This window comes from Oreochromis niloticus, linkage group LG14, assembly GCF_001858045.2.
Source record: "Oreochromis niloticus isolate F11D_XX linkage group LG14, O_niloticus_UMD_NMBU, whole genome shotgun sequence".
NCBI classification, from domain to species: Eukaryota; Metazoa; Chordata; class Actinopteri; order Cichliformes; family Cichlidae; genus Oreochromis; species Oreochromis niloticus.
In genome coordinates this window covers 13,271,655-13,343,743 of record NC_031979.2, presented here as the reverse complement: position 1 = coordinate 13,343,743, position 72,089 = coordinate 13,271,655, and the positions used below count along the sequence as shown (strand labels likewise).

General features: G+C 40.8%; 1 protein-coding gene and 1 long non-coding RNA gene across 2 annotated transcripts; one reads left to right on the top strand and one right to left on the bottom strand.

The window, feature by feature from the left end:
• Positions 1–36,140: 36,140 nt before the first annotated feature.
• On the bottom strand, positions 36,141–57,440 carry LOC100692786 (cholinesterase). The gene is given in 11 exon segments (XM_003441619.5): positions 36,141–36,575; positions 38,556–38,713; positions 38,799–39,008; positions 41,831–42,141; positions 53,252–53,359; positions 53,361–53,439; positions 54,342–54,493; positions 54,561–54,693; positions 54,894–55,122; positions 56,309–56,608; positions 57,283–57,440. Coding segments are annotated over 10 exon segments (1,767 nt in total). The 5' UTR covers positions 56,601–56,608; positions 57,283–57,440; the 3' UTR covers positions 36,141–36,480.
• On the top strand, positions 51,943–53,179 carry LOC112842153 (uncharacterized). The gene is made up of 2 exons (XR_003213838.1): positions 51,943–52,161; positions 52,245–53,179. It is a non-coding gene; the product is annotated as an uncharacterized LOC112842153 (long non-coding RNA).
• Positions 57,441–72,089: the final 14,649 nt, after the last annotated feature.

Here is a 72,089-nt window from a genome sequence, read left to right as displayed (position 1 = left end):
AACGCTGAAACACATCTCTGGAGGCCACTAAATTGGCCTGGATGAGGGGGTCGACGGCTCAGGTAAAACAGGGTAGTGAAAAGAACGACAGAGCGTCGATCAAACGTCTGTGGGCAACATTGACTAACAGCCCATGGGCACAAAGGAAATCGGCGCCTAAGATAGGCACAGAGCTGATAGCAACAACAAAGTTCCACTGGAATTCCCAGCCATGGAAACTAACAGTCACTAACCTTTCTCCATAAGTTGCAATAGGAGAACCGTTAGCCGCAATCAGCCGCAGGCCGTGGCCCGCCACTAAACGGTCCGGGGTGGGTGGGATGAGGCTCTTCTGGGAGCCAAAGTCCACCAGAAAACAGCGCCCGGAGCGTGAGTCTTCAATGAAAAGCAACCTTTCCATATTGTCAGCAACTGCGGGCACCACGGTGCGGTGGCAGCCTCGTTTCCCTGAGCCGGAAAAAGAGCAGGGTGGCAGGCTGCAACGCGCTCTGGCGCCAAAATGCTGATGGTAGAAACAAAAATCTTTCCCGCGGTGCTGCTGCGTAGCGGTTCCTGCCGTCAGCGCCAGCTCGTCCGCTCCGGAGAAGGCTGGTGGGGGTACCGCCAGCGGATCCACGGCGGGACGTGCACTCCGAACGTGCGGGAGACCAGCAGGATGCGATCCGCCTCTTCAGCCAGGGAGCGGTACTCCTGCGCCGCTAGAAATGGGGAGTTGGCGAGGCCGGTTTCCACAGCAACAGGCAGTTGTCTGAGAAAGAGATGGACGAAAAGAAATCCCCCGTTGTCCGAACCGAGCAAGGACAACATGTTTTCCATGAGTTCAAGAGCTGTGCCTCCGCCTAGCCCGGAGAGGGAGAGAAGTTTCTCGGCTCGCTCCCCACCGGAGAGGGTGTATCACTGCAGTAGTAGGTCCTTAAGGGCAACGTATTTCCCTTGCACAGGCGGGTCTCGGAGGAGCGCCATCACACGGCGGGTCGCTAGCGGGTCGAGCGATGCCACCACATGAAGAAATTTCGTGTCGTCAGCCGAGATGCTGTAGAGAGCAAACTGAGCCTCCACGTGGACGAACCATGACGAGGGGTCGTGGAGCCAGAAGTCCGGCAACTGGAGCGCCACGGCAAACGTAGCTGCAGCAGGAGGCAGAGGGCTGGCTGTATCTGGCGCGTCCTGGGCTATGGTTCGCTCCTGAGCTCCTGTATCGTGTGTCACATGCCTCCATATTGGTGACCCTACCTTGAACACGCAGTTCAAGGTAGGGTCACCAATATGGAGGCATGTGACACACGATACAGGAGCTCTGGTTTTACACTCCAACTTTATTCACCTCCAAACATGAACTGAGCATATTGCGCCCAAACACAGCAGAACCCCTCCTCCTTGCTTGGGTGTGAGTGGAGCCCTCTAGTGGGTCGTCACAATGCCATTTTTAAGTCATAATTTTTCTACTGTCCTTTTTTTTTTTTTTATCAATTTTTCTTGTTTTCCTTCTTCTTCTTCCTTTTCAATGGAAAATTTAAAATATTTGAAAAGCTATATATGCTTATACTTTGCCATGCCTTTGATTAGATCCACAGTTGTAAAATATGTACATGTTCTTTGATGACAGGTTCCTTTCACTGTAATGTAATTTTGTGTTGTTGTCTGAATTACCATGTCGTATTGGCAGGAATAATTAATACTGAGATCATCACCATAACTTTCTCGGTGCCATGAAGGGAAAGGTTTAAAAAAAAATTAATAATAATAACAACATAATAAAATACAACATAATAAAAGAATAACAATAATGCACTCCTTATGTTCTTGACAACTGAGAACAACTGCCTATAAATAAACACATGAATTAAAAAAAAAAATAACACATGCATTGCTCTTGCCTCTTTTACTGCACTGATATCTATTTGTCTGTCATACATATATATATATATATATATATATATATATTTGAGATTCAAACCCCTGATCTGTTGTTCCTCTACATCAGGGGTCCCCAATCTCAGTCCACGAGGGCCGGTGTCCCTGCAGGTTTTAGATCTCACCCTGGGTCAACACACCTGAATCACATGATTAGCTCATTACCAGGCCTCTGGAGAACTTCAAGACATGTTGAGGAGGTAATTTATCCATTTAAATCAGCTGTGATGGATCAAGGACACATCTAAAACCTGCAGAGACACCGGCCCTTGTGGACTGAGATTGGGGACCCCTGCTCTACATGGATGACATCAAGCTGCCAACACTTAATATGACATTGATTCACTGATCCACACCACTAGCATCTATCTACATCAACAACATTGGAATGTCATTTGGACTGGAGAAGTGTAGTCAGATTATAACAAAAAGAGGGAAGGTAGCCAGAACTGAGGGGATGGACTACCAACATTGGCAACATTGCATTCATGCCATTAAGGATAGCTATGAGCGCCTTAGACCACCAGTACCTTGGCAAATGGCAACGATGAAGTGGCCATTAGGGAAGCTGCTGAGGTGTCAGCTGAATGGAAAGAACAAGATTTGGGCTATTAATGCCTACACCCTGCCCATCATCAGATACCCTACTGGGAATATGAGCTTCCCAAAAGAGGAGATAGAAGCCACTGGCATCAAGAAAAGGAAGCTTTAAACCATGTCTGGAAGGTTTCACTTCAGATCTAGCACCCTGTGACTGTATGCCAAGTGGGAGGAAGGAGGTCAAGGACTAGTGACTGTCAGAATCATAATCCAGGATGAAACAAAGATCCCAGAGTCTCCATGATCCATGAGATGCACATCTCGACTGACCCTTTATCAGTAAATTCAGCAAGAAGTTGCTGATAAAAACGAAAGAGGAATTGATTGGAAAAAATGTAAAAGTATCTAAAAATGTAAGTGTGCATATCATGCATGATACATTCTGTGGACATGTGATCATATAAAAATACCAAATTTGCATTAAGGATATTTTGCTTTGAATAATAGCAGATACATCACATCAACACATCGAAACCAGTCCTTTTTTAGACCACTTCACTTTTGATTGTGTGTTGTAAGACACTGGCTCAAACCATGCAGTATTCACAGGTGTTGCAAAATGAGTGATACCCTCCTGTGTTCAAGATCCCTTTTATCCTTTACAAATCCCCTACTTTAACATCACTGCAGCATGCCCAAACCATCACAGGAATTCTTCAGGAATTCTATTTCTTCTCTCATAAATGTTCTCCTTTCTTAACCAAACAAGTCAAACTTAGATTTAGTCTCTCTATGACTTCTTTTTTCAGTCTCCTGTCTGTTTTTTCATCCTGCTTTCATTTTTTCAGACCATCTCTGCAACTCTGCCATAAAAGCCAGGATGCTGTACACCCCTTTCCATTACGGACTCTGATAGCAGCATTTTGTCAGTATGATTTGATGAAACTGATCTTATTATTTGAGTCACCTTTTAGTAAACTAGAGATTGCTCAGTTTTCCATCAGGATCTTCCTCTTTTTCTTCTATTCTGGTTTGAAGCAGTTTGAACTTGTTCTTGTATAGTGCTTTTCTACTCTGAGCTCTTGAAGTGGTTTATTCAACATGCCTCATTCACCCATTCATACAAGCACTTTTTTCTGTGCTTTTCAAGCAAAGTGCTTTTAATCATTTCCACACATTCACACTCCAATGGATGTATCAGTGACCAACTTGGGGTTCAGTATCTTGCCCAGGGTAACCTTAGCATGTAGACTGGAGCATACAGGGATTAAACCACAATCTTTCAAATTAGTAGATGAGCTGCTTTACCTCCTGAGCTACAGTCACCATACGATTAACCTATTTTAAAAACTGAACTAGTATGATAAAATACTCGACTCTCCACAACAAATACAAAAAGATTTCTAAGATTTGCATTATTTACGATGGAAAAGCTCCCACTAGTTGACATGGACGGAGGTAACACAGACTATCTGACATTGAACAAAGGAAGACTTAAGTGCAGAGAGGAGGTGATCAGGGGAAGTGGAAACACATGAGGAAACAGCTGACTGAAATGAAAATAATGACGCCACAGGGGAAGTGAAATTAAACAAAATGAACAAAGAAACACAAGACTCTTTTCAAATAAACCAGGAAACACTAAGAGACGTGGACATGACAACTAACACAGAAGACAAGAACAGACTCACAGAAGGGGACATAGATGGAAACCTAAACTAGAATAAAACTCAACCAAATCCTAACTAATAATGCCAACACAAGAACTAAGCGTATATTCAATATAATATAAGAACACCAAAAAACACACAATGAACTAAAAATTGCTGGGTCACAGATGCAGCCCCTGAGAATAAGCCCACAATATAATCACATGAACTTAGGCAATACATCGTCAACAGCCTCAGTAAACGAAAGTTTAAATTTGATAGCAAAGTTTTATTCTGACCACAATTCTCCTTTACCTCTTTACTAAAATCAGTGTACTTTAGGGGAATTACAGTGATGACTTAAGGTACATAAGAAATTTCAGTACTGCTCACTGAGTTCTGGCTCTCAATGAACTCATTACTAGGTGCACTAACATGAACCAGGTGTTATTTCCTCCTAGTGACTTTTCATGTTTTTGTTGAATATTACGATCATATGCTCCTTTAGCAGTTCTGTGCAACTTGAATAATCACATAGTACACTCCATCTGTGCAGTCTTATGTTCACAAATGACGACAGTCCAGGACAAAAATATCTTTTGGTGTTGGTGTTTGACTCTTAGTCTAACAGTTTGCAATTGCTTTTCAAGGCAAGAAGTGCAGATCACTCATCTGAGTATCACATGGATATCCCTATATATTCTTAGTCTTCTTAGTCATGTTCCAGCAACAGCACCCTGCCCACGTCTTAGTTAACGGAGCAGCAGGCCCGTTGTCTGCCATTTCTGTTACTAATAGGCATGTAATTTTTTATGCTACATTCTATGTCTATGGGTTATACTCGAGCTATATTCATAGAAAACTACACATGAATTTGTTGCAAGAAAAGACAGATTTTAAAGGATTGTTACGTGACTGAGAAAAAAGCTTTGCATCAATTTAAGTATCTCTCAGTCTTTCGCATATTCTACAGGGTGGGCCATTTATATGGCTACACCGTAATAAAATGGGAATGGTTGGTGATATTAAAGACCTGTTTGTGGCATATTAGTATATGTGAGGGGGCAAACTCATCAAGATGGGTGGTGACCATGGTGGCCATTTAGAAGTCGGCCATCTTGGATACAACTTTTGTTTTTTCAATAGGAAGAGGGCCATGTGACACATCAAACTTATTGGTAATGTCACAAGAAAAACAATGGGGTGCTTGGTTTCAACGTAACTTTATTCTTTCATGAGTTATTTACAAGTTTCTGACCACTTATAAAATGTGTTCAATGTGCTGCCCATTGTGTTGGATTGTCAATGCAACCCTCTTCTCCCACTCTTCACACACTGATAGCAACACCACAGGAGAAATGCCAGCACAGGCATCCAGTATCCATAGTTTCAGGTGCTGCACATCTCGTATCTTCACACCATAGACAATTGCCTTCAGATGACCCCAAAGATAAAAGTCTAAGGGGGTCAGATCAGGAGACCTTGGGGGCCATTCAACTGGCCCACGACGACCAATCCACTTTCCAGGAAACTGTTCATCTAGGAATGCTCGGACCTGGCACCCATAATGTGGTGGTGCACCATCTTGCTGGAAAAACTCAGGGAACGTGCCAGCTTCAGTGCATAAAGAGGGAAACACATCATCATGTAGCAATTTCAAATATCCAGTGGCCTTGAGGTTTCCATTGACGAAGAATGGACCCACTATCGTTGTACCCCATATACCACACCAAACCATCACTTTTGTTGTTCCAACAGTCTTGGAGGGATCCATCCAATGTGGGTTAGTGTCAGACCAATAGCGGTGGTTTTGTTTGTTAACTTCACCATTCACATAAAAGTTTGCCTCATCACTGAACAAAATCTTCTGCGTGAACTGAGGGTCCTGTTCCAGTTTTTGTTTTGCCCATTCTGCAAATTCTGTGCGCCGATCTGGATCATCCTCGTTGAGATGCTGCAGTAGCTGGAGTTTGTAAGGGTGCCATTTGTGAGTAGCTAATATCCGCCGAAGGGATGTTCGACTGATGCCACTCTCCAGTGACATGCGGCGAGTGCTACGCTGTGGGCTCTTGCTGAATGAAGCTAGGACAGTCACTGATGTTTCTTCATTAGTGACAGTTTTCTTGCGTACACATTTTTGGCAAATCCAACACTGAACCAGTTTCACGAAACTTAGCAAGCAGTTTGCTAACTGTAGCATGGGAGATGGGTGGTCTCGTAGGGTGTCTTGCATTGAAATCTGCTGCAATGATCCGGTTACTGTGTTCACCAGATATCAACACAATTTCGATCCGCTCCTCAAGTGTTAACCTCTTCGACATGTCAATGGCTGTGAACAAAGAGAAACTTGTAAATAACTCATGAAAGAATAAAGTTACGATGAAACAAAGCACACCATTGTTTTTCTTGTGACATTACCAATAAGTTTGATGTGTCACATGGCCCTCTTCCTATTGAAAAAACAAAAGTTGTATCCAAGATGGCCGACTTCTAAATGGCCACCATGGTCACCACCCATCTTGAGAAGTTTGCCCCCTCACATATACTAATGTGCCACAAACAAGACTTTAATATCACCAACCATTCCCATTTTATTACGGTGTATCCATATAAATGGCCCACCCTGTAGTTGCATGTTTTCTTTGTGGCTGCTACATATTCATATTATTATTATTGTTAATGTTGTTGTTGTAAATATCAGTTTACATTGAATTTTGTTTTGTTTTTTGAAACAACATTAAATCATATTATAGCATTTTTATAATAAAACATTTTCGTCATATACAAAAATATATTACATTATTTAAAAAATAATAATTTTGATATAGCGTCGATAAAGAACAAGTACTCAGTTAGACTGCCTATAATGACATTATACAAAATACCAATCTTGCATATTCTCATTAGCCATATTATGTTGTAGAGTCAGGGAAATGATGCCAGAAATATCACATATTCTTTTTTTTCTCAACCTTTCCCTCTGTTTGACCTACAGTTAAGGGGATGTCTCTCATATCTCCAGTCTGTAAGTGACAGAGCAGAAGAGCAGCATCATTTGGTCCATATGGTTCTGTTGTATAGAGAGTATAAATCCAGCAAGAGTTCCTCTGCAACAACAGTTTGGTTGAAATATGACATCTGGGATTTGAATGGTATGGTATAGCTGCTGAATACCAAATAAAGTAAGTGAAGCTGTGGAAACATTATTCCTCCTATGAACCTGTTAAGAATAGATATGTCTGACACCACATGGTTGACTGTAATGAACCTCAACTGTATGCTTACATCTTTGGGAATATGTAGTTGATTTGACAAGATTTAACATCATATTTCAGTTTCCCTGTATACTTCCCATGTATTTACCTGCATATTAATAGTGGTAACTGCTCAATATCATATTATAGTTAGGCATATATTTTCTGGATAAAAGCTCAGTATGTCCTAAACATTCCTTGTTGTTCCTAGATATTCCTAGAGTAGAAATGTAGCTGACTCTAGTTTCCCACAATATTAGTTAGATGGCAAAATCTGCATGCTTGTGTATGTTTTTGTGTTTTTGTATTGTTGTTGTTGTTTTTTATACATAAAGGGTGGACATAGCAACAGTCATGTCCTTTAGTTTGTTGATTGTGCTTTATGAAGCCTTGATTTGCTGGAGCCATAATTTACTACATTTAGATGAAAGAGTGGACCAGTTAACAGCCAGTGCTAGCAGGATTCCACATCCTTTAGTTCTTGTTAAAATTTGCTCCTTAGTTTTAGACATTCATTTGTTCCCTCATTGCTTCCTATCTTATTCTCTTGTATAAGCTTCCCTAGGTTAAGTTTGTGTGTCTGGATTTTCCTGTTTAGTTATGGTTCTTACTAACTTTTTTCTAATAGTTCTTTGTCTCTTTAGTTTCACTTCCCTTCCTGCCTCATTTTATTTAATTACTGTAACCCACATCTCGTTACACCTCCTGCGTCCATTACCCCTAATGACCTTGAGTGTATTCAAGCCCTGCTCTTCCTCTGTCTTTTGTTCCATTGTTTGTTAACCTCCCCTCTATGTTTCCAGTCAGTCTTTTTACTTTTCTGATGGACTTTGCTTTATGGACTTTTCAAAAGCCAAAGTAAAAGCTCGCTTTTGGTTTAGTTTGTCTGGTTCCACGTACCTGCATTTGGGTTCCAGGCTCTGCAATTCATGACAGGATTTGCATCTGCAGAAAAATGAGCCCTCTTTCTGAGAGACTGTGTGTTTATAGATACTATGGAAAAAAGAGTCACAAAGTTAGTGTTTAGTGTTTTTGCTCGTATGTTTGCTGTTTTTGTAGATGGTTAATTCCCCCAGACTTTGCTGTGACAATCTCATTAATGAACCAGGGCCTGAGTTGAAAAAGGATGAGGACTCCTTCCTCCTCCCTACTCTCTTATTGGATTTATTTGTCTCTCTCCCCTCCTTTCCTAACCTTTTGTCCCCATCTCTCTATCTCAAACCATTGCTTTAGCACCTGATGGCTATTTTTTCAGCCATCAGGTTATCATTCATGGCATTGGCCTTGGCACTTGATCTCACAAAGCACATTTTGACAAATATTATTCATTCCTGTCCTAAAATAAACCTGGAATCAAACACTCTAGCGCAACATCTGTGCAATGGCACCTGTGTGAGATGGTTCTGTCTTAATACTGGTAAACAGTTCAATAGGCCAGGTGCTGATTTCACAGCACACAAATCCTGAATAGCATCCAGCAATTAGTTACTTTTCTGTTTATTTGTTTGTTTTTTCCCCAAGTGTTATAGCAAAGTGCTAAGCCAGTCTACAAAATTGATTGTTTTCAGATATCTTGAGAAGCGTGCTAACGAGGTTTCGGCAATATCCAAAGCACAGCAAAATATCACAGTAGTTAGAAATGCATGATTTTGAATAACATCAAAACATCCTCTTTTATTTAACCTAATCAGAGATACTGCAATGAGGTGATATATTTTATACACCACACTACAAAAAGTGCCACCAAAGGTAGTCTCTGTATGTGGAACAGGCAGTTTCTGTCAGAGACATTGATTGCTAGGATACAAATGATATATGATATTCATGCCAAATGATATGGCATGTATATGCAGAAGCCTGTGGTTTGCGTCTCATGACATCAAATCCTGTCAAATTAAAAATTACACACAAGGTGTCCTCTATTCCCACAGGTGGTGACTTGTCCAGCCGTGGCAATATTGTACACACAGAGTAAAAAGGTAAAAAAAGAGCTACATAGTCCACATTATGAGCTTTGAGGTGTGGCAGTGAGAAAGTAACAAGATTTCTAGCCAGGAAATTGCAAATGATGAGTTCTTTATATGTTGAACCTATGTTGCTATTTCATTTTTATTTTTATTTTACTCATTTTTCAATTGTTTTGGATATTAGAAAACATGTTTTGTGTGTGTGTTTGGACAATGACACTGGTGTTGCCATGGTACACTGCCGCAGTATATTTTAAATCAAAAAAGATCTTACTGAAGTGCAGGCTTTCAGCTAAAATACAAAGAGGTTTAGAAGAGTATTGCATTAATGGTTAGGAAATAATATCAATTTTCATACAGTCTCTCATTGGGTCAGAGGCAACTGGAAAGATTTTCTCTCTCTCTTTTTTTATATATTTACATGAAAATTACATTACATTGACTGACTACGTAAAGTCCAGAATGCACAGACATCACCAAATGTTGCATTTCCTGCATCAAGATGCTCTGCTGAGAGTGTTACTCCTTTTCTGTGCATCTCTCTGCCTTTAGCTTTGTCTTTGTTTCATGCTTTAATGAGTTGTGATCAGGCAAATTGTTTGGCTACTGAAAAATATCCCACTTCTCTGTGTTGAGAAAATGTTGGGTTGCTTTTGCAGTGTGCTTTGTGTCATTACCTATTTGCACTGTGAAGCTCTGATCAGTTTTGCATTTAGCGGACTCTGAGCAGAGAGTATAGCCCTGTACTCTATAGAACTGAAAATTCATCTTAATACTTTTACCAGCAATCACATCATCAGTGAGCACTTGAGGCCTGGTTCCCTTAACCACAAATGCCCATGGCATATACAGGGAGTGCAGAATTATTAGGCAAATGAGTATTTTGTCCACATCATCCTCTTCATGCATGTTGTCTTACTCCAAGCTGTATAGGCTCGAAAGCCTACTACCAATTAAGCATATTAGGTGATGTGCATCTCTGTAATGAGAAGGGGTGTGGTCTAATGACATCAACACCCTATATCAGGTGTGCATAATTATTAGGCAACTTTCTTTCCTTTGGCAAAATGGGTCAAAAGAAGGACTTGACAGGCTCAGAAAAGTCAAAAATAGTGAGATATCTTGCAGAGGGATGCAGCAGTCTTAAAATTGCAAAGCTTCTGAAGCGTGATCATCGAACAATCAAGCGTTTCATTCAAAATAGTCAACAGGGTCGCAAGAAGCGTGTGGAAAAACCAAGGCGCAAAATAACTGCCCATGAACTGAGAAAAGTCAAGCGTGCAGCTGCCAAGATGCCACTTGCCACCAGTTTGGCCATATTTCAGAGCTGCAACATCACTGGAGTGCCCAAAAGCACAAGGTGTGCAATACTCAGAGACATGGCCAAGGTAAGAAAGGCTGAAAGACGACCACCACTGAACAAGACACACAAGCTGAAACGTCAAGACTGGGCCAAGAAATATCTCAAGACTGATTTTTCTAAGGTTTTATGGACTGATGAAATGAGAGTGAGTCTTGATGGGCCAGATGGATGGGCCCGTGGCTGGATTGGTAAAGGGCAGAGAGCTCCAGTCACACTCAGACGCCAGCAAGGTGGAGGTGGAGTACTGGTTTGGGCTGGTATCATCAAAGATGAGCTTGTGGGGCCTTTTCGGGTTGAGGATGGAGTCAAGCTCAACTCCCAGTCCTACTGCCAGTTTCTGGAAGACACCTTCTTCAAGCAGTGGTACAGGAAGAAGTCTGCATCCTTCAAGAAAAACATGATTTTCATGCAGGACAATGCTCCATCACACGCGTCCAAGTACTCCACAGCGTGGCTGGCAAGAAAGGGTATAAAAGAAGAAAAACTAATGACACGGCCTCCTTGTTCACCTGATCTGAACCCCATTGAGAACCTGTGGTCCATCATCAAATGTGAGATTTACAAGGAGGGAAAACAGTACACCTCTTTGAACAGTGTCTGGGAGGCTTTGGTTGCTGCTGCACGCAATGTTGATGGTGAACAGATCAAAACACTGACAGAATCCATGGATGGCAGGCTTTTGAGTGTCCTTGCAAAGAAAGGTGGCTATATTGGTCGCTGATTTGTTTTTGTTTTGTTTTTGAATGTCAGAAATGTATATTTGTGAATGTGGAGATGTTATATTGGTTTCACTGGTAAAAATAAATAATTGAAATGGGTATATATTGGTTTTTGTTAAGTTGCCTAATAATTATGCACAGTAATAGTCACCTGCACACACAGATATCCCCCTAAAATAGCTAAAACTAAAAACAAACTAAAAACTACTTCCAAAAACATTCAGCTTTGATATTAATGAGTTTTTTGGGTTCATTGAGAACATGGTTGTTGTTCAATAATAAAATTATTCCTCAAAAATACAACTTGCCTAATAATTCTGCACTCCCTGTATATTGCTTTCCTCATGTCTGACAGATAATATGGTATGTTTTGGATGATTTTTCTTCTTCTCCATATCTTTCTCATTCCATCATTCTAGTACAAAATAAACTGTAACATTTTTCTAAATTATTTATTTAAGAACAATGTAGGCTCTAGATGTTTTCTGGTAAGGTCTAATCTGAGCCTTCCTGTTCTTGATTGTAACCAGTGGTTTGCACCTTGTTGTAATTATTGTCTGTATTGTGGTTTTAGACTTTGAAAATGATGAGAAGTTTTTTTCTTTCTTCTTTTCTTTTTTTTCAAATAAGGAAAAACATTGAAGACATCTACTTTAGTTTCTCTTGTGGTCTTTCAGGCCCTTGGGTTTTTTTTGAGCTGACCAGTGTAGAGCTTCTTTGTAGAAATACGCTATAATGTTGGCCATTCAAATTTTTGATAGGTTTATTTTGCTATTTTAGGATAATGGCTCTAATAATAATAATAATAATAACAGTTTCTCTTGCGTCTATGTATTTTTGGACTTCTCATTCAAGTATAATGAACAACTATAACTGCCAGTTCGACATTTTGAAGTAACTCCAGATCATCTTATTTGTTTAATTTGTCATAGAAAAAACAGGGACCAGGCCACACCTGGCCATGAATTGACTTCTCAGTCAACTATCGAATTACTTTTAATCCTCTAAAGGCTAAAAATTAAACATTTTCTTAGGGACTATGTTCCCTAAGAAATGGCAGTAATTTGTAAACCGTTCATGCAATACTTTTATTTTTGAGACATTTAGAAAACCTTCATCTGGCCTGGAAAAATAATTATCTCCTTTATCATTGTCATTTTTTAAAAGTTTGGACATTCGTCCAAGCTTCATAAAGCTTTGACAATTTACTATTTGATATATATTGATATAGTAAAAAGGAACAGCTTTACAGCACAGCCAGGCAAAGAGTCAGAAATTTAAGCTTGGAGCTAACTTTGGTAATTACTTCATCCAAACCATCAACATTTCAGTTAGACCTGCAAATCTGAGAAGAAAATAAGTCTTACCATTAATTAAGTCACTAATTGATTTTAAATATGATTATTTAAGCTGTATTAATAGGCTGCATTTGAAAGACTAGTGTTGCTACTGAAGTCCTTACTTAATCCAACTGTTCTTAGAAATTATAGACTGAATTCTAACCTTCTTCTTTATTTATTTTTAAAATTTTGTGAAACCTTTCATTTAAACCAGCTATTTGATTATTTGCATAGGAATGGCTTGAAAGCATTTCATTGAGGATTTAGAGTTTATGATAGTGTAGAAAAACAACTAATGAAAGTTACTAACGACCTTCCTCTGACGGTGATTTTATCTCTGTGGTGCCCTGCTAGATCTTAGTGCAGTAGCACCATTTAAACATTTTTAAAGAGAGACTTAAAATATAAATCCGGCTCCAAAACAGTTGGAAACCTGTATAAAATAACAATATAATAGCATATAAAAACAAAATGGAATGATTAACAACTTTCATAAAAAATATTAACAACAGAACATAGAAAAAAATACATCATATTTTCAATTAGATTATGAATTTGATGAAAACAATATGTTTTTCAAAAAATACAATACTGCGACCGTTACTGAGACTATCCAGCTGATCTACACTATGGCAGCAGTGATCAGTGAGATGCTTGGCTATAAGATGAACAACCACAAGGAGTAGCACCCTCCATGGAGAAGGTGACTAGAGGCCAAGATGCAAAAAGCAGCTCCAATAGTTGGCTAGTGGATCTAAGAGCAGACCACAGCAACCTCCCTGAACAAGGAGCAATAACCATCACAGTGTCCGACATCCAAGAAAGGTTCTCCAGTATGAAGAGTTGGACAGAATATAGAGGCAGGAAGTAATAAGCACTTGTTTCCTCCTACTCTTTTTCATATGGGAGATGGTCAACTTTTTTTTCATGTGAACATGATGGCGTTTGTCTTTTATGTGAATTAACATTTATTAATTACATGTTCAAAATAAAGATTTGACTCATTTTGGTTGACAATACAGCTGTGTCTCAGCAGTGGGAATGAGAAATGGGCTGGATGCTTTGGTTGTTTTTGGAGCAATAAGGGCCCTTTAAGAAAATGATCCTCAATCTGCTATCTGTGAGAACAGATTTAATGCCGGCAGTGACACTGGTATTTAAAAAAATGTTCATCTGCTTCTGTACTTTGTTAGTTCACACATACTACTAGGTCATCCAGGGTGATCACAGTAATGCCATATGACCACAGACCCAATCTATTACGCTTAAGAACACCAGCTGTCTAGGATAAAACCAGGATTGTCCAGGATTTTTTGCCCTTTAGGCAAAGGGGATGAAATAAACTGCATCACTTATGTCCTTCATCATCCCATATGGAATACACAGATTCTACAGCTGTTGCTTGGTAGCCAATTTGTTGTTCTATAGGACTGTACTCAGTGAGTCCATCACTGCATGGATTTTTCTAGCCACCATAAGCAAACTAGTAGTAAAGTGGATTGTCAGAGGGAGCAAGGTAAATAATTCCACTAGAAAGCAATTTGCCTGTTGATTTCATTAAGAGACTGAAAATAAATGAGCCATTTTTTCATTTTCTGGTGAGCAGTAATGTTTCTCATCGAAGACTCTGTATGTGTATGTGTATACTAAAACCACCTGTGGGCGTGTGTGTGTGTATGTGTTTGTGACTCTGTGTGTATGTGCTAATATTTGTATATACTTGTATGCATTTATATGTAATTCTGTTGGCAAATGTATATGTGTCTGTGGCAATTTGTGATTACTCTTTGTTTCCTCTTCCATCCTCTTTACCTCTCGACTCCACACATTTGTCAAAATGTGTATATGTACTTATGTGTGCAGACATAGACATACCTAAAATATGTGCACACATTCTTTTATCTTAATTCGCCTGCAGGGACCACCTGCTGTCTTTTATCATGACAACAAAAATGCCATTGAGCCTGTGCAATTTTATTATAATGATTATCATTATTATTAGTATTATTATTACATAATTTGCTGGGGGGAAAGGGGTGTATTACTTTGCCCCAGTTGTGGTAGTTGGTGCTAGGAATATTAGTGTTTTTTATTATTTTGTTGGAATTAAAGAATTTCTCAGAATAAGTGTATAACTGTTGACTTTGGAATGGATCAAAGCTATAAGCAAAGTGCCCAAACACTAACTTTGCCCTTTAGCTCTTTACTAACTCACCATGTTTAGACTTGAGGCCCACTTCTTTCCACTATGCATTAATATAAGTATTATTCCAGTCTAGCTTTGGGGTCATAGAATGTGACCTGTTGGGTGTTCAGTGGACCTGAGCTAATGTATATCTCTTGGTCCAAAGTAAATATGGTGGGGGTCATGTCTAAGCAGATGGAACCAAACTCCATAAAAAGTGCTGGATTCTTTCCTTTTCTGGAGTGGCTCATGGTGAAAGGGACTGGGAGTGGGAATACTCAGAAGCAGAGACAGCACACAACTCGGTAACACTTTAGTAATGGTTAATAGTGTGACATTATTATAAAGTATTAGTAAGTGCTTAAATCATCAGTTATAAAGCATTACTACTTCTTAGTATGTAATTAATAAATAACACATTCCCGTTCCCTGTGGGGTTGTTCTGAGAGTGTGGGGTAGCTGGCATATTGATGTGCATTATCCTTTCCCTGTTAACTGTTGCAAGAATTTATCTGGCATTTCTAGCAATAAGTCAGACTCATTCTTGGTGGGTGTTTGACTTAACCAGGGCTGTCCTTGGTCACTGGTTCTGTTCGCAATTTTTATTTGCAAAATTTGTAGGTGCAACCAAGGGCTGGATGGTTTCAGTGGCCTCAGGATTTTATCTCTGCTCCTTGTGTATGATGTGTCATCTTGCTGTCCACTCCAGATGGGGACAAGAATTTAAGCATCTCAGGGTCTTGTTTATGAGTGAGGAGAGAGTGGAGTGGGAGCGTGACAGGCAGATTGGTGCAGTGTCAGCAGTGATGCGTAATGGCCTCTTGTGGTAAAGAGAGACCTGAGCATGAAACCAAAGGTGTATATTTACCAGATGATCTATGTTCCCAACTTCATCTATGGTCACAAGCTCTGGGTAGTACTGAAAGAAGACAATGTGGATTAAAGAGCAGAAATTAGCTTTTTGTGAGGGAGAGGCTCAGAATAGAGCCGTTTCTACTCCATGTCAAAAGCAGCAGGTTAAGGTGGTTCAGGCATGTGAGTGGGTGCAGGTTGGGCTAGGTGAAGTGTTGCATTGGGAGGAGACAACGGGGCAGACACAGGACACACGGTAGAAATTACATTTCTTTGCTGGCATCGGGAGACCTCATTTCCAGTGTTTCCCTGGATGAGCTGGAGGAGGTACACAGAGAGACTGAGAGACTGAAGCAACAGAAAATGGATGAATTTTTATGTTGTAGTTGTTGCCAACTACTGGGAAATAAATTCATTTACTTTCCACCAAGTTTTTGATTAATTTGAATTAAATGTTTTAAACAGCAACATATCTGTTAACTGTGAAGCCAAAGAAATGTCTTTAAAAAGGAAATGAGAAAGCTAAAGTCAGCTAAGGAATATGGACCCAAACGCAGACTCTCAGGCAATGTAGGTGAAAGTAAAAATTGACCTTTATTTGAGGCAAAAGTCCATAAGGTGCAAATATCCAATAGAACAGGGGTAGGCAACTCCAGGCCTCGAGTGCCGGTGTCCTGCAGGTTTTAGATGTGTCCTTGATCCAACACAGCTGATTCCAATGGCTAAATTACCTCCTCAACATGTCTTGAAGTTCTGCACAGGCCTGGTAATGAGCTAATCATTTGAGTCGGGTGTGTTGACCCAGGGTGATATCTAAAACCTGCAGGACACCAGCACTCGGGGCCTGGAGTTGCCTACCCCTGCAATAGAAGATATTGTTTATACACGTATACATATATGGGTAGATGTAGGAGGTAGAGCAGGTCATCTATTAATTGGATGGTTGGGAGTTCAATCCCTGGCTACTCCAGTCTTTATGCCAAATATCCTTGGGCAAGATACTATGCATCCATTGGGGTTAAATAGAAAGCACTAAATCAAAGCACTAAATCATAGGAAGAAGCACTTACATGAATGGTGTAATGGTGAAAGAGACATGTTGTATAAACTGCTTTGAGTGCTCAGGTAAAGTAGAAAAGCACTATATAAGAACCAGTCCATTTATCTCTCACATATGGACTCTATACTCAGACCAAGTCCTTTTGCACTGCTTCAGCGCACTTTGCTCCCCACTGTGTGCCTTTCTCTTGTTTTGTACATATTCCTCTACTTTGTATATATTCCTCTTTGCTGTATATATTTCTTCTGTTTGCTATTTATTCCTGAGGTCATTACAATGTTTTTACTCCTGCACAGTTGGCATGGAGCGCCCATAATTTTGTTGTAAATGTACAATGACAATAAAGGGCTATTCTATTCTATTCTATCATTTCTTTATGATGGAAGACCAAGTCCTCCCATAGGATGTACATCAACAGACAGAAAAGTGGCTAACATCAGTACCAATGTCCAGTCTAAAGGTTTACACAAATTATTTAATCTTTATTTATTTAATCTTCCCCATATGTTTAGGGAGAATACACCATTTGCTTTTCCTCATTTTTTTTTTTTAATGAAAACTACAGGATTTGTGCTCAGACAAATTGAAACAAGGCAGAAATGACTTTGTAATGTCATGCCAAAAAAATACTGAACTGAATGATGGTGACTTTGTCACCATGCAAACTTGTTTTATAACACCATGAATGTCATTTTTGTTATTGTCAGGGGTCCGAAACAAAGCCTATCATTCATGTCAAAAGTGCATGCTTTGGGCAGACTAACTGATAAATTTGCAAAGGTTTGACCCTTATTCTACATCATCCCAGTTTAACTGGGTACTGTTTTGTTTCTCTGTAGCAAAATAATATGATCAGCATGCCCTGTATTAAAGGTCTCATTAGAGAGAATGTGTGCAACCACTACATCTCCTTGATCCGCCAGACTATGGGGCAAATATCTGAGGGAAAATAGGTCAGATTATTTTTCCAAATCATTTCCCATCACTTACATCTGTCTTCTGGAGTGGATTGGGTACTTGAGGACACACAGTTTCTGGGCAGAGCTCAATGATGCTTACTGTTTAGTCACAGGGCCAAAGGTGTGCGACAGACTGTGGATAAAGTATAACAGCTTTTTAAAAAACAGAAAAGTGTGAGTTTATTATCTGAGCAAACTGTTCATATTGATGTGGACATCATTAATTCCTAGCTTTTATTTATTTCTTGTGCAGTGCTTTGTGACTATATGTCTGTGAAAAGTGTTTTATGAATAAACTTTTCTTACTTACTTACAGATACGGGTCAAACTGGACCTGATAAATAGATTACAAAAAATATGTCAAGGCAGATGAGCCTGATTATGAAGAAAAAGAAGAACAAGAGACTAATATGGGTCACATCTGTTGGCTTTTTATCCCAGTAAAGGGTGCCTATGGCTAGTAGGCTCCCCTGGACATACACTCAAACAATTTCTGTTCACCTCCTCCTTTCTGAGAGGTTCTAAAAGTGCACACTTCATTTTCAGTTACACTCAAAAATAAATCACACAAATACAGAAGAAGATGCGCCCTCAATCACACACAGTTTCAAAAATTAGACACTCATCGCAATTCAGCTGCTTTGGCTGTGTGTGTTCTATTATTTCTCACTTCTTTTCCACTTTTCCCTAGTACTCTTTGGAAACCTTTGCTCAGGGAAGCTAAATCTGTAATCAGCTTAGTCGTGTTGATGCATCAGACATTTTTAATCAGCGGTATTGAAAAGAGCAGCTCAGCACTAAGGCGCTTGGCAAAAGCAATGCGCTGAGAGGACAGGATAGACGGATGAAGAGAGAAGTGCACATACATATATATATATATATATGTATATAATGCAAAACATCTTTGCATCTTTTGAGAAAAGCATTATTACTTTTTTTTATAATGACTTAAGAGGACCTTTTCATAAAATGAGAGTCAAAAGAGTTAAACTGGAATGACTGTAGCTTAACATAGTAACTAACTAAATGTATCATAAATGAACACCATTTTAGATAACAGCTTTTCTGTATACAAAAATACAAATGCTTAGAAAAAGAAGACAGCAGACTTGCTGTTTACTTTGTTTCTCATTACCTTTCCCATTTACCACGTGAAATGAATAAAATTTGAAAATTAAAGAGTGAACATGTGCAAGTTTAGATATGCTATGGTTGCATTTTCTTTTGTTAGATACTAAGTTGCACTCCTCCCTCACTAAGCAAAAAAGGAGAAATATTCATATAATAATCATTCCCAAATCCCTCACACTCATTTCAAATTTTATCACATATCTGAAAAAATATTCCTTTGAAGCAAAAAAAGTCAACATATACCTCTTTGTACTGTAAATTCAGAAGGAGGTTAGGACCACCACAGTAAAACAGCTTCTCTCCAGCTTCAAACAGCTTCTTGGGGATCCAATTTTACTCTTAGACTAAAATTATTCAGCACTAAAGTTTTACATAAACACTATATATATATATAGATATATCTATCTATCTATCTATCTATCTATATATATATATATATATATATAATCATCATCATCATCATCATCATCATCATCATTTTTGTTTTTTAGTGTGCATGCCAACACTCTCTTTTTATTGTTTGCACTGTCCATAGCATGCTCGAAGTGCTGAATCCTGTAAGGTAAAGAACCTACAATAATAGAGAGAAAACTTCCTGCCCTATCTCTATATGTTTCAATGCAACCATTGCCAACCTCTTCCTGTATCTCATTCTTTCTTTCTGTTTCTTTTTAGCTGTCTGAATTTGTCCTTCATGTAATCACCTGTCTAATTTGAATGATGGCCTTCTCTGTCTCAACTGACAGCCGAGGTCAGACTCAATCCCACTTTGCCATGGTGTTAAATAGTGTTTTCTGCATAACTCTAAGGGATGTCTGAAATGCCTCTTGTTATGCGATTAACCAGTTGAGCAATCCTTTCATAGGCATGCCAGTCATGGATATGGGTATACATCCTGACAATTCTTGAAGGTATTTCAGGTTTCTGATGTAAGGTATAGGAGACATTGGGATGAATGTTTATCTTTTGTAGCTCATGTGAACATTGTCCATTTTGTTTCTAGTAAATATAAAGCTGAAATTATACATGACTGGAAGATAAATCTGTTGATTTTTTAAACAATGCATTTTTCATTAAAAAAACTTTAACACTAGGAGAAAAAAAATCCTCAAATCAAGAATAATTTATTTCTTTAAATAGTAACTGGTGAATTGCTAGTCTCACAAGGTCTTTTAGTTGACTAATGAAAAACATTCCTCATTAATACTAGAACCACCAAGGAGGTCCTTTTGTTCCATTGGCATTTATAAAATTGCTAAAACTCTGTTAAAATAAAACCCCATCATCTCATATTTCATGTCTTCTGCTAAAATAGTTTATTCATCAAATACTGAATTTTGGAGTGTGTGGGCTCAAAGGAGGAAAAAAATACCACTTTTATCTAGAACTACCAAAGTCATCACTTTTAAGTTAAGATGTTAGCTAAAGATAACGTGAGCCAGAGCTCGCGACAAATGATTGATAACAAAATTTACAGTGAACTGAAGTTAGATATAAGGAGGCCAGGTGACAGGTTGTTCACCTGGCCAATAGAAACTTATTTTTCCTCCTCTGGCTGAGTGTACTGAGCAGCATCAACAGCTGACGCAATCACTGCTAGTTTATGCAATAAAATTATTTTCTCTCCTGCAGACCTGCTGATGGATGTTAGGCTTTCCAATCATCTTCGGTAAAAAACAGTTATGTTTTTGGTGATACCTGTGATGTAGTAAACTGTTTGATTGTGTTTGTAAAAAAAGAGAATATTTTATTGTTTAAAATAGCGCCGATTACATCCTGCGTACATCTGCTTTGCCAGCTGATTGCACAGCCTGGTACACCAGGCCTGATGAGGAAAAGCTGCACCCCAGCTTGTCGGTCTGGTGACTTAAACAGGCTCTCCTCCACACAGACCTCATTTATAAAGTGCTTTAAAAAATTGAACATTACGACTAACAACTGGATTTTCCTGTTTTAGTGCAGCTAGCCAAAGAGCAAACAGCCGATTACAGCCAAGAGGCAGAGAGTGAAATTGGACAGTACAGGGAGTGCAGAATTATTAGGCAAGTTGTATTTTTGAGGAATAATTTTATCATTGAACAACAACCATGTTCTCAATGAACCCAAAAAAACTCATTAATATCAAAGCTGAATGTTTTTGGAAGTAGTTTTTAGTTTGTTTTTAGTTTTAGCTATTTTAGGGGGATATCTGTGTGTGCAGGTGACTATTACTGTGCATAATTATTAGGCAACTTAACAAAAAACAAATATATACCCATTTCAATTATTTATTTTTACCAGTGAAACCAATATAACATCTCCACATTCACAAATATACATTTCTGACATTCAAAAACAAAACAAAAACAAATCAGCGACCAATATAGCCACCTTTCTTTGCAAGGACACTCAAAAGCCTGCCATCCATGGATTCTGTCAGTGTTTTGATCTGTTCACCATCAACATTGCGTGCAGCAGCAACCACAGCCTCCCAGACACTGTTCAGAGAGGTGTACTGTTTTCCCTCCTTGTAAATCTCACATTTGATGATGGACCACAGGTTCTCAATGGGGTTCAGATCAGGTGAACAAGGAGGCCATGTCATTAGTTTTTCTTCTTTTATACCCTTTCTTGCCAGCCACGCTGTGGAGTACTTGGACGCGTGTGATGGAGCATTGTCCTGCATGAAAATCATGTTTTTCTTGAAGGATGCAGACTTCATCCTGTACCACTGCTTGAAGAAGGTGTCTTCCAGAAACTGGCAGTAGGACTGGGAGTTGAGCTTGACTCCATCCTCAACCCGAAAAGGCCCCACAAGCTCATCTTTGATGATACCAGCCCAAACCAGTACTCCACCTCCACCTTGCTGGCGTCTGAGTGTGACTGGAGCTCTCTGCCCTTTACCAATCCAGCCACGGGCCCATCCATCTGGCCCATCAAGACTCACTCTCATTTCATCAGTCCATAAAACCTTAGAAAAATCAGTCTTGAGATATTTCTTGGCCCAGTCTTGACGTTTCAGCTTGTGTGTCTTGTTCAGTGGTGGTCGTCTTTCAGCCTTTCTTACCTTGGCCATGTCTCTGAGTATTGCACACCTTGTGCTTTTGGGCACTCCAGTGATGTTGCAGCTCTGAAATATGGCCAAACTGGTGGCAAGTGGCATCTTGGCAGCTGCACGCTTGACTTTTCTCAGTTCATGGGCAGTTATTTTGCGCCTTGGTTTTTCCACACGCTTCTTGCGACCCTATTGACTATTTTGAATGAAACGCTTGATTGTTCGATGATCACGCTTCAGAAGCTTTGCAATTTTAAGACTGCTGCATCCCTCTGCAAGATATCTCACTATTTTTGACTTTTCTGAGCCTGTCAAGTCCTTCTTTTGACCCATTTTGCCAAAGGAAAGGAAGTTGCCTAATAATTATGCACACCTGATATAGGGTGTTGATGTCATTAGACCACACCCCTTCTCATTACAGAGATGCACATCACCTAATATGCTTAATTGGTAGTAGGCTTTCGAGCCTATACAGCTTGGAGTAAGACAACATGCATGAAGAGGATGATGTGGACAAAATACTCATTTGCCTAATAATTCTGCACTCCCTGTATATCCTTTGTTTCTTAACGTCTGTGAAGGTTCTCAGTCATCCAGGTCATGGTAGTCTAAAGAGCTTGGAAAGAAAAGCATCTGGACTTCTTTAAGTTGCTTGAAGACATTTCACATCTCATCCGAAAGGTTCTTCAGTTCTAAGGTTAAATGGTGAAGAGTCCCAGAGTTAAGTCCTAGGGAAGTGCCTTTTTACCTTTTCAGTACAATTCCTTCTTTTTCATTGACGCTACGTCCAGATGAACAGAATCAACTCTTTGGAATTTCCTTACCTGGATGACTGAGCATGCATCAAGACAGGTCTAAAGGAAAGCATGTCACATCATCTGTCAAACATGGTAGAGACAGTGTCATGGCACCAGCACTTATGGCTGCCAATGGAACTGGAGCATTATTGTTTATTGAAATAGCAGATGAATTCTGAAGTGTACATGGGTATGCTCTCTGCTGAGATATTAATCCCAACACAGTATGATTTTCAGTTACGACCAAACTGAATGGAGAGAGATCTGTAAACTCACAAAGCAGCAGCAGCAGAGGGAGGTGTGTTTTGTAATCAAGAGAGGAAGCATTTAAGCACTGAAGTACATATTACTAAATCAAATGTCTAACTTGAAAAAATATAACAATAAAATAAATATATTTTATTGTTATATTTTCCAGTATTATAATAACATAAGCTGTTGTACGGAAGAGGATTTGGGCCACTGCAAAAAGTGGAAAAAGTGGGCACGTATTTTTTTTTCTTCTTTTCCAGAATTCTGAGAAAGAAGTCAGAGTTCTGACTTTTTTCTGTCAGAGTTCTGACTTTTTTCTGAGAATTCTGAGATTAAAGTCAGAATTCTGACTTTTTTCTCAGAATTATGGAAAAGAAGAAAAAAAAAAGTCATGCCCACTTTTTTTTTTCCAGTGGCCCTAATCCTCCTCCGTATTGTTGAATTTACACTCATGAGACAAATATTGATGGAACACCACATAGAACAAGTTGTAAATTGTCACAAAGTTTATGTATACAGACATAAAATTCCATGACAGTGACTTAGTGCATGTATGAATTACTGTATGTAAATTGTAAGTGTGAGTAAAGTGTAAGTAATATTAAAGTTCGAATATTTTTTAAACAAATATCTTTGTAAACAAAAGTTTTCAGCCACTTAATGTATTTAATGCATCCTTTCTAATGCAGATGCATACACTGCTGGCTGCAACTGACCTACTCTGCCACCTGAGGCAATACTTCTCCATATTTTGTAAATGGGGGCTCAGAAAGCATTTTAGAGTCACTTTAACAGGTCAAATAAAACAGCAATGTAATATATTTTATGTGATATCTTGTTTACATGATGGTGTCCTTTTTATTTTCATTTAAAAGAAAAAAATCACTTTGAGATTTTATCAACTCCTGCAATTAAAAAACTAGCAGAAACCTATTTCCTTTTCCAAAAAGACTGACCACTGCAGACTACAGAAAATGACTGGTAGTAGAAAGTGAAGACGGAAAGATGTGTATTAAACAACTGTAAAATCAATTAACATATTTTTAAACAGATTTTATATCTTATACAGGAAAAAAAAGGAAAAAAGATCTTCCTCATCTTATTTTCCTTGACATCTTATCTTTGGAGATAAAAGCACATTTACATTAGCTGATGTGTGTGTATGTGAGTGTGTGCGACTATTTGTACAATTAGTTGTTTTTTTTCCTTCTTGTCCTATCGTTTTCAGAAGATAAATTTAAAAAAGAAATGTAACATTTGCCTGATCAATTAAACTTTTGCTATGTGGTTTATTATTACAGAGAAAGGAGGAGTATGGAGGTGTATGAGTATTATTTACCCAGTGTGTGATCACTGTTCAGTGAAGTGATGACTGATCCTTCTTACCTCCCACTCAGACTGGCACAACTAAGGTGAAACAGGGGGAGTAAGACCGAATGCAAATGGGCTCTACCAGCTGAACAAGGCAGAATCCTTATCAGACCCCAATGCAATGCTTCTACTACAGATAGCTAAGTCATGGTTAAAATAAAGTACACTTCCTGTTAAGTCTAAAATTTTACATATCGGAACATAATAGACAATTCTGTAGTTCTCACTAGGTCTTAATTTTACTTAATTAGGTAAACCACAGATGAGCAATTACAAATAACATATTACACTGACATTATTTAACAAAACTAAGCCAAAATGAAGAACCGGTATGTGGAAAAAACGATATTGTAGATAGGGATGGGTATCGAAAACCGGTTCTTGTTGAGAACCGGTTCCCACTGTTTCAATTCCTTGGAATTGTTTGCCATTTTTGCAAACGATTCCCTTATCGATTCCAGTCGCCCCGAATGACGTCACCACGTTGCGGCGCGTCGGAGCGTACCTGGCAGGAAACACGGCTCAAACGCTTAAAAGTTTGTTTATACTTTACGAGAACGGATGACAACAGGGCAACTTGCAATACTTGCAAAGTAGATATTTCATTTAAGGGAGGAAACACTACGAATATGCAAAAGCATTTGCTCACAAAACACGCGATGAACTTAAATGAATGTCGTGTTTTTAATTCCGCTCCGGACTCGTGAATCTCAACCCAGCAGCAGCGGTAACGTTTGCACGTCCTCTCCCGTTAATGCGGCAGGTAAATAATCAACTAACAGTGCATATTATGTTAGCGCGATCTGCTTTATTACAAAACCTGCCATTACTGTGCATTTAGGTGACCATGATGAGACAGACAGAGTCTGGCTGGCGCTCGCTGGCAGTTGTCGCTGCAGTCCACCGGTAGCGTCTCTTTTCAGGCCCGAATGTCACAGAGCAGTGACTAGTTTGTGGTCAAAGCCTTGCAGCCATTTGCCACAGCAGATGGTAAGTGAATGTGTTTAATTGTAGGCAGGGACATTACTGAATATTCTTGTGTAATTGCTACAGAATAATTTATGTTATACTTTGTTATTGCTACAGAAGAATATTTATTTTATTATTTTACATTTACAATTTTCCCCGGGGACCCTGTGACACCCCATTGAAGAGCCATAGGCTGGATCTCTTAAGATCTCACTGTTGGGTTTATAAGGCCATGTTACTCCTAAATTTCTATCTTGTTCAAAGAGAAGATATAAAACAAAATTCTAAGCTAATCGACCTTAGTGTTCTCCTTTTTAAAAACTAAGAATCGATAAGAGAATCGATAAAGAATCAAATCGCTAAACAGAATCGAAAATGGAATCGGAATCGTTAAAATCTTATCAATACCCATCCCTAATTGTAGAACCCCGCAGAGCCACCTATAGCAGCTATAAAGTAGTTGTAGAGAAATTTTGGCTCACTCTTATTTACAACATTGCTTCAGTTCATGGAGGTTGAAGGCTGGACAGAATGGGGTTAACCTGAGACACATGGAAAGAGTTGTGAATTTTCACATGTCAGGGTAATCTCAGAAGGACAGCGACAGGGCTGATGATAGACAGGATCTCAAAGGGACAAATAATCTTGGAGACAGTTTTTTAGACTTAGTGTGCAACAAGATATTTTTGATAGGCAACCATATTTTTTGACATGGGGTGTACTCAGGCGCTGGGACTTGATGGCAGTCAGCACGCTGCTTGTTGCCATTTTCAACAAGGCATCCAGGTTGCCCTCCAAAAGTGCTGGCAGTGGTGGAGATGCTGCTGGACAGAGGAGGTGCTCAACTCAGCATCAAAGGATGACAAGTCTGTGTTGGCAAATGTTAACAAGTTCCAAAAAGTTGATTTTGTTCACCTGGATGTAGTGTTTTCACTAAAAACGCTACACCCATATGAACAAAACAAACTTTTTGGAATATCCTTACCTGGATGATTGAACATGCATCAAGACATGTTGATGAGTTCTTGGCATAATCAGCCCACACCAGGTGGGGGCTCCAGTTGGTTTGATTGGAGGATGCCACACAACAAAGTGCTGCCTCCAGGTCCTAAACGAGTCTCCCAGTATGTTCATTGGTCGTGGATGGAAAACTGATGACAAACTGACAATTTAAATGTAGAATTCTTTCCAGTTTAAATTGGCAGGCTCAATCAAAAACATTATTTCATAATGTCCAGGGGAATGCCATGGAGTCGGAATACATGCTAGGTTAGAAGCTGAGCAGTTTCCAAAGCCATTGGAAGCTTAGGAGGAGCGATGAGTTGGGCTGGTTTGCAGAAACAATCAATGATTGTAAAAATAGTGGTGTTACATGATGCAGAGGGATGCCCGTTGATGAAATCCAATGAGATGTGGGACCACAGCTGGCCAGGTACAGGTAAGGGTCTCAGTAATCCAGCTGGAATTGAACAGGCTGTTAGTTATTTTGTGTTCTGTGTTTTCAGAACACGCTCCCACATACTCCGCAAATCTTTGACTAAAGATGGCCACCAAAACAGCCTCTGAGGGAATGTTAGAGTTCTCTGGAACCTGGGATGACAGGTGAATTTGGCTGTGGCTCCCTAATGCAGTAGCTGAGATCTGGTGGAAAGTTGGATGAAAAAACGGTAAGGAGTCCCACTATCTGGATCTGGTTTATTTCCCAGGTTATACAGGATTGCCATGGGGCTGTGCCGTGGGGGAGTCCAAGACTGAAAACTGACAGGAGAGAGCAAAGCACCAAAGTGTTTGCTTTTTTAGAGTTGGTAACACCTGTTGATGATGCATGTTTCCAGAGCATGTTTCCTGAGCTCACAGCTTCCTAGCTCGCAGTGTCATTTGATAATAAAGTGTGTGAAATCTTTAATTCAGTATCCAGCACTTGGGTTTCGTTCTTAGCAGCCTTGGAACTTTTCATTCTTATGGAATTCCCATTTCATTTTCCTATTTTTGTTAAGTAAATAATCACACAGTGGAATATATCATTTCTTTGTAGTTTATCTGTTAAATTTAAGAAACTTTTGTGTGTGGTGCATTTATGTGTGAGTGTGTAGGTGTGTACGTGTGTGATATGTCTAACCTGACATGCTTCGTATTTTGGGGATACATTTGTTCAAGAGCTGACATTCTTTAGCTCTCATCATCTTTTTTCTGGATGGTTGTAGTTCAGTTTGACATATTCCTGCTCTTCAAGGATAAACACAGGCCACTTAGTTCCTTCAGACCCTGAATTTCTGTAAAAAAAAAAAAAAATCAAAGCAATTCTGAGGGGGAATCAAGCCTCGACCATCTGGTTATGCTTACTTTGCTCAAGCTAAGTTGGCCCAGTATTTCATAAACTTCTTAGACATATTAACTTCCTGTTTTCTGTTTTCTTAATCCCAGAGATGTATTCTGAGGCATTCCAAAAACAAATTCTGTTTCAAAGCCAAGTATAACGCTCATCCACTCTGGCCAAGGACTGATTGATGAGCGGTGGTCAAATAAATAAACAAAAGTCTCACCACCATGTTGACATAGCCTACAAAGGGTAAATAATACAGACACATTCATTTAAGATTATCCTTCATCTCACTCTCCCTACCATCATCTGTCACACCAATTCTGTTGCTGTCCTCCTTCACTACATCCATGAACCTCAGTTGAGATATTCCTTTTTTTTCTCCTGCCAGGCAGTTCAGTCTTCAATATGCTTTGTCCAATATCCATTATCCCTCTTCTGTACATGTCCTAACCATCTCAACTTTGCTTGTCTGACTTTGTCTCCAAAATACTCAATCTGTATAGTCATCTGTTGTACTCATTTCCAATTTTGTCTATGTCAATTAAAACATCTTCGGGTATACCACATCCTGCTCGGCATCCTGTCTGTTTCTTACTGCCACAGTCTCCAAACCAGACATTATAACAGGTCGTTTTCTATCTTGCTGCTGTTCTTCTTCTTGTTACGGCCTCTGGCCTCAGGTGGCCCCGCCTTCCTCTATAGAAATCAGTGTTCCAGGACTCATGGGGGATTGGCTGGCCCCGGACCTATGCCCGCCTCAACTACATGCAGATCAGAGTGTGCCAGACCACTCACACCATTGGCTGCTGCAGGAGCCTTGAACACGATGGACCAATGACACGGCTGCCTGCATTTACCGGGGAATACAAAAGGCTGGAAGTCCTTCACTCAGTGGCTGCTGCTTAGGACTGAACATGCAGTTTGCCCTTCGTGCCTCTCTCGTCAACCTTTGTTGAACTTGTTCATATTTCTGAACTTTGTTAAACCCTGGTGTATGCTTGAACTTAGCCTGACTAGAGCTTTGAGCTGCTAGCTGGCTGTGAGTAGAATATTGTGATGCTGGCTCGCCTTAGTTTACTCTTAGTGTTTATTTTGTGTGCCGCCAGCTTGCCTTAGTTAACCTTTAGCTTTTACTCTTGTCTTTTCTTTTGTCTTTATATAATAATTGTTTGCCCAGCGGTCTGTTGAACAGCCCTGTCGGTTTTCTGTTTAAAGTTTGTTATTAAAACCCTTCTTTACTCAGTATTGTGTTCGGGGCTTGTGTATGTTACTCCTCCCCTGACGCCTAGCAGAGCCGGTCGTAACATAAGTGGGGGCTCGTCCGGGATCCCCCATAGGGGGTCTTTGTTCCTAGGAGGGGGAAGAAAAAAAAATAAAAAGGGGGATGTTTGTTTTAGAGTAGCTTTATCACTTTAGGCGCTATGTCGGCTGCGTTTTGTTTACAGCACTTTATAGATGCCCCATCTATTGAGATTATTAATAGCTGTCGCAAAAATGATTTGCTGCAAATTGTGGATCACTTTCAGCTGCAGGTCTCAAAAAACCTCCGTAAGTGTGATTTGAAAGCTTTAGTGGTGGACAAGTTGGTGGAAGCTGGTGTGATTCAAGCGCCTGTTTTGCCTGTGGTCTCTGGTGTGCCAAGCCAAGCTGCCGTAGTTGAAGAGGGCCAAAATGGTTCTTGTGGGGATGGTGAGGGGGATGAGCGGGGAAAAACGCCGCGCACGCTTCCTCGCTATGATCCACTCTCTTCTGGGAGTTCAGAAGGCAGAGAAGGAGCTCGGCTGAAGGTGCGGCTGGCACGTCTCCAATTGGAGGCTGAGGAGAAGGCCCAGAACAGGCGGGCTCAGTTAGAGCTTGAAATAAGAAGGCTGGAGATAGAGGCAGACAAAGCCATTAAGCTGCGAAAGCTTGAGCTGGAGTCTCAGGCTCAAGCCTCATCTGTCTCTGCTGACAATTCCGGTCCCACCTCCTCGTCCGCGTCTGCTTTTAAAATCGATAAGTGCATTTCTTTAGTGCCCACTTTTAAAGAAACTGAGGTTGATACATACTTTGCAGCATTTGAACGTATCGCTGGGGCGTTGCAGTGGCCTAGTGATATTTGGCCTCTTTTGTTACAGTGCAAACTGTCCGGCAAAGCCCAAGAGGTGGTGGCTGCGCTTTCTTTAAAGGACAGTTTAGATTACTCATGTGTTAAAACAGCTGTTTTGCAGGCATATGAGTTAGTCCCCGAAGCCTATAGGCAGAGGTTTCGCCAGCAAAAGAAATTGCCAACCCAAACTTATGTGGAGTTTGCTAGAGAAAAGGGGATTCTCTTTGATAAGTGGTGTGTTGCTTCAAAAGCGAGTGACTATGACGCTCTGTGCGAATTAGTTTTGTTAGAGGATTTTAAGAAATGCATTCCTGAGCGTATTGTGCTATATTTAAATGAACAGAAAGTGGCGTCACTCGCATCTGCTGCTGTTCTTGCTGATGAGTTCGTGCTCACTCATAAAGCCTCGTTTACTGGCAGTGAGAAGCCACGGGTTAGCACTGTTCAACAGCCCCACACGGTTAAAGTGTCTGGTTCCAGGGAAAACCGTGAATGTTTTTACTGTCATAAAACTGGCCATGTGATTGCTGACTGTTTAGCCTTAAAACGCAAAACGTCAAATGCTCAGCAACCAAAAGGGGTGGGTTTTGTAAAAGCTGAGGCCCGTAATGAGGTCCATGGTTGTGGTGGTAAGGTGCCGGACCCCTGTTTCGAACCATTCATTTTTGATGGCTCAGTATCGCTAGCAGACAATCCATCTGATTTAAAACCTGTGCGTATTTTAAGGGACACTGGAGGTTCTCAAACTGTCATTCTCTCAAGTGTTTTGCCATTTTCTGCTGAAAGTGAATGTGGTTTTAATTCTGTTCTACGGGGGATAGAGATGGGTTACGCTCCCAGACCAGTTCACAGAGTTTTTATAAAATCAAAACTTGTAACAGGATTTTTCCCTGTTGCTGTTTGCCCGGCCTTGCCAATAGAGGGTGTGGCCATATTGTTGGGCAATGATGTTGCAGGAGGGTTAGTGCTCCCTCGTCTGGAGGTTTTAGACAACCCCCTAAATCAGAAGATTTCTGATGCTTCCGTGCACTCTGGGCTGTATCCAGCCTGTGCGATTACTCGAGCACAAGCTCGTAAAGATACTGATGTTGACCTCTCTGATTCGGTGTTGTTGTCCTCATTTTCTGAGGAGAATAAAGTACCAACTAACAGAAACAATGTTCTGTCACCCCCAGACTCAGTGAAACCTGAGGAGCCTGATCAATTTCCTAAGGTCTCTTCGCTGCCCTTGACTAGAGACCAGCTGTCAGCAGCTCAGTTAGCTGATGAAACACTGCAGGGTTGTTTCAAACATACGGTAAGTGCTGAGCAAGCCACTAAAGAGCAACAAGCCTATTTTGTAGAACATGATGTTCCAATGCGTCAGTGGTACCCACCTGGTGCAGGAAGTGTGGACTGGGGTCAGGCCAATGCTCTGGCTGAGCAGCTCATTGCCGTTTCACAAAGAAAAATGAAACGCACTTATGATAAGGCTTCTCTCAAAAGACACCTCAGCGTAAGTGATAAAGTACTTGTCTTACTTATTTTACTCACTTATGTATTTTTACTTGGGTACCTTGAAGAAAGTACAAAATCCCTCCTATGCCACACTTCTGTGTTAACTGCACCTGATTTGACGCGACCGTTCAAACTCGAGGTTGATGCCAGTGCTGTCGGGGCTGGGGCAGTGCTGTTGCAAGAAGACTTGCAGGGTTTGGACCACCCCGTTTGTTACTTTTCCCGCAAGTTCAATAAAAATCAGTTAAACTACTCCACCATTGAAAAGGAGACCCTGGCTTTGTTGTTGGCTCTTCAGCACTTTCACGTATACCTAGGGTCCAGCATGTTACCTCTTGTTGTGTACACCGACCACAACCCACTCGTGTTCCTTGCTCGCATGTTTAATCATAACCAGCGCCTTATGCGCTGGGCTCTGTTGTTGCAGGAATACAACTTAAGCATTCACCACAAAAAGGGGTCTGAAAATGTTTTAGCTGATGGTCTGTCCCGGTTGTAAACATGTGTTGCTGTGTTTGTTCTTTGTTTTTTTGTTCACACTTTGTAATGTCTGCTTCTGCCCAACATAGTTGGTATTTTAAGGGGAGGGGTGTTACGGCCTCTGGCCTCAGGTGGCCCCGCCTTCCTCTATAGAAATCAGTGTTCCAGGACTCATGGGGGATTGGCTGGCCCCGGACCTATGCCCGCCTCAACTACATGCAGATCAGAGTGTGCCAGACCACTCACACCATTGGCTGCTGCAGGAGCCTTGAACACGATGGACCAATGACACGGCTGCCTGCATTTACCGGGGAATACAAAAGGCTGGAAGTCCTTCACTCAGTGGCTGCTGCTTAGGACTGAACATGCAGTTTGCCCTTCGTGCCTCTCTCGTCAACCTTTGTTGAACTTGTTCATATTTCTGAACTTTGTTAAACCCTGGTGTATGCTTGAACTTAGCCTGACTAGAGCTTTGAGCTGCTAGCTGGCTGTGAGTAGAATATTGTGATGCTGGCTCGCCTTAGTTTACTCTTAGTGTTTATTTTGTGTGCCGCCAGCTTGCCTTAGTTAACCTTTAGCTTTTACTCTTGTCTTTTCTTTTGTCTTTATATAATAATTGTTTGCCCAGCGGTCTGTTGAACAGCCCTGTCGGTTTTCTGTTTAAAGTTTGTTATTAAAACCCTTCTTTACTCAGTATTGTGTTCGGGGCTTGTGTATGTTACTCCTCCCCTGACGCCTAGCAGAGGGGGTCGTAACACTTCTATCAAACTGCTCCACCCCGCCTGCACTCTCTTCTTCACCTCTCTAGTGAACTGATCATTGTGTTGGATGGTTAACCCTATGCATTTAAACTCATCTACCTTCACTTTCTCTATTCCTTGCATGTTCACCTTTCCACCTCTGATTTGATCTTACTTCTGTAGACTTTCATTCCTCTCCAGTGCATATCTCCACTTCTCCAGACTCGCTTCCTTGCTCCCTACTCACACAGCAGATCACAATTTCATCTGCATCATAGTCCAACATCATAGTTCACAGAGACTCCTGCCTAACCTCATCTGTCAAACTATCCATCACCATCACAATCAAAATGGGCAGATCCCTGATGTGATCCCACCCCAACATTGGACCCATCTGTCACCTCTACTGCATACCTCACCACTGTCTTAATGTCTTTATACATGTTATGCACCAGCATCATAAACTTCTCTTCCTGACTTCCTCATGCTGTACAAGGGTTTCTCACTTGGCACCTCATCATATAATATCTCTAGACCCACAAAGACACAGTGTAACTCCTACTTACCTTTTGTATGCATCTCCATCAACACTCCCAAAGCAAACATCACTTTGGTAGTGCTCTTTCTGGACATGAAGCCATACTGCTGATCCATGATCATCACCTCTCTTTGTAACCTAGCTTCAACAACTTTTCCTATATTTTCATGGCATGGCTTATCACCTTCATGCCCCTATGGTTACTATAATCCTGCACATTAACCTTGTTCTTGAAAATTGGTAATGGTACACTTCTTCTCCATCCCTCAGCCTTAGTCTCACTCTCCAAGATTGTGATAAACAAGTTTATTCAAAAGTCCACTACTCTCACTTTTAGACATCTTCATACCTCCACAGGTACGCCATCTAAACCAACTCCCTTTCCAATCTTCATCCTCTTTATAGCTTTCCCTATTTCCTCACTGCTTTGCACTTCCCAATTTAGTGTTCTCCATTCATCCTCCCCTCTCATTTCCTATATTTATCAGCTCGTCAAAGTATACGCTCTCTTATTTTGTTTGCTCTTGTTCATGTCTATCCTTAATCACCAACATTCTGCACATCCTTTCCAGCTCGATCTCTCTGCCTAGCCAATCAATACAAGTGCTTTTCTTCTTACTTCTTGTCTTCACTCATTTCCTTTTCTTGATGTTAAAAGTCATCCTACAGACTATCATTTTATGCTTCCTAGCTGCATTCTCTCCTGCCTCCACCTTGCAGCCTGTCCTTCAGACTGTACCTTTTTCAAAAGATCTAGTCCTCCTGTATACGTCCAATATACATCACCCTATAGTCCTTTTTCTTGAAGTCCATGTTCGCCACAGCCATTTCTATCTTTTTTGGGGATCCACATCTCAGCACCTTTGAACCCTAGAAGTTTGTTATATAAAACCACCAGTATATTATCATTTTAGTGAGACTGTTTGTGACTGCATTATTGCATCTTACAAGTTCAACTTTATTACATTTTATTAGAAGTTAATTCTGAAATTATCCTTAAAAATTAGCTGTATATAAATATTAATTTATCCATAATTAAACCTAATAGTTCTCCTGAGTGAATGGAAAGGCCATGACAGTTTTTAATTTCAATATAATAATGTGTGAATTCTAAGGAATGTGTTGAAATGAGTAAGAAGGGGGTAATCAAGTATGAGTCTGTCATATAGCTCAAAACCGCAGTTATGTGATCAGTGCTAGAAACAAACAAACAAAAACCCAATAATAATATAATTATTCAGATATGTACATGATGAATACCACCCATAAAAAATAAAGCCTGACTTAATAAGAACTGCAGTCCCCTCTCCAACATCGTCAAGGCATTCCTTGCTAATGTGCTTAAGGAGTTATTAACAACTTTTCACATTCCATTCTCTACTTCACAGGTTGACCGAGGTGGTGAGGAAGAGGAAAATCATCTGTCACAATGACAAATCACTGAAGCTTGTGTACTTGGAGATGCAAGCTGTGTTTCCACACAGAGGATAGGAACTGATCTCAGAGCAGTGAAAGCAGAGCAAGTGGTAGCTTACCATGCACGTTTACCATCAAAGACCAGAGGTTCATCCACAATGTGCATGCACAAACCACCAGAAAAAAAGCTGCTGGCTTTACCTATGCTCATCGCTTGTCCAAAAGAAAGGTTACAACTTCAACTGTTTCCTTAATTCATATGGTCTGGTAATGAAAAAAATCCACATTGTGGACAAGTTGTTGCAGTGGCAGTTCACGTTTAGTTATTCAGTTAGCACAGGGGTCTCCAATCCCAGTCCACGAGGGCCGGTGTCCCTGCAGGTTTTAGGTGTGTCCTTGATCCACCACAGCTGATTTAAATGGATAAATTACCTTCTCAACATGTCTTGAAGTTCTCCAGAGGCCTGGTAATGAACTAATCATGTGATTCAGGTGTGTTGACCCAGGGTGAGATCTAAAACCTGCAGGGACACCAGCCCTCATGGACTGGGATTGGGGACCCCTGAGTTAGCAGTAGTTTCTGCAGCAACCATGGTAACCACTATGTTGTGGGGTGTGGTTTGTGGCTCAGCTGCAGGGGAGGGGTGGAGCAGTGGGTGATGTCAGGGGAGGCTGGTCATGCCTTGACTATTTTAGTAGGTTGCCGACCTGACAGTTCTGTGTGGTGTGGAGCCATTAACGTGACTGGAAAGCTGCTCTCATTAAAGCAAAGGAAAACAGTGCAAATAAATATCGCTTGACTTGCAATGCTGTGTGCTTCGGGTCCTTCTTGTTACACAGCATTACTGAGGACAGTACGTAGATGGCCTGTGCAGGTCAGATTTTGGGAAATGCCTTTCATGTCTTTTTGAAACAAAAAAAAGTCATAATAACTCAGCTTATGCAGATAAATTTAAAGCATGACTCTACTTGAATATTTCAGAACAAATGGCACTGTGTTGAGGCTATTCTGTGCTCACAGTTAACTGTCCTAGGGTGTGGTGATCCACTGATGTACTCAGAAAAAAAATGTCTGCTGTTTGTCTCCTGATTTGCCTATTCAATCTCAGATATTTTTCTACATGGCTACATTTTCTATGAGTTTTCGGATTGTGTTTTAAAGTAACTTTAAAAACAGCCTGTAAATGTAGGCCCAGGGTGCACGACATATCAAACAGGCCCATACTAGGTTTACTAATTGTACAAATTGTACGCTTTTACTTGTACGTTGTACTCTTTAAAACTGTAAATGGGCATTTTAATGGAATAGTTAAATGACTTGAGCCCAATGCCCCATGTCAAAGGTGACTGCCTGTGTAGTCCATGCACTCCGGTGCAGACCCCGGACATTATTTTGAATTGGAAGACCAGGGGTAAAGGGTCACAGGGTCATCCTTCAACCTGCTCACATTAGCTGTCAGCATCCTCTGTTGGACATATGTACCATATCCATATGTTCATCCTGTTCACATCGAATGATGAGATTTTCTGCATACAGTTGTTTAAATGTCAAAGTTTTTTCTTCATAACAGTTCAACCCTTTATTAACATCATTGAGTTACTGAGAATTCACTGTCTGAGGGTAAATACAACAGTGCATGCAGACAAAAAAATTATGTATAACTGAAAGAGGAATACATTTTTCATCAAATACAGTGATAATTTCGATTGATGATTATGTTTCTATTGCTTTAGAAAGAGCAACTCTATCTGTAATTGTTAAGCAATTTGAATTAGGCGTGTTACCAAGTGTAATTCAAAGGGAAATCTAGGCCTGACTTTTACCATTCTTTTGTGACTTTGCGTTTACATCCTTGTTCATCTTTTTTTAATATTATTTACAGCGTGTTATACACAGTTGGATTAACAATTAACAATGCTTTACTGGGACTCTGATACAATATATTGGCACAACAGGCACCGACACACACCACATCTCCTTTCTCTCTGGTAAATTTGCATAAATAGCCCAACTTTGTAGGAGACGGGCCTCTTCAGTCCATCAGTAGGTTAAAGTTATAACCAATAAAATGAGCAGGAACAAATAATTACAGCGGAGTATAATCCCACTTGCATTATGACAAGACACCAGTTTATCTGTGGAGAAAAAAGCACAAGAACATCATGATGACGTTATTTGACAAAGAATCTTTCGCCTTTAGTTTACATGTGTGTGTGTACTGTTAGATGTTTCTCTTTGTTTTTGTCCTTTCATTTTTCCAATAAAAAATATTTAATCATCCTGCTATGTGGTGTATGACTACACAGTAAGTTTAATTGTGGAGGTGTATCAGTATTATTCACCCTTGTGTGATCTATGCTCAGAGAAGTGATGACTGACCCTCCTCTCCTCCCACTTAGACCTCAAAACTTAGGTGAAACACAAGGGGAGCAAGACAGAATAAAACTCTCCTCCACAAGCTAAACCCCTTCCTAACAAAACCTGATGTAATGCCTCCTACTACATATAACTACAGTAATGGTTAAAAAAAAATGTACACTCTCTATCTTCTAAGGTTTTACATATTAAGATATAATAAAAATGTATCTAGTCCTTACTGGATGTTAAAATTGGGAAAATAGAAACTGAGAGAAAGAATGTAGTACACATTAGTGACATTATTTAACAAAAACTAAGAGAAAATGCAAAAAAAAAGACTATGAAAAACTAAGAATGACACATTTTTTCAATAGCTTCCAGAACCAACTTTAGAAGCAATAATGTGAGGTGATCATTTTCTACTTGACTTTATCAGCCTCTCACATTGTTGTGGATGAATTTTGGTGCACTCTTCTTTACAGTCTCGCTTCAGTTCATTGGGGTTCGTTTTTTAGAATTAGCAGAGGTGAAAAAAATACAGAATTTTTTACCTAAGCAGAAGTACAATGCAAAGAAAAAAAGTAGCTATTTTCAAGCTTTAACTTTAGCTAGCAGACAAACTGTGCACATTAATAGTTTGTGTGTTTGCTGATATTTGTGAAGCTTATAAAAACTTTTGAAATTACATACCATTTAAAAAAGCATTAAAAAATGTATGCTCTCTCCTCTTCTCTAGTGCTAGCTACAGTGCTCCAATTCATGACATCTGCACCAAAAGTGCAATAAAATCATTCTGACCCGATTTAACCCCCTGAGTATAGTGCTGTAAATAATGGTTAAGTTATATTTTTGGGACTTTTCATGTCTTTATATGTGACAAGCCCTTGTGATAAACACACCAATATAGCTGGCTCGATATTATTATCTCCATTTAAGGTCAAATAAGTGTTGGTCTGCAGGCGAGGGAAGTAAAAACTTTTCTCAAACGTGTTGAACCTAAAGTAAAAATCCAGATATTTCTGAAACAATGTAAAATGTTTTCAGAAAAATGAATATTCAAGTAACGTACCGATATCTGGATATAGTTACAAAGAATTTGTACCTCATCACTTCCCAACTCTAGAAACAAGAGACTTTCTCCTCACAACCTTTCCAAACACACCATACTTATTCAGTCTTTGTTATAGTTATAGTGTCATTAACTTTAACATTTATGCTTCTAGAATCTGAGAATCTACCTAGAATCTACCTGCTAAGTTTTTGGAATTTCTCTGAATTTGCTGAGACATCCAACCCTGGTATGCTTGTCAACTGTCTTTAATGTTTTCCACTGGTTAATAATATCCTTATATCCCACAACAACTGTTTCTTCTAAGAGATGGCTGATGTATTTCCTCAAATCCTCTAGACCAGCCAACTGGCAACATTTCAGCTTTTATACGCGTTCACACTTGGTGGTGACCAGTTAATCAAATGGATCTGATTAGCAACACCTGACTGTAGCTCACCCTCTTTATTCCTACAGAAGCACTTACTTTTTCAGAGACTGCTTCTGCAGTTTGACTTCATTTTTGAAAAGTAAATAATGGCACTGTGTAATGTGTATTTTTTTTTTTTTACTTCATCTGAGGTTATATTTAAGATTCATTTTAAGACCTGCTGAATATAAAGAAAGTATACTTTCATTTAGACTATATATAGAGTGATCTTTATATATGTGTGATGCATGTATGTGTGTGGGTGTTTGTGTATCCAACCTGACATGCTTTGGACTTTTGGGATAAATTTGCTCCAGAGCTGACATTCTTTGGCTCTCATCATTGTCTTTTCTTCTGGATGTTTATAATTCAGTGTGACATACTTCTGCTCTTCAACAGTAAACACGGGCCACTTAGCTCCCTCAAGGCCTGGATTTCTGAAACAGACAATAAATCAGTTCTAAGAATCATCAGGGTCTTCACACTAGTTGAGTGAGTGTCTGACCATCTGGTTATGCTTACCCTGTACGAGCAAAGTTGGCCCAGTGTTTCATAAACTTCTTGGTCATATTAACTTCCTCCTTTGTGTATCCCAGAGATGTATTCAGAGGCATTCCGAATACAAATTCTATCTCATACCCATGTATAGCACCCATCCACTCTGGCCAGGGATTGATTGATGAGTGGTGATCAAATAAATATACGAAAGGCTTACCACCATGTTGAGAGAGCCTGCAAAGTGTAAATAACACAGAGATATTATTATATTACAGTAGGTTAGATCAAGATGGATAAAACATAACAGAAAAATAAATAAAGTGGTTCGTACAAATTTAGGAAACCACACAACAAAAATGCAGAAACATTGTTAGTGTTGTTAATTGTCATATTTATATTGGTTTCCAGTTTTTGACAATTAGTGAGGTGGCATAAACCAGTTCTATTTATCAGTGTTTTGCCAGGATTTGTTTGCAATAATCGCTAGAACATAAGAGTTGAGTCTTGTTCTTGTTCTTAGTCTCTAGATGTTGTGAGAATTGCAGTTTGTTGCAGCAGCTTCTATAGTTAAGTGTGTTTTGCGGTTTTATTCATAGTTTCTTTATATTTGTGGATAATTTTGTCTTTTTTTAAGATTTCAGTTTTTACAAATTATGGACCTTAGTCGTCTTTTTTGTAATTTCATGGTCCCCACTGTCTTTTTTACGTTTGTCATGATGAGGGGTAACTCTGAGTGGAATGGCTTTGTGTTTCTATACACTCAGGACCTGGCACTCTCACACTCAGGACCTGGCACGTTCAAAAACACAACACTGCTGCCTGTAGCCAGACCGGTGATCCTGCAGGAACTCAAAACATGACGTAATGGGTGCCAGGCCAGAGTAAGAATATAATCGAGGAGAAGGAAATATAAATCCTCCTTTCCACCGATCATCATAGGGAATGTGAGGTCTCTGACCAAAAAAGTGGATGACTGGTAAAGCATCAGAGTAATCTTCAGTATCGGGAGTGCCGTGTATTGTGCTTTACAAAGGCACCTGGACCACACCACCACAGTATCCGACTTTTTCATTGTTTGGCTGACAAAGATGCAAAGCTGAGCAATAAGAAGAAAAGATGAAGAGATTGCAGTGTTTGTTAATAAATGGTGATAGAATCCAGGACATGTTATTTTGAAGGAATGTCTCTGCTGCCAGACATTGCACTTTTAGCTTACAGCCCTGCTCATATTATCTACGATGAGAATTCTCCTCCGCTATATTAATACGTGTTTATGTAGCAGCTGATGGGTCAGCAGCATGTGACATCACACACGGGACTTTCACTGACCTAAAGCATAGACCCCCAGAGCCTTTCATCACCATCACTGGCGGTTTCAACCATATCTGTCTAGCCTCCACTCTGCCAACTTTACAGCAGTATCTGGTCCGCAAAACATGGGAAAATAAAACTTTGGATCTTCTGCACGCAAACATGCAAGATGTATACAAAGCCACTGCCCTCGCCAACTATGTAGATCAGACCACAACCAGGTCCTGTTAACACCTCAGTATGTTCCTGCAGTTCTAAGACTTCCTGTTGCCACCAAGTCTGTGAGAAGAAGTCTGGAGTCAGGGAGCCAGTGAGACTACATACTGGGACATGCTGAATGAAAATTAGAGGATCTTCAGGTCTGGGGACAAGGACAAGTTGAGAAACCTACACCATGACCTAAAGGCAGGGCTGAGAAAGTGTAAAGATACCTACAGAGAGAAGCTGGAAACCAAACTCCAGTTGAATAATTTCAAACAATTGTAGAGAGGGATGTAGCTGATCACTGGCCTCAATCAAAGAGATCAACAGCAGCAGGAGGGCAGCATGTATACAGTCAATGAGCTACATGTGTTTTACAACAGGTTGAGTACTGGACCTCTGTTGATCTCTTCACAAAGCACCAATCTAACTACACCACCACAGTGACTTCATCAAGGCAAAGCTGCAGGCCCTGATCGCATCAGTCCCAGGGTCCTGAAGTCTTGTGCTGCCCAGCGGTCTGCCATCCTGCCCTTCAGCCTGCCACATCTATTACAACTGTGGTCTTCTTCTTTTTGTCAGCCATAACCATGTCTGGTTGGCTGGCCAGCAGTCCCAAAGGACCTCGGCCATGGTTTTCTCCACCATGTTTACCGCCATCGGCATTGTCTCCCATCTGTAGATGGGAACTCCTAATCCAAATACAGCACAAATGTTCCTCTATAATATAACATCCACTTGGCTATGCTGGTCACTGTCCCAGTTTGCAGCTTACATCCTGCTACTATGTGGTGGACTGTCTCTGGGGCACCATGGGACAACCTGCAACTTGGGCCCTATTGGCTGTGGTGAATCCAGTACTTAGGTCTTGTTCTTGTGCTGGCATGATTAGAGCCTCTGTGTTGTCCATTAAGCTGGCTTTTTCTAGCCAATGTGGGTGGAACCCTTCATGGACTGTGTGGCGTTTTTGTGTCTTGACATCAGTCTTATCTATCTTCTTCTGTGACCACCTTTTTATTTCATTGTGCTATCTGACCTGGGGCATATGGATTGATACCTTTGATCTTATTCTTATCATTGTGTAAAAGAAAAAGAAATCAGTTTTAATATTACCTTGATTCTCCCCAATATTGATTTTTTTTAAGCACATATGTTGCAAAGTGGAGTGATGGAAAATACATGGAAAGACATTCCTGATATATCCATAACCATTTTTCTTGTGCTTACCAGTCTCAAAACAAATATTCACACACAATCTCACCATTGCAGCACCTTTTTTTCAACATAAACTATTTCTATTTAGGAGGATAAAGTCAACATTTAAATGTATTCATTGCTTTACTACTGTTACTGTAAGATACTACTGTACCATAGTATCTTAAATGAATCTCACCTTGTTTGATTTAGCATGCTACTGTATGTTCTTAAAAAACAACTCAATTCTGTCAATCAATCAAATCAATACAATTCTGAGACTTTAATTAGTCATTTTTGAGTTTATTAACTGTGACTTAAAAATATGATCAATAAGAATTGCTCATTACCTGTGAGCAAAGTCGAGCACTGGACAAATGAACATTTGATCTCCAACAAGACTACATAGAGAGTCACGGTTTTTCATCCTGTTGTCTTCATCCATCCAATCCGTGTAATGGAAAATGGCTGCATCTCTCGTGACATCATTCACAGTATCCATTGCAAGCAGCACGCCTGCCAAGAATTCATTTCTAGTGATGAGACTCTGACCGGTGATATTAAATCCGGGGACTCCATAAACAACAAAATATGTCCCTTCATCCTTATTTAAGCCAAACATCACATCTTTCTTTGCAAAATTACCAGTACTTAGAAGTACCTGCAGAAGGAAGAGAGAAGGTTGTTTAGTGGTTTTTGTGAAGCCAGATGTTTGTTTGTTTGTTTGTCTTGTCAGTTAATTTATTTATGCATTTATACATATATCTCTCTCTCTCTCTCTCTCTCTATATATATATATATATATATATATATATATATATATATGTCCACACGCAGAAGTTGCAGCAAGCTACAGTAACAGCAGAGGGAGATATTTTATTTCACGCCAACTTGAAAATAATCAAGGGAAAGTGTTTAAGTAGACATTATTGTTAAACACAGTTACATATATATACATATTATCCACCCAGCTTAATCATTTCTGATAATTAACAACTCTGGAATGTACTTCATATTATCTCCCCTGCTGGTAATGCAACTTCTGCATGCGTTGCCATTTCACGTTTTGGAGAGGCAAAGCCTGAAATAGACTAGCATGTCTAGTTGTCTAGTACATGCTTTGCTGTGATACTGGGTTGTATACTGTATAATATACGAGGGCATAATAAAAATTATGAGGTCATTTGTAGGTCCCTCTATTAAAGGAGAAGTTTTGTCAGTTTGCTAGTCTGGAGCATTCAAGTATGTGTTGACACAATGCCAGAAAAGATATTAGCCATGATTACAAGGAATCAATTGTTTCTGCCCATCAGTCTGGGAAGGCCATTTCCAAACAATGTGATGTCCATGATTCTTAAGTGATCCAAGATTAGACCACATAATGATCAGAGAAATTATAAAAAGCAAAATAGCTAAAACAGTCCTCAGCTAGCATGTTAAATACTAAAATTCATAACAGTACAACTAGAAAAAGACTTAACAATTATAGTTTGTTAGGAAAGGTTGCCAGGAGAAATTCTCTCTCAAAAATGAACATGACAGCATGGCTTAGGTTGCAAAGTTGCAACTGAAGAAGTCACAAAACTTCTGGAACAATGTCCTTTAGACAGACAGGACCAATGTGGAGATGGGGTTGTGATAGTAGGCTCAAATGTGAAGCAGTCTCCCTAACAGCTTAACCTTAGGCAAAACTGGGTCATGCAACGGGACAATTAACCCAGGCACACCAGCAAATCTACAACAGAATGAAAAAAAAAAAGTCCAGACCTTAAAGTGTTTGTGGTGGGATGTCAAGAGACTTGTACATAAGCAAATGTCCATTAACCTCAATGAACTGAAGCAACATTGTAAAGAAGAGTGGGCCAAAAGTGATGAAGAGTGATGAAGTCGTACATAAAGCAGTTACTGTCATGGTCCCTGTGTCTCCCCGGCCAGCCCAGTGTGGCCACAAGTGTTTGTTGTTTCTCTCTCTCTCTCTCTCCCCTACCTGTCTGCCTGGGCGGAGCTCTGACTGGGCTCCCGCCCTTGGCCCACGCACCTGCAGCTGATCTCAAGTGATTTGCAGTGGATCTCTGGCTCTTCTTAAGGCTGGGGCTCTGAGCTATTCGTCGCTGGAATATTGAGTAACCTCGGTAGTAAGCTCCAGAGTGTTAGTTTCTTGTTGCCTTTTGGCGTTGTTACTTCGTGTGATTAATCGCTTGTTTCCTGTGGACAGGAATCCCTTTCCCTTGGTGCCCTGGGTGTGCTTAGTTGCTGGTGTGCGGTGTTTCTGGATTCCCTCGTGTGTGAAGAGCCCCTTTCCCGGATTCCCCTGTGCCCTGGATCCCCCTTGCCCTCTCACCTGTATATAGTCGCACCTGGTGTCGTGTATCAATAAAAGGAACTGTATTTTAGCTGCCTCGTCTGCGCTTGAGTCCGTCCACCAGCGTGACAGAATATTCCAGCCACCATGGACTCAGCAGATTCAGCTTCCTCCCCATCCTCCTCCGCCCCGGTCACACTGGAAGCAATCTTACAACGCCACGAGCAAATGCTTGCTCGCCTCAGTGAGAACGTCGCTGCTTTAACACTAGCAGCCGCTCAGCGTACTCCATTGCCGGAACCCTCGCCTACCAGCGAACCCGCCCAGGCATCCTCAAGCTCCGCAGTAAGTGTTGCCTCACCGGCTCTAGTCCCGGCTGCGTGTGGGTCTCATCTCCCCACACCTGAACTGTTTTCAGGGGATGTAGGGAAGTGTGCGGGCTTTCTTATGCAGTGCTCACTTCAGTTTCGCCAGCAGCCTCATGCCTTCTCTAATGACGGGAGTAAGATCTCATATTTTGTTCAGCTGCTACGGGATCGTGCGCTGACCTGGGCACAAGCTGTGCTGAGCGCTAGTCCCGAAATTACTTATGATGATTTTTTGTCTCTGTTTCGGAATGTTTTTGATAAGGGCTCCACTGCTGCGGCGGCTGGGCTCTGCCTCATGAATCTGAAGCAAGGTAAGCGGAGCATGGCAGATTTTTCAGTTGACTTTTGGACACTATTGACGCAAGCGGGGTGGGGGCAGGAAGCATTAAAGACGGCACTGCTAAACAATGTGACCGAGGAGATTAAAGATGAACTGATGGTGCGTGACTTACCCTCCTCTTTAGATGCAATCATGTCCCTATGCATCTGCATAGACGATCACCTGCGGGCACGGCGAGGCACGCAACGCCGCTTCGCTCAGCCTCGGCCACCGAGGGACGCCTCACCGGAGCCCGGAGCAGCGCGCGAGCACGGCGAAGTTGAGGAGGGGGAGCAGCCCATGCAACTTGGACGTTCACAGCTCTCACCCGCAGAACGTCAGCGGCGTATGGCCGCCGGTGAGTGTTTATATTGCGGCCGTAAGGGCCATTTTGCCTCTTCATGCCGGGCACGGGCAAAAGGGCGCGCTCGCCAGTAGCGGAGAGAATACTGGTGGGCGATATAACGATTAAAAGTTCTCTCCCCCGGCTTATGTTACCTGCAAGACTCTCCGTTAAGAACGTCACCCACTCTCTTCAAGCACTAGTGGATTCAGGTGCGGAGCAGAGTTTCATTGACGCAGCTCTGGCGAAGAAGCTAAACATCACACTCCATGCCTTACCCGATCCACTTGCTGTCACAGCCTTATCTGGGCAACGCTTGTCGGACATAACCCAAATCACCGAACCCCTGTCTCTTACTCTCTCGGGTAACCACTCAGAGCGCATCGAGCTTTTCGTGTTTCAAGCGCCGCGCACCCCCCTTGCGTTGGGTTATCCATGGCTGTTCCAACACAATCCACACATTGATTGGAGGAAAGAGAGAGTAACCGGGTGGAGCATTGACTGCCACATGAACTGTCTCCAAGCTGCACCTGCTCCACCCACGTCTCAAGGTTCTGACCAGCCGGTCAAGCCTCCAGATTTGACCTCGGTCCCGCGTGTTTATCATGATTTGGCTGAAGTGTTTAGTAAAGACAGGGCACGTTCACTTCCCCCCCACAGACCATATGACTGCACGATTGATCTCCTCCCTGGGGCTCCGCTTCCATCTGGTCGTTTGTACAGCATTTCTCAGCCAGAGAGGGAGTCTATGGAGAAATACATTACTGACTCTCTCGCTGCGGGCATCATTCGGCCGTCGTCCTCCCCAGTGGGAGCGGGGTTTTTCTTTGTTGCTAAGAAGGACAAGACCCTTCGCCCCTGCATCGACTATCGCGGGCTTAACAAGATCACTGTTCGTAACAAGTATCCTCTGCCCCTTCTTTCTTCTGCTTTTGAGTTACTTCAGGGCGCCACGATCTTCAGTAAGTTGGACTTGCGCAATGCCTACCATCTAGTGAGAATACGTGAAGGGGATGAGTGGAAAACGGCCTTCAATACTCACCTGGGCCATTTCGAGTACCTTCCCAGATAGCAAGGAAACATTGAAACAATGTTGAGTCAATATCAGGCGACGTCATTGAAGCAACGTTGAAGTGTGACGTTGACCCAACATCACTCTTGCACCCATTTTTAACGTTGAAACAACGTCAGGTTTTGATGTTGAATCAATGTTGAAACCTGACATTGATTCGACGTTATATTTTCTTAACGCTGTTGACATTGAAACAATGTCAGATTCTGATATTGAAACACTGTTGAGCTATGGTATTGATTTTCCACCTCTTTCGTACAGTTGCTTTTTATTGAAAAAAAACCCCCAAAAACAAAAAAGGTCAATAGACATGTATCATTTGCAAAATACTTTATTAAAAGACAAAGTTTCCTATTTACATTTCTATGTTTCACGTCACTTTTTATTATTTACTCCGGGATGGGGATGGATGATGTGCGTCCTGCGCGCCACCCGTACGATCTGGAGCATATCTGAGCCATTTCTGGACTGCTTGAGCAAAGACCAACTCAGACATAGAGTTCGCCCCTACCTGCTGCGCCAGGCCATCTAGGACAAAAATAGACACACACAAAAAACAAAGACAAAAAAAAGGGAATTAGAGCACATGAATAAGCTCTTGTTAACTGTCTTCAGCAGGGAGAAAGTATGTAAACTCCTAGGCTGATAAACATGAAAATCACCAGGCGGAAATCAGCAAACTGCCGCATTTGATTCCCAAAGAGCTATAAGCTGAAAATGTGATGTGTCTTAGCTTGGTGTGCCGTGTATCCTTTAAAAAAAAAGAAAATTGAAAAAAGAAAACATGGGGTCCTCGGGCTGTACAAAGTGTACAACCCGAGGACAAAACAAGCCGAAGACCAAAGACTCCATCTCCAGATTAACCGGACATGAAAGTCTTGTTATTAAGAAAGACAAAGTAATATAGCAAAAAACAGACATAGGAAATGTGAAACGCACCCAGCACATCAATTGATCCCTTTATTGTTCACTTTAGGCTCATAAAACTACAATAAATGTTAAAACTTACCAAATATGCATCTGCACAGCGCTGTCTCTTTAAATGCCCTTTTTTGCTTTGTCTGGTCCTTGGTTTTTTTTCCCCTGCCCAGTTGAGTACAGAGGCCAGCTCCTTTGTAATGGCATAAACCATTACACGGCGGACTCGCACCTCCAGTGTGGTCCAGCAGCACCAATCAACGCAAAGCGTCTCACCTATAGACACATTTTATGAGATGGAATTAGCGTGTCTCATGTCTTAAATGTGTATGCAAGTGCTTGTGTGTTTACTTCATGTAATTGATGATAGAAACATGTCATTTAGTTTTCCCTAAAGCCTGATTTTCAAGTCATACAAAGAATAAACCAAAGTATTGGCAGTACAATGTATTTCTATTCCCTTTTGTTGGATATTCATTTGTTAGTTCTTGTAACTGCTAAAAGTGTTTACTAGTTTTTGCCTGTCACATATATTTGTTATACCATCTAAACTGTGAAATTCCAAGATTTTCAAACTTGCCTTGTAATAGTGGCCTCACAGAGTCTCTGGAATCTACAGAAGAAAAAAAAAAATCACAACAAGATGACATTCAGGAGTATAAATTGTTTTTTTTGTTTTTTTTTAGATAAGAGTACATTGTGATGCAGCTTTAAAGCTTTTTTAAAAGCATACCATCTATAGGGAAGACATCAGACTCTGCATGCTGGCGAGATCGCAAAGCTGTGTCGGTTTGTGCCGGAGTGGCGAAAGGTGCCGGAAGCTGGGTGTGGCATTATGATGGTTGCTATCAGTGGGCTGGGGGGCAGACTGCGGAGTGATGAGGGCTGTTTAGAAAAAGATAATTTTTTTAAGTATTTAAGAATACAGACAACTTGTCAAAAAAGTTTCCTCGTGTCAGACACAGATATGTACACAGACACTAGACAGTATTTTATTACCTGGTATTTTCACTCGAGGGGCCTGGGGAAACCGTTTTTTTGTAGGCTGCTCATCCTCTGAGTCCGTATATGTGTACAGGGGATTTGGTCTAAAGAAAAGAAATTAAAAACGGTCTTAAGTAATTGTAAATATGCTTTTGGCATATTGTTTCCTAAAGTTAGTCTGATTTCTAACAACACACACAGGAAACAGAGACGTGCAAGAAGGTACAGTATACAATGAATTTTTGAAGTGCACAAGTGTACACGGCTTTGCATTTTTAAAAAGTTTACAAACTTCCACTTTTTGGACTATATTATGTGGTGATATTGCAGTATGCAAGCACCACAGATATGTATAAAAGACAAGATCATAAATTCTTCACAATCAAAGATATGTTTGTGAATAAAAGGGTTTTACTTGTGCTTTCTTTTAAGACTGGTCTGGGTTTCTTCTTCGGACTGAAGGTCAGACGTATCACAGCGTTCACGTGGATATCTCTGAAGACTGCGTTCTGCTTCGTGAAATGTGCCTGGAAATACAAACACAATGTACGGCCAGACATACATTACGTGTGGACAAAAGGTGCAAACGCATAGAAAAATCAGCGGTTTCAAAAATACGCTGGTACGTGTGGACGTAGCCTTATTCATTATTCAAGGCACAAACGGAAAGTCATGTACGCGTGCAACGTAAAGTTAGGTGAGCTGCAACGTACAGTCACGTGGGCATTCAAACTGAGTCTAAAGTTTTCGTGTGCGAATTGAAGCGAGTGCTCTCCAGTCATCAAAAGTAACAAAGTCATTGAACACGTTTATACAGTTAACTTTACGTTTATCAATCATATATCACAGATTTAGAATTTTTTGTAGTACTAAGCAACTACAGAGCGAAAGTCTGGGTCAAGCGCCGAGGCGACGGCAAGAACAAAGGAAACCTCGAAGCATTAAAGCTAGCTTTGTAAGGGAATATAATGAAGAAATTATGAAACGAAAATGTTTTCTTTGTTGATATACTTTGTTCGCAGTGCAGTTTATTTGTTGCCGGATTGTAAGAAGTAGACACAATTTCCGGCTCGTAAATAACAGTAAAAAACTCGTTAATGTACAACATTAACAAGTTTTTTACTGTTATTCAAATGCAAACATGGAAATAACGAGTAGAAAAAAAAAAATCATTCATTCTTACCTTATACTAATCGTGGTGCAGGCCAGTGCAGTGCATGACCTGATGCCTTCTCCGGTCAATTCCGCTGAGAGTAAATCAAATGTCCCGCTCCACTGTAGAAGACAATGAATACCTGGGGGGATGTACCAATGTGAGAGGGGTGCTGCGGAATAGTCCAAGTGATCGCTGCTTTAATTTCGGTCAACTATACATAAATTGCACGTAGACACGATTTTTTAAAGCTGGTGAACTAGACCAAGTCATTGATAACAAATGAACAATAAATCTACTTTCTCTGGTACTTTATACCCGATCAGTTGCAATGCAATTTAATGCTCAACTACAAATCGATGGTTTTTGATGGTGACCGGAGCCGAATGATCGTCAACTATAAATAGACGTTTTCTCGACGTTGTTGTTGTCACCTGGTCGACTATAAATAGATCAAATATCAATGACAAAAAAACAACGGTGAATCAACATCGTTACAACGTCCCTATAGTAAGACCGTCGGTTTACCACAGTATTTCAATGTTGTTACAACATTGGCATTTCAACCCCGACCATATACGACTGTTCGGATGAAAAATCAACATAGATTCAATGTCGTCTTGCTATCTGGGTTGTGATGCCGTTCGGCCTGACCAACGCCCCGGCCGTGTTCCAGGCTCTTGTTAATGATGTTCTCAGAGACTTTATTAACCGATGTGCTTTTGTCTACTTAGATGACATTCTCATCTTCTCCAAATCTAGAGCGGAACATGAGGTCCATGTCCGGCAGATCCTGCAGCACCTACTGGAAAATAGGCTTTTTGTTAAGGGGGAGAAATGTGAATTCCATATGGATTCGGTGGCGTTTCTGGGCTACATCATCGCCAGGGGAGATTTGAAACCTGACCCGGCAAAAGTTCAAGCAGTGTTGGACTGGCCCAAACCACCCGATCGCCGGCAGCTTCAGCGCTTTCTGGGGTTTGCTAACTTCTACAGACGTTTCATTAGAGATTTCAGTAAAACTGCTCTGCCTCTCACTAGATTGACGTCACCTAAGGTGTCATTCCAATGGGACCAGCCAGCTCAGGAAGCCTTCACCCATCTCAAGCAACAGTTCGCCACCGCTCCAATCCTTCGCCAGCCAGACCTCGCCCAGCAGTTCGTCGTGGAGGTGGATGCATCAGAGTCTGGAGTAGGGGCCGTGCTCTCTCAACGATTCGAGGGTAAGCTCCACCCTTGTGCCTTTTTTTCTCATCGTCTTTCCCCAGCCGAGAAGAATTATGACATCGGAGATCGCGAACTGCTGGCCATAAAGCTCGCTCTGGAGGAGTGGAGACACTGGCTGGAGGGGGCCGCACAGCAGTTTATCGTTTGGACTGATCATAAAAACCTAGAATACATCCGCTCTGCAAAACGGCTCAACTCACGGCAGGCTAGGTGGGCTTTGTTTTTCACCCGGTTTGATTTCACCATCACCTACAGGCCAGGCTCCCGAAACGTTAAGCCAGATGCTCTTTCCCGGCAATTCGCCCCAGTCGGAGAAGAGTCCGACCCTGGACCTGTTCTGCCTGCTTCCTGTATTATTGGAGCCGTTACGTGGGAGATTGAAGAGCTCGTCCGGGAGGCACAAGAAACAGATCCTGATCCTGGCACGGGCCCCCCCGACCGACTCTTCGTCCCGGCGGCTGTCCGGTCCCGAGTGCTCCAGTGGGCTCACACGGCCCGTTTTTCCTGCCATCCAGGAGTTAACCGCACCACTGCATTCCTGCGCAGGTATTTCTGGTGGCCCACCCTCATTAAAGACTCACGGGAGTATGTAACCGCCTGCACCACTTGTGCTCAAAATAAGCACTCCAACCGACACCCGTCTGGACGTCTGCAGCCGCTCTCCACACCCAGCCGACCCTGGTCCCACATCTCTCTAGATTTCGTCACGGGTCTGCCGCCATCTGCAGGTAACACTACAATATTGACCATTGTTGACCGTTTCTCCAAAGCTGCCCATTTCGTTGCGCTCCCTAAGCTTCCTACAGCCTTGGAGACTGCCCAACTCCTCACCACACATGTTTTTCGGCTCCATGGCATCCCTGAGGACATTGTCTCGGACCGGGGCCCTCAGTTCGCGTCGCGGGTATGGAAGGAGTTCTGTTCTGCCCTAGGGGCCAAAGTCAGCCTCTCCTCTGGCTTCCACCCACAAAGCAACGGCCAAACCGAGCGCATTAACCAAGAATTGGAGGCCGCCCTCCGCTGTGTCGCCTCTCATAACCAGACCGTCTGGAGCGAACACCTGCCATGGATCGAGTATGCTCACAACAGTCACACGTCCTCTGCTACTGGTGTGTCACCCTTCGAAGCGTCTCTGGGATACCAACCACCCTTGTTTCCCATGGTTGAAGGTGAGCATACTGTTCCATCTGTCCAACATCACCTCCGCAGGTGTCGGAGGGCCTGGCGGGCCACTCGGGCGGCTTTACTCCGGACGAAGGAACGTAATAAAGCGCTCGCGGATCGCCACCGGACAGCCGCCCCTGAATATGTGGTGGGGCAGAAGGTATGGCTCTCCACTCGATTCGTGCCCTTACGTGCCGAATCTAAGAAACTGTCCCCCAACTTCATCGGCCCGTTTGCAATCAGTGCTATAGTCAACCCTGCGTCCGTCCGATTGACACTGCCACGCAATATGCGTATTCATGACGTATTCCATGTCTCTCAGGTCAAGCCAGTGGTCTCCAGCCCGTTGTGCCCTCCTTCCAGGTCCCCGCCGCCCCCCCGGCTTGTGGATGGCCAGCTGGTTTACACCGTCTCGCGCATCATGGACTCCCGACGCCGGGGTCGGGGGTTTCAGTACCTGGTTGACTGGGAGGGCTACGGGCTAGAGGAACGTTCCTGGGTGCCCCGGTCGGCTGTCGTGGATAAGGGTATGCTCCGGGAATTCCACCGCCTGCACCCAGGTAAGCCTGGTGGGTCGCCGGGAGGCTCCCGTTGAGGGGGGGTACTGTCATGGTCCCTGTGTCTCCCCGGCCAGCCCAGTGTGGCCACAAGTGTTTGTTGTTTCTCTCTCTCTCTCTCTCCCCTACCTGTCTGCCTGGGCGGAGCTCTGACTGGGCTCCCGCCCTTGGCCCACGCACCTGCAGCTGATCTCGAGTGATTTGCAGTGGATCTCTGGCTCTTCTTAAGGCTGGGGCTCTGAGCTATTCGTCGCTGGAATATTGAGTAACCTCGGTAGTAAGCTCCAGAGTGTTAGTTTCTTGTTGCCTTTTGGCGTTGTTACTTCATGTGATTAATCGCTTGTTTCCTGTGGACAGGAATCCCTTTCCCTTGGTGCCCTGGGTGTGCTTAGTTGCTGGTGTGCGGTGTTTCTGGATTCCCTCGTGTGTGAAGAGCCCCTTTCCCGGATTCCCCTGTGCCCTGGATCCCCCTTGCCCTCTCACCTGTATATAGTCGCACCTGGTGTCGTGTATCAATAAAAGGAACTGTATTTTAGCTGCCTCGTCTGCGCTTGAGTCCGTCCACCAGCGTGACAGTTACATTTAACTTGCTTTTTAATAACTAAAAAATCACTCGGTGCAAGATGCCATGTACTGTAGTTTATCTAAGGTTGTATTTTATTTATTTTAAAATCTGGTAAGAACCAGATAATTGTGATTTTTTTTTCATGTAGAACCTTAAAATTAAAAAGGGTATACTTCCCTTTGATAGTATAAACAAAAATTTTGGTTGCATCCAACTTTTTCCTTAAACCAGTGTTTCCCAACCTTTTGGAGCAACGGCACATATTTCACATTATGAAAATCACACGGCACACCACCAAACAAAAATGTCACAGAAAGCATATTGATATTTTTTCCCCGCGCACTAGATATAGGAGAACTGGCTCATCTGGATCGGAATTTTTTTCAGGATCCAGGTCAGATTGACTACTTTTTCTTTTCAAATATTTATCTATTGCTATTATGTGCTGCGTTGTCTCACTCACGGCATGACTATTATGTCATTTATTCTTCGTCTTCTACTATTTTACTGTCAGTTGGCAACCAATTTAATTACAGCAGACAGTTGTATTGCCCTCTATTTGAAGAGAATGTAATTGTTCTGCCCGTTACTCAGGTGGAACCAGATCATCATCCACGGCACACCTGATCATTTCTCACAGCAAACCCATGTGCCGTGGCACAGTGGTTGGGAAACACTGCCTTAAACCCATCATAACTGAACTTATTTTAAGTATAAATTACACTTATTGGAGATGCTTGATGTAGCGAAAAAATATTTCTTAAAGAAAGTCAACCAAATGCCAAATATGGGTACTCACGTCAACTGCATCTGGTAAGAAGTTCCCATCAACATGAGGCGTAAAGGGAAGACTTAATAGTGATGGTTGAGTGAGAACCTCAAATTGCTTGGTTGAGATTTTTTTGAGGATCAGCCTGCTGCAGACAAGCTTCTAGAGGAGCTGCAGGAGATGAGGGACAATCCAACAGTTTTGCTAGCATAAGAGACCTAAATATTGAAAGAGAAAAAAAAAATAAGGGAGAACTCATAGAACCAAACTTTTATATCTGGCTTTAATTATGTAGATCAATGCAATATGATCTCATAGACAGTATGAACGACAAATGTAGATTTTGGAACTGAATATTGAAGTCAAAAATCATGTTTTTTTTGTAGTAGATAAATATATATAACTGAATGAAAATATATATACACACACATTATTATTTGTTTATTTTTACTGTGATCAAAGCCTTTTTTGACAAAAATTAATATATGTTTTTATCTATTACAAAGCCACAGTGTTCTTGTTAGTCTGTTAATCTGATTGCTAAGAATTGTTAAAACTAAACGTGTCTGTATACAGACAGACTACTGTGTGTAAGTATCTTCAAATTTGGCAGATCCTTGTAAACTTAGCTGCAGCCTGGGACAACAGCCAAGCCCTCACTCTAGTAGGATATTTTTAACTGTGTGGGATCACCACAGCCATTGACCCGAAGCACAAAACTAAACACCTCGATACCTGGTTAGTATAAAACTGCAATGAAAAACACCACTGGTGTGCTAGCCAACACTTCAAAATTAGCTATAGCCACTGCTTTGTATTCTTTTTACACTAAACTCTGGAGGGTAGTATCAGTAATAATATCAGAATATCCAGATGTATTAATATTTGTAAGTAATATCAGTTTCAGTATTGGTATTGATAAAATTCTAACGATACCTATATGGACAGAGGATGAGTGAAAATGTCGACCTACTGTTGGAGCTAAAGGCAAAGTCATCAGGTTTCAGCCTCTCGGAATCTTCAGACTTTTTAATACACTTGGCATTTTGTCAGTCTAGATACAAGGGTTAAGTCAACCAAGTTGGCTCAAGGCAAAGATGGTAAAAAAAATGTACACTACCTGTCCCAGGCCTCAGTCTGACTAATTGTGGCCCAGTATGCATTGGGAGAGCCACTCTGCATCACAGCCCTTTGAAAAAGATCCTGGCTGCCCGGCGAGAGCAGCTGGAAGCCAACAGATGCAGATCCAGCACTTTCTCCGAACAGAGTAACCTGGAAACAATGCCAAATTAAAATTGTTTCAACATGTGAAAAACTTTTCTAGAATTAAGGAATTTACCTTAGAAGGATCACCACCAAAAGCTGCAATATTATTTGCAACCCATTTAAGAGCCAAGCGCTGGTCCAAAAGGCCTGCATTACCCGGGATATTTGTGTTGTCGGGAAGAGACAGGAAACCAAATGCTCCCAATCTGTTATTGATGACCACAACAATAAGGCATACTGACAATGTATGACCGAAGCTAAATCACAATATCGCTTACTCTTATTATTCTAAAAAGAATATCAACCAGATTTGTCATACTCAATTTTATTTTCTTGTATAAGTGTAGAGTTTCTAGTTACATATAATAACTATATTTAAATACTATTAGTATTTATTACGTCTTACCTGTAATTCATTGATACCACAACAACACTTTCAGATTTACTCAGGAAACGGCCATCGTAAATGTCCAATGATGATGTTCCTGAGATGAACGCACCACCATGAATCCAGACAAAGACAGGGGCAAGTGGTGCAGGCTGCGTTTTGTTGAAACGTGGCGACCAGACATTTAGGTACAGACAGTCCTCACTCAGAGGAGTGTTTGGGTTCCACATTTCTATACCTTTGAACCCTGGAAAGAATTTTGTTAGATAACAACAGTAGTATAATTATATAATTTTAAAGAGCCTGATGGGGACAACATTACTGCAATCTACAAGTCCAAATGAATTTATTCATCGGTCCATTTCATTTTATTAGCTTGAAGAAAAATTAACCTGAATTTATCATTAATGTACTGTGTACAGTTGTATGGTTGTTTTTACCTAGAATGAGAATCACTGACAACAACCTTATAACAGTGAGTTAGGTTCATTTCTATCTCTGATGTCATATCTAAATGAAGTGAGTGTGCTTATTACATCAACATATGTCTGGTGTCCGTTGCAGTAGTCCAACAATCTGCGACAGGTGGCTGCATCTATAAATACAGCCAGCCCAATCACAGTAATTCTCTTGAGTGAGGGTAAAGGCTTTTGAAAAATTTGACTTGTGTATTTGTGTTAAGGAATATATGAAAGTGTAATGTGTAAGAGACACATTCTTTATCAGTCTAGAAAACAATAATACAAAAAAAATTTCTTAACATTTATGGTTCATGTTCAAGATTTACTTTTGCAATTCAAAAAAGTGTTTAGTTGGGAAAGGGAAGGCATACACTATGGATGAGATCATGTTTCCTAACTGCCACTCCCCACTAAAACACTACTCTGAAATGAATACAGTGCAAAAAAACTCTGCATCACAAAACTGTCCGAGAGCAAAATGCTGCCCTTTATAAGCTAGCATTTAGGTAAAATAAAATGGTTTTTAAAAAACAATCTTAAGTGGATTGCAATCCTAACTCTCTCTCTCTACATGCATTTTTCACCACATGACAAAAAAAATGAAGATTACTTATCAGTCAAACAAGTGATGAATTAGTGCTATTGGGTATGATAAATATTCTTCCTTTGATTTACCCTCAAATGCAGGTTTTATTTTGAAATAAATTATAAAATAATATTACTCATTTCTTTATAGTAATGTAACTCTTTTCTCTCGTTATTATTTAGATAAAACAAGTGTACATAACGTATAAATAACAATAATGTGAAATATGTTGAAAATATTTATTTAAAACTATGTTTGGATTTTGTTTAATCCTTTGAATATTTCATATTATGTAGTGACTATATGTATGTAAGTGTACAGATATGCACTGTCCATTATACAGTCTGTGCATGCATTGTGCCCAGTTGTGTTAACATGAGTCCTACCAGGAAAGGCTAGATCAGGCATTTGGTAGCAGGAATTTGGAAATTTGGTAGCATCCTTCACACCATCCCATTTCTCTACTGGCTCTGGCACTCGGAATCTTAATTTCCCAACAGGTGGTTTTCCATAGGGAATTCCAAGAAAGGCTCTAACATCCGAACCCAGCACAGAAAGCAGTTTCCCTTGAATTTTCCCATCGCTAGTACTGATCACAAGGTCATCTTGAGTGCCAAGTGATAATGTCAGAAAATTAAGCAATATAACAAGAAGTACAGACTTTGTGTTTGCAGCCATGGAAAATTCTGAGGATAGAAAAATAAAGGCATATTACATTCAAGTATTTCACATAATACAAACAAATGCTAATACAAAAACAATATGACCCTAACTTTAACTTTAACTTTTAGGTTTAGCTTTTTAGGTGCAATAAGCATTGTAGTATAAGTAAGACTCTGTGGACAATAAGATAAAAAAAAAAACCAAACATATGCAGATAAACACAAGAGCATTCGGGATACTATTGAAAGTCAATCAAGCATGCCTCTGTTAACTAAAATAGCTTGTCTTCAGGTCATAGAAAGTTTAGGGTGGGTCGATGTGCGTGGATATATTGCAGAGAGACCGTGTGTGTGTCTGTGTGTGTGTATGTGAAAGAGAGAGAAAGAGGGAGAGCGAGAGAGAGGATCATTCCCGCTATCAGAGTGTCACTTTAAAAGCGTCTTTAATCCTCGGATATTCACAAATACTGAAGCTGTTGGCGAATATAAAAACGGCAAGTAACTGCACGCGCGCAGATCATGTGTGAAGCCGCCTTACTTTGAAAAGGCACAGACTAAGCGAGGTTAGAGTGAAAATCGCGCACAGCTGGTTCGATGCGCGCAATGGGGACACAAGCGCTCATGCAGAGATTATTATAAATGACTGCAAGAATTAAATCCGCCAGTGCCAGTTTATAAAAGCTTTAGTGATGTCTTACCTTATCAGCTAGCAGTTTGTGTCTGTCTGGAGTGAGTGAGGAGGGCACAGCACTGATGGGATGAAAACATGGACAACTTCTGTCCAGTGTTCCCTGGGCCGGCCCAGTGCACCACCCACCTACTACTACTGCTGCTGTAGATACGCTTATGATTACTTTTATATAATACAACACAGTAATACCTGTCCCGGAATACAATTAATAATGGTAACAGCCAAAAACATTGCCACCCATAATCATAATATGAATGATAATAAAGACTGAGTAAAGAGCCAAATTTTGTGAATAAAGTCTGCAGTTTTATTAAAGTGAGTTTAAAAAAATAAACATTTTGAACTGAAGAGGAAACTGAATGTTTGATTTCCAGTATTATGATAAATGATTGTAACAGATTGTGAATGCTGGTGTGATATTAATGTATAAAATGCACTCTTGCTATAGCATTGTTCTCTTGAGACAGAAGTGAAAATAAGTAAATAAATAAATATTATTTTTTATTTATTTATTTATTATTTACAACAATTTATTTACACACACACGTATATATATATATATATATATATATATATATATATATATATATATATATGTATATATGTGTGTGTGTGTGTGTCATTATGAGAGAAACAGCCCCTATATATATATATATATATATAAAAATGACACAACCCTTTATTTACATCACAATCAGAATCTTTTTATTGTCATTAAACATAAGATGTTCAAAAAAAATTAGAAGCAACTCCCTACTAGGAGCATTTAGAATAAATAGCAAAAAACAAATAAATAGCTAGAAAACAAACCCAAATAAAATGTAACTGACAAATATACAAAACTAAACGTTGGTTTATAATGTAAGGTTGCTCTGAAACACTGTCTTTCTCAAGGTTAATACAGTAATGCATGCAGAAAATGGATCTAAGAAACCGTAAATAAGAAAATTAATGCATAATTAAACCTGGAATACATTTTTGTGTTAAATAAACTCTTGGATGTATTGAATGCACTAAAAATGAAATTAAGCCATTTTCTTTTATGACTGTTATGTTACTATTGCTTTAAAAAACAAGAAAACAAATATATCTGTAATTGTTAACAAACCTATGGTGCCAAGCATAACCCAGAGGGAAATCCAGCCCTGATAATTATCATTCTGGACACAGATTTTTTTTATTTTATTTTATTTTTTTAATGAACTCCATGGAAACTTAATTTGATCATTCTATGTAGTCACGCAGAGCCTCCTTAATTCTCATTATACCACTTCCTGTGTCTGTTCCTTGTTTATTTCTCACACTGCTGTCTGCTTATTCTCTCTGTCATTTCATTTTTTTGGGGGGGGGGCATCTTTGCTTTTCTTTCCCACTCCCGTGGTCAAAGCTAGAGAGAAATGTAAACCCCTTTGGAATTTTTAATAGTGTGTGGTTTGAGCACATGTTTGTGTACGCCCCCTGTGTACGTGTGTGTGTGTGTGTGCATGGTTTCATGTTATTTATAGCATGTTATGTGCAGTTGGATTAACAATAAACAAAGGCTTACTGGGACTCTGATGCAATGTCTTGGCACAACAGACTGAGGCACAGACACAGGCCGCATCTGTGTATGTCAACCTGATTAATAATGCGTTCCCTATCATGGTGCATACTGAAGATTGAAGTTAATTTTAGGCATGGAAACATTCAACCCTATACCCTAGGCAAGGATTTGTTTCCTTTTTCTGTCTCTCCATCAGTCTACCACTCACTTTTAAAGCCTCTTGCTCTTTCAGTATGCCAACCAGCTGTAGCCATGGACATCAGCTTAGGAGAAAGGGAGCCATGGGAGTTCTGGCTTTTTAGAGTTATGTACAACGTAGCAGGAGGGTTTGATAAATATGCGGACAGTGACAGAAAAATCCAGAACCATTTGTTTTAGAAACAACACAGCAGTGTTCACTACAAATACTGTACATATATAATCAAGAATTGGGTTGCCGGGATCCAAGTGAGCATCTGGTGTTTTTCCACTGCTTTCCTGTGTTTAGCTCCGTCCACCTTCTTGACAAAACCCTGGTTCCTCACCTGTCATCCACTCACAACGTTCAGCATGGCTGTATTTAAGATCAGTGCAGTCATCTATTCCAGTTTGTCAGCTGCCTCATGGTGGTAACCAGGCCTCATTGCTTCTTGTTTACATGTTCATGCTCTGTACTTACCTCAGTCTCCTTGTGTCTCCAGTTTCCTCATCAAGTCACCGCTTCACTCCCCTGCAGCTTAATTACCTGGATGCTGGTCTCCTTGCCAAGATTCTCTGCACCTCTCTGCAACCCACTCCTCAGAATCAAAACCACTCATCGCTTTCACCTGCCTACCCTTCTGCCCGTTGTTTCCTCTGGATTATCAAGAAAACAAGGTTGGAACTGCATTCATTCACTCACCTCTTGGACACTCACTCGGTTGCCCTCCCCAAAGCCTCACAACCTCTGCCTGCAAGTAAGCCCACAGAATCAGTATTCCTCTCTCCTCCCCTCATTAACTCCTCACTCTCAGAACCTAACCAAACTCTCCCTCTGTTCCAGTGCCTCCACGTCAGAGACTCAACACCGCGTATCCTCTTTTTATCATTTTTAGTTTCTGTGTTCACAATGAAGCTTGTTAAAATCTTAACGCTGTTCCATTAGGTGTCTACATTTGAGTACCCTCCCACGTACTGGCCTCCGGGCCCCCTTGACATAGGTGTGTAAAGGAAGAAATGGAAGATATTTGATAGGACCCTTTGAGTAAATGTTTTCTTTCTCTCATTCCAGTATCATCAAAATAAGCCTGCAGACTGAAATGGAAACCCCACCCCACCCCAAACATACAAGTTCATTTCAGCCGTGCCCCTTTAATGTCAGTCTTCTGTTATGAAGCCAGGGATAAGCAGAAAAATAAATAAATAAATAAATGAATGAAAATTAAAAAGAAACAGAAAAAACCCTATTAAATTCATTTCTGTGTGAAAGCTTGGAGCAAAGAGATAGTAAATATCCAATCACGGTGTCATAGAGAAGGATATTAGTTTATGCCGTGCTCTCTGTATCTGTTTCTGTTTTATTTGAATTTGAGCTGTGTGTGTGTGTGTGTGTGTGTGTGTGTGTGTGTGTGTGTGCACCAGCATGTGTGTCCACATGTGTACTGAAATATTCAAAGTTGAGCTGAGGTACTTTACTCTTGCACTTGGTAATTGTGACGACCCTCTAGACCTCACCTTCCTATCTGTCTGTTTGTTAGGCTGCTGTTTCTTGCAGATCCTGCAGAGGAGGTGAAATCTATGTAAAATCAGCAGTAGTGGTCAGTGTGCAGTGCTCCATAAAAACACCTTGGAAGTAGGTTGCTGTGTGGGGCTCCTCCTTTAGCCACTCTTTTGGATTTTTGTTGCAGTTCAGTTTGTTTTCTTGCATAAAATCACTGCATTCATCACACCTTCATTCACTCACTCACTTACACCATCGGTGTGGTGTATAGTTCACTGGAATGGGCAAGCAATCCAGGTTCTTAAAGACTGTAGCAGCCTGGGTTTGGTTCCATCCCAGACTATTTCCTGCATCATTCTCTCTCTCTCCTGTCTGTTCTCTGTTTTTGCTGTCTATTAATAATAGCTAAAAATGGCCAAATAGGACTTAATTAGGTAAACAATCTCTTGTTATTAATGCATTGTCAAACATGCAGCTTGCTTGGCAGCAAGTGTCTTTAAACAGCATGACAATGATATTTAATAAAATAAATCACATAAAATATCCCACTTAAGGCAGACAAAAGTTACAGCTTTTAACTTTTAGATTTAAACTAGGTGTGGGACTAAAAATATTAATCTAAAGCGCAAATGTTTTTTTAATTTTAAAGGGTTTTAGTCGGCGACAGAATAAATAATAGACATGGACATGAATATTGTAAACTCAACCTCTTTTAATTTATGGGGAAAAAAATTTAAACTGCATTTCAGTGCAAAACAGAGAAACAAAAGTAATATCCCCGGCCAAAACTGGGCAGACTTAAAAATAAAGTGCTATTTTAAGTACTTTAAGTACATTTGGGTACTTTCGTACCTGGTATATATAAATGGTTTTGTCTTTAAATAATAATAATACAAATTTCATAAACAGAAAGTGCAGTTTTTCTTCTTAAAAAAAATAAGGCAGAAACATAAAAGGTTATTTGACCAGCTTCACCTTTAAACTCTGGGTAACCTCAGCCAACCTTATTTTGTACATTAGGCTAAAACACTGTGATCATTGAACATTTTAGTGTAAAAAATAATAAACCCATTGGACTCACAATACCTCCATGCTTATTTACTGTCCGTCTCTTTCAGACAGTTACTTAAACAAACTGGCCTGTTCAAATTTTCAGAGCTCAAGGCAGCTCTCTTTTTTGTTACTATGTGACCTGCAAGTGAGAAAAGTCTCTCACATGGGACAGAAGTGGCAGGACTAATTAAAATGTGGGCCAGGACAGACAGCTGTGGGTGGGTTCCTGCTCGAATGGACCACCACTGCAGCGGGCAGTCTGTCTCGCTAATGGTGGATTCTGCTCTGTTACACAGAGCTTCCTCGTCAGATTCAGAGTCTCAAGACAATGAAGAGAGGAGGAGGCTCTTTGACTTTTTTGTCCACGCGGTCGGCCCCCTGAACTTTTCGTGGACTCATGGTTTGACCCAGTCTAGTTTTGTTTTGTATATCTGGACTCTTGCTCCTTGTTTTTTGTTTGGTTTCTGAGGAAAAGGTAGCATCGATCGTCAGACATCTTTCTAAACAGGTGTTGTGTGTATCAGTGGCATCATGGTCAGAAGCATGAATGTCATGATAATTTTGCACTTTTAATTATTAGTTTGAACTTGTCTAATTTCAGGGTTTAATCATCACACGATATACATCTTTATTGTCTTAAAAAAGACAACAACTCCGATCTCAAGTCTACACAAATACACTTCTGCACATAACAATACCTGTTTCTGGGAAAACCATCATATTTCAATCCCAGCGCCAACATACTTAGGTCAGGGGCCTTTCTGATCATATTTCAGCTACTTGGTACCCATTCACTGTCATTTTTTATTGTGCAAGTCGTGCTCTGCAACAGCTGCTTGTGGTTGTGATAATGGTTGAAAATACTACTTTAGAGCATACAGCATATTAAGTGGAGATTAGTTTCCATTTTACTGATGTAACTCTAGATCACTTTTTTGATATTATATTTCTGATGGGGGGGGAAGTCATTGACTACAAACACTTGATGATGCTATGTCCATTCCTCTAAAAGAGACTTTTTGGTCTGCTTGCAATCATGCATGACACAGTGATACTTAGTAATGGGTCATAATCTTGGCTAATGCCCACATCCATATTTGGGTCAGGCTTCACTCTTTGGTGTGAGTCAACAAGGTCCTCATGCCTGTCACAAACAGATTACAAGGGATTTAGCCTATTTATGCTACAGTATGCTGGTGGCTAAAAGGTTACAAAATTGTAAATGCAGCATGACTGCGAGGTAGCCTTTGGTCTAGAGTCCTCTGCGCCTGTTTGTGTGTGGGCTTGTGTACGTGAGGGTGAGAAAGAATAAGAAACAGGATGATAGATTGTAGAGCCATTTCAATGGTGTAAAATTTCATTTGAAATCCTACTTTCAATTCAATCTTAATAAAACACTCAAATGCCTTGCGACCCATTTAGTGTCCCAGTGCACTCATACCTACCCCACACTCACTCACTCTGTCTTTCTGACTACCTCATGTGCACACATGTACACACAAAAGGGTCTTATCAGGCTGCTGTGTGTCTGAAGTGTTGTTTTTATATTGCAGTCATATTTCATTTTGGCCTACTTTCTTTAAATTGCCTATGGGGTTTTGTATGGGGAGAGGAACCATCACATTTATATATGAGATAGAAGGGAAAGAAACAGAGGTGAGAGAATGTTTATGTTCTTATTCATTTTCTTTGCCTTCTTTTCTCTTTGTGTATGGTGCATGCTTTTCCACATTGTGTTTTATTTCCTTTACCCTGCTTTCTATTAGATTCTTTTATGTGTTAAAACACATCTCTGTCTCTCTCCCTCTCTCTTTGCCTGCAACTCCCCAACCTTGGCATGCAAGGGAGGTTTAATTGCTGTTAGGACTCTCCAGGTGACTGGGGAATGATGCATGGGAACAGAGGAGCAAAAAAAGAATGGAAGATAGTGTACAGTTTATCATGCAGTGTATTGTAAGAATCTTTTAAAGTTGAAGGCCAAGTTAAATCTGGAAACCTGTCAGGGAATTAAAAGAGCTTTTCTTAAGTTTTTTTTTTTTCCGCCCCGAAAAGTGGAGCTGGATAGATAAGTAATAATGAGGTAGACAGTATCTGCTGTCAATTTCAAAATGTGTTTCATAAAAGATATTTTTTCACTGCTATTCATAACATTATTTGAGTAGCACAAAGAGTAATAAATTGTTGCTCCCTCCTCAAATATTTATTTTCTTTCCTGCTCTTGCATCACAAACTTCCAAATGTTTCCATTTTGTGTGGTAACAAAGAGAAACTCATTGTCAACATAGCTCATGTCCACTGGAGGCTGCAGGTAAAACAGGAAGATTGAATAAGAGATTACAATAAATCTGTAGTTCACAAGCTGAATGTTTATTACGGGTATGGGACTTTATTAAAGCTGGGTGGTTAATTATACTACCAGCATACCCAAGAAATCAATGCTCATTTTACTATTTACTCACTTTATTATTTTGTTACCTAGCACTAATTAGCAGGCATTCTTATGATGCAACAATGCTGTCTATGGATGGAAGTTCTGTCCATTTAAGAACTAGGTGCCTCATGGACACCCAGTCCTAGGATACCTAGGTATCCACCAGACATTCTAATAAGGTAATCTCGTTCATTCTACAGTTATGACTTGGCTCTGAATAGTTTACCATCCATCCATTCGCTTCCGCTTATCCTTTTCAGGGTCGCGGGGGCGCTGGAGCCTATCCCAGCTGTCATAGGGCGAGAGGCGGGGTACAGGTCGCCAGTCTGTCGCAGGGCCAACACACAGGGACAGACAACCATTCGCACTCACATTCACTCGCACATTCACACCTAGTGGCAATTTGGATTATCCAATTAACCTATCCCCACAAGCTGCATGTCTTTGGACGGTGGGAGGAAGCCGGAGTACCCGGAGGGAACCCACGCAAACATGGGGAGAACATGCAAACTCCACACAGAAAGACCCCGGCCTGATGGTGGAATTGAACTCAGGACCTTCTTGCTGTGCGGCAACAGTGCTAGCCACCGTGCCACCGTGCTGCCCTTTTAACCCATTCACACACACATTCACACACTGGTGATGGGAAGCTACATTGTAGCCACAGCCACCCTGGGGCGTACTGACAGAGGCGAGGCTGCCGGACACTGGCGCCACCGGGCCCTCTGACCACCACCAGGAGGCAATGGGTGAAATGTCTTGCCCAAGGACACAATGACCTAGACTGTCCAAGCTGGGGCTCGAACTGGCAACCTTCCGATTACAAGGTGACCTCCCAACTCTTGAGCCACGATCGCCCCCTGAATACTTTACCGAATTACCTATTTCTAAATTGATGTCCACATGCGAAGAGTCATCGGGATCAAAGCCAACATCTCTCCCTGAGATTGGTTGTGTAATTTATAGACAAAGATCCAGACAGTTATTTTTAACAATAAAAAAGACCTAAAACGAGAAGCACAAATTAGGGGGTCAAAAACAAGGAAACACAATGAGGGGATACTACCCAAATTAATTTACCAACCCCATATATATACATAGATATATATATAGAATCTTAAAAATACCCCGCTCACCCCTGCGGGCAGTCTACCCTTCAGGCTTGGGTCCTCTGCCAGAGGCCTGGGAGCTTGAGGGTCCTGCACAGTATCTTAGCTGTTCTTAGGACTGTGCTCTTCTGGACAGAGATCTCCGATGTTGTTCCTGAGATCTGCTGGAGCCACTTGCCTAGCTTGGGACCTAGTGCTCTGATTATTACCACTGGGATCACTGTTGGTATTTCTCAAACTTCTCGTGTTCTTTCTTCCTGATGTTGCTGTCATTCGGAACTGCTACTTCTATCACTACAGCCGTCTTCTTCTGTTTGTCCACCACCACTATGTCCGGTTGGTTAGCCACCACCATTTTGTCCGTCTGTATCTGGAAGTCCCACAGGATCTTAGCTTGGTCATTCTCCACCACCCTTGGGGGCGTCTCCCATTTTGACCTCAGGGCCCCCAGGCCATATTCGGTACAGATGTTTCTGTATACTATGCCGGCCACTTGGTTATGGTGTTCGATGTATGCCCTGCCTGCTAGCATTTTGCACCCCGGTGTTATGTGCTGGATTATTTCAGGGAGACAGCCTGCACCTGGGGTCTTGCCTGGTATGATAGACCCCAGCCTCTGTGGATCTTGTGCTCAGAGCTTGTTCCTGCGTTGCCTGATTAGTGCCTCTGTGCTGTCTTTCACTTCAGCTTTGTCCAGCCACTGGTAGGATTTCTGGATGTCAGCCACATATGCGTACCGAACCGAAAGCACTGTATCGAACGGTTCAATACTGATACATGTATTGTTGCACCCCTGATATATATATACTCTACTGTTAGAAATTGCTGGGGGCTGTGTTTCTTCTTGTACATTGAGAAAGATTAACAGATTGGTGTAAATCTGACCTCTCAGGTGGAGTCCAGGGTTTAACTAAAAAAGCTATACCACCATGTTAAACTCAAATTAATGTTTAGAAGTGAACGAAACATTATTTACTCTCAGATCCTGGCTCATCTCTGTGTTAATAAAGTTACTGTTACAGTCTTTTTTCAGCAGGCTGTGTAGCTGCATGTACCTAATAAAGTCAAGATATTGTAATATTCAGACATATTGTAACACACTTGAAGTCTTGAGTCCCATTAATAGGTGCTTTTTGAGAGAGAGTCCGTTCTGTAAAAAGCATTTTGGCTGCCTGTAAAACAAAAGACATCCTTGTTTGCATCATGTTCCTTCCCTTTTTCTGGCACTGAGTTCAGTTAATTTATGCTATTTAGTTTTCATAAAAATACCAGTGTTACTGAGGACCAGAAACATATGTGGCTCAGTTCCAAACACGGGGGGAGGACTCAGTGAAGAGTTCCAGGACATAGTCAAATGTTATGTTTCACTCACACTAGTGTAAACTTAGAACAGCAACTGTCTTGCAACAAGCAAAAATTAGCTGTTTTACAGTGATTATGCTGAATTTTTGTGCTGTGAATCATTTGCAAGTAGTTACGACAACCAGTTGGTTGCAGAGGGGCTGAACATGCAGCAACATGCAACCGCTGTGCGACCAGTTTTGACACTTGGCCAGCTGATTATACGCTGATTATATTTCCTACATAAAAGCAAGGTTGTTTTTTAAAGTTTTGCCTGGATTGTGAATCGTTTGTCGTTTATTTATTTATATATCACATTTAATTACAACAGCAACATTGACCAAGTGAATGTAAGTAAGTAGTTAATATGAGATTCTGTATGTAGACAGCAGCAGATTTGTAATTTTCACCAAATTACCACAGTTAATAACCAATTGCATGTAACTTTCAACTTCACCCGACACAATCGTATGCTGATATAAGACTTAATCCGTACTATTGCCATATTATCACTGCCTTCTTAATGCACCAAGGTCACGTTGAAGACTGTTGTTAACTGGGAGTGGTTGCAGACCTGGCTGTCTTCAAAGCAACCATTTCAAAGGCGACAAGGTTGCAAGTCCATTGCACATGATTATAGTATTTTTGGTCATGTCATAGTTTCCAATTGCTGTTCTACCTATCATGACTTTATCATTATGTATCACGCACACATTGGGTGCAAAATAAGAAATGATTAATCTGATGATATACACAGCCAGACTAAAAAGTAGCAAATTTTATTATTTGATTTCTTATGAGTACATATTTCCTCAGTTTGAACACAATGCAACCACACAGACACATACAGTACCCACACACATACACACAGACATACTTACTGCCACCTATTCCAAGCATTGTCTTTAAGTATATTTTTGTGAAATTATTTGTAACTCTTCAGCAGTGTTGGGACTAACGCGTTATTAAGTAACGCGTTACAGTAACTACGTTATTATTGTGGTAACGAGCACGGTAACTAGTTACTATGCCAAAACCAGGAACGCGTTACTCGTTACTGGGATTTAGATAGGCTCGTTACTCGTTACTTCGTGTGGTGGATATCGCGGAGCTTCCACAGATTCAATAACATTAGCAAGTGGTGGAAGCCAGCAGGTGGATGAGGGAAAGTGGAGGCAAGAGGAGAGACCCGAAGCGGCCGCCGGTCCGAGTGTCAGGTGAACTGAACTTCAGGTAAGAAGTTATGACCTGCAGTCTATCTGGGTCAGATATAAACCAAGTTTACGTGGAGTTTATTTTCGGTATGCTGACATTTTCGTACTGCGTGCTAGCTAGCATGACGGAGTTTCTATACAGCTGGGTGGGTGCTATGTTACTGATGTTGAACTTTATTTTGTTCATACGGTTAATTATTAGAGTTGCCAACCGTCCCCTAAAAAACAGAATCGTCTGGTATTCAGAGAAAATATTATGTGTTTCGTATTGAGGTGAAAAGGAACACAGTTTGTCCCGGACTTCAGCTACAATGAAAAAGACACAAAGCTGAAGCTGCACAGCTGCCTCTTCTTCTCTCATTCTCTCCTGTTTCTACTTCAATCACGAAACTGATCAATGATCAGCTGATCGGCTTTTCTCTCTTGTTTATTTATCGCCCACTTTGCGCCAGAAAGAGGAAACCAGCGGATGTCGCGTTAAACAACAGCAGCACGTTTAAGCTTGGTCAGCTGTTGTTAGAATTTATTTAATATTAATTTCTAGTATCAGCTCATGTTTGCTGGAGCCACAGCTGTAAAGCTGCTGGTCATGATATCGGTTTGGTTATCTGGTGAGAGGGAAACATGCAGATGAAACCAGGAGATGTCCTTACTGAATCATCAGAGCTGAACAGGTGATGGAGAAACAGGTTTACCTTTTAGGTGACATGGATGAGTTGAAGGGAAGTTATGAACTGTTTCTGAGAGACAAATAACACCAGGATCCTTTTCTACGTAGCTGACAGCTGGTAACTGTGCAGGGGCGGATCTAGCAAAGTGTTGCCAGGGGGCCAGGTAGGGCATTAACAGGGAAAGGGGGGCACAAGGAAATACTTTTCTTTATTATTCTCATTTAAAATGTCTCACTTTAAAAAAAAAAAATTATCTGAGTCTTACAATAAACAATTGATAGATTGATACATATATACCATCAGAACAGTGTACATCACTGTCACAACAGTGTTTATTTTCATTCAAAGGCTTTATGATTTTTCCTATAATGGTGGGCCGGTCTCTAGTCAAAATGCCCGGGACGATTGTTTTGTCCCAGTCCAGCTCTGTATGCAGCTCATCTGCAGTCTGGTGTTACCTACATCTTCGTATTCAGAAGGCAGAATTTCCAAGTTCTGAGTACAATCAAAAGCACCACGACTGCAGTTTTTGTGTTGGATGTAAAAAGCAGGCTAGAATCATGCAGCGGTCAACGACGGTCCAGGCGTGGGATTTCTCTCGTGGAAATGTGCACATTATTTTTTCCTTTCTATTGGTAGGTGGCACAGTGCACTTGTGGCAAGTAAGCAAGCTAGAAGACTGGGAACCTTGCTAGTATCCAGTTACGGAAGCAACACATTAACAAGAGAATTCTGAGTAAAACCAAAGTTACTTTCCCTAGTAACTAGTTACTCTGAAAGTAACGAGTAACTTGAAGTAACTGAGTTACTTTTTTAGAGAAGTAACTAGTAATGTAACTAAGTTACTAATTTAAAGTAACTTACCCAACACTGCTCTTCAGGTATTACCAAGTACTTATGGAGTCTTGTAGTGACAGCACCTTTTAACACAGTAAAAGGTCTGTGCTAGATGCCAAAATGCATTTCTTCATTATGTATCTTCATCTCATACTAAGGAAAAATGGTAAGATTGGAGGACAGTGTCTTCCTGGTGCAAATGAGGATTTTTTTTTTGTTCTTTCTGAAGAACTGCTGCATGCATCTTTGCACATATCTGCTGTTAAATGCACTAGCTGGCATCTTTCACCTCTTACATGTTTTTTTAACCTTGAAATCATTGCTGTTTGTTGCCTTTTTTCTGAAAATGATGCTGTGTGTGGTTGTGTGGGGCCAATAATTTCAAAGGTTGTACACCATGGTCAAATAACTACGCATATTCTTGTAATGTTTACCTTACTGGTTAAAGAAAACAAAGCATGAACACACAACACACAAACATAAGAACACTTAATCAATTTTGAATTCACGATTGATTTAGTCTAGGTCTAAAGTTTTTCTCTCATTGCTTGAGGAAACTCTTTGAAAGTCATTTCATATCTTACACCAGTGCAGAATTGATTGGATATTGTCATAATTAACTTGGATTTTTACAAAGGATTGCCTTGTTGCAAATAAAGCCATCAATATTGTAACCTTCCTGAGCACATTCGCTCCAAATATAAACTCTGCCTAGATCAATACAAAACTTTGAAAAAGTGCTTGTTTTGAGATATTTGAGATAATTAAACAGTGCCAGATAACGAAAAAGCATAGAATGAGACAAAGGCATTGTCAGAGATGGAGAATTGGTTGATCCATTGCAACAAAATTAATGTATATTGTATAAGAATTTGGGCCTTTATGTGTTGAGTTTACATGCTCTCCTTGTACCTGCATCAGATCTTTCTATGATGTGATGGCTTGTGATGGGTGGGCAACTTGTCTAGGGTTTACATCAACTCTCTCACCATGATAGCCACTCTAGAACATATAAGCCCTTGAGAAAATGAATGGATGGATTCTTTGAGTGTTGAGTTTCTGTTTCATAATGTTACAGTTGCATGGAAGAAGTGCACCTGTGATGCAGCATTTGATTTCTTCCAGTTTGTCAAAAAAACAACAAAAAAACAACCCTTCAACTTCTCTTTAAAATTCACATGGAAAGAATTTGCATTTAAAAAAAACAAAAAACATTGCAATTGGAGAGGTATGACATATTTGTGTGGCAAAACAAACAAACCAAGAAACAAAAAACTTACTGGACCTTAAAGTAAAACCTTATTTGACCCTGGGGAAGACCCAGTACAACATAAAAGTTGAATCAATTTGAAATAGAAGTTGATGGTTTCTTTTTTATGCAAGGTCCAGACTGAAATTTCAAAGTCACAGCACGAGTGGTCAGAACAGGACTTCTAGGGTGCAATTTTAAAATAGCAAAAGCATTAGAAGTTGTCCAGAGGTGGACAAGGTCAGAACTTAAAGAGAAGTTGGCCAAATCTAAATTATCACTTGACACATGTACTTTTGCAGTACGGTGGAGTGGAAAGTCCACAAAAAATGTTTGGGAACACAGTAAGATATTACTCCTAATATGCCATGAAAACTGCAGTTGGACTCACTCCAGTATTGTTTACTGTTTCCTTTCCCAGCTGCTTCAAAAAGCAGTCATTATGTGACATAAAGCAGATTGCACCTCTAGATTGATCATTTCCTGAATCATTCAGCAATATTTGTGTGTGTGTGTGTGTGTGTATGTGTTTGAGTGTGGGTGCATGTGTGCGTCTGCTATTGTGAATATGTGTGGAGACTTCTCTGTGTGGGTACTAGGGTTGTGGTTTGTGTTAAAGAATTGGTCCCATTGGCAACATTGGTACCCTCACTATGAGCTAATAGACCTATCAAACAGTCCCCCCCAGGTCATACAAGGCTGTATAATTGAGCCATTGAGGATTTTCTACTAACCTGTAACTACTACATTCTCTCACATTCACACACTTATGCACATTCACTGCTGTGGCCCAAAACACACAGCCACTGCAGTTGCTTTGTGGATATGGGCTTTTCTTTACACATACCTTTATCTCAACTGATGATTCTCTATTCAACTTCAAGCTTTTACTGTGTTCCTTTTAAACCTTTAACATTTCTCCTTCTTTTCTCTCACCTCCCGCGTGGACAATGGTGGTTCTCATTATTTAAGAAGGGGAAGGGATGCTCAGCCACCTCAGGAAGCTCTACGCCAGGGTACTTTAAAAGAGCTTACATCCATTGGTTACACCTCAGATCCAACCACATATCTGTCATCCTGGTCATAGAACACTGGACCAGCTTTGAGGATATTAGATTTCTTGGAGTTTGCCCAGACATCTATTTTGGGAATTTGTGTACCTCGGAATGTCTTATGGAGGGGTTCTTCTGAAGTATGGCGTAAGTGGCCTGTTGTTATGAGCCCCATACAACTGTAATGAGAGGTTTACTTGATTGCTGGCAGTAAGGCTACGTTCACACTGCAGGTCTTAATGCTCAATTCCGATTTTTTTATCAAATCCGATTTTTTTGTCTGCTTGTTCACACTACAAATACAATGCGACAGCAAACACGCTCTAGTGTGAACGATCAAAGCGGCCCGCATGCGCAAAAGAAGACGTCACACACAACGCGCTCTGTTTAGACCCAGAGCAAACAATATTGTTTGACTGATGGCCCTTAATATAAAGACTTCGGACTTTACGTTTCCCAATTTTTCCTTTAAGTTATTTTGTTATTTACATAATAATGTAGATAACCTAATAATTATCCTTATAATCTGCAGATTTCTGTCAGAATCTGCAGATTATACAGTACAAATAAAATGTTCACGTTGTCTTCCCAACAGTTTCACTGACATCTACGCTGGATGGCCAGAAAGCGTTCGAG